Below are 72,089 nucleotides of genomic sequence, written 5' to 3' on the forward strand. Positions count from 1 at the left end.
TTAGGCAGTGTAAATGTGAAATCAGTGAAATACTAATGATCTTTGAAAAGTGAATAACTGATTAAGACCAAGGTTAAACTAAAGCAGATCTCAATAAAAAACATTATGACAGGGGCGCCTGACTGGCTCAGGCAGTAGAATATGCTGCTCTTGTTCTCGGGGTTGGGAGTTCAAGCCCCACACCGGGCATGGAGCCTACTTCAAAAACAAAAACAAAACAAACCATGTTATCACACCAGTGTCCATGATCATCTTTAATATGGGTTGGTTTTTAAGAAGGGGAAAATGTAAGGCGATGTGAACAACAAAGTCCCGATCTGCTTCCAATTTTCTGTTCAGTTTCTATTGTGGGTGGATCCATTAGAACTTTTGCAAAAAGATGCAATTTTTTTAAAAAATCAAGCATAATTTATAGACACCAATAAAATGTTATGATATTGTGGCTATATACTTTAACAATAATAAAATAACTGGGTATAGATTCCCAATGATGTCATCCAACCTGCTCGTGAAGTCTGAATTCCAGGGTTAACAAGCTCTGTATCAAAAGAGAGAAGGCTGTTAACCTAAGCTGCGAAATGTCAAATAAAACATTTTTACCCCCCCCATATGAATGTTAATTTTTAAATGTTCTCAAATAACACAGGTAATTTCTTTAGAACGGTAACATACCTTCACCAGTTTTCTTTGTTGCCAACACCTCGGATGTTTGGTCCTTCATGTTTAGTGAGGAGCCCTTTGCTGGGTGGCATGGCTTTCACTGCTACTGGAGTTGTTAGGTTTGAGTTGTATTTTGATAAAATCTGAAACAAAACATACTCCTTTTTACCAAGTCATTAAAACAACACAACAAATTTGTAAGGTCTTTTAAAACATTCAAGAAAAGCCAAGGAAAATTGAAAGATACGAGTTTTTGAAATTAATAATTTTTCAGCAGCACAGACAGACGTTAAACAGCAAAGAAAAGTTGGAGTTATGAGAAATTGAATTTGGAGGCTTGATTTCTAAAGCCTTTTATAATGTACTCTAAGATTAATAGGAGTAAGCAGCAAATCATCCCTCAGAGCAAATTAAGCCTCTACAAAGTTGTTAGGGAAAATGTATGTAGGAAAAAGGCAAGATACATGCTCAAAAGATCATCAGCTCTTAAAGATTATAAAGAGTCTGAAATATCACCTATGATTTTTTTCATTAAATACAAGGTTTCCCCTCTTCCATGTAGAAATAAAAAGAGAAGGATCAACCACAGTAAAGTGGAAACTCAAGAAAACTCCTTAAAGACAGAAAATGCCCACCCTACTTCTTATAATGCCCAGGAAAACAGAAGACAAAGAAAAAAGGGTAACAAATACTTTGTTGATTGTCACAGGATGAGTCTGCTCTAATGGCATTTAGGTATTCTTCCAAGTACTTTCATCCTTCTCACAGCTCTCCCAAACTAGGTCAGTTGCTAGAATGGTTCTTAACAATTCCACTTGCCCAAGCCATTCCACCAAGCACTGTACTTCCATTAAGGAGGGGGAATGACTGGTGGTTATTTAACAGAGCTGGCAGTTGGTGTACAGACCAGGAGTAGACTAGAGGTAAATGATGATATACATGATGATATTCATGTTAGATGATATTCTAACATTTAAATCAGTGTTTCTCAAACTGAGGTCCAAGATGTCTTGGGTTCAAGAAACGCTGATCTAAGTGGTTCAGGATACTCTACCCTAGAGAACGGGAGGGTAAACGACATTTGTGCTTTTTGCCAGCCATAGCTCCAGTGGAAACAATGGCCAGCATGGCAACTGTGGTTGAACAATTATTACAAAATATTGTAAGAATACATTTCAGAACATGAAGTTAGACAGAAAATACAGTGTGAGGACATAAAAGTATGATGAAGTCATGAGCTTGTACTCAGCTCAGAAGAGCTTCAGCCAGGTGCTCTCAGAAGGGCACAGAATTTAGATTTTCTTAGTTCACAAAACAGCACATTAGCCCACTGAGAAATAAGACCGTTTATATACAGTTTCAGGTCTTCAGATATCTAATTTTGAAAAGAATGTGTCAGAGAAAGAAATAGCATGGAAAAACAACCTGAAGAATATCTTCTGGAATGGTAGTTACTTCTGGAGGTGTAGGTGTTCTCAGCAGATTCTCATAAGAAGAAATTACAGGAGAAGAGGGATCCGCAAAACTCTCAAAACACTTGTCTGAATTTAAAACTAATGATGTACAGTCTTTCATTTCCAAATCATTTGATGAAATATTTGTTTTTGGTAATGGATAATCTGTGCCCCCCTATTGAACAAAAATAAATCATTAAATTATGATGGTATAAAATACAGTGAACAAAAATTGAGTCAGTTTTAGTTCTGTTGCACGAAAGTGACATAGAAGTAAGCACAAAAATGACCTGTTCTTCCTCGACTAAAGAAAATTGAGAAAACAAAGAAATGGCATAGGGAGGACAAAATCAGTCACTAATAATGGCTGAGTTACAGCTTAATATGAAAACTAAACGGACTTGACTGATCTAGATTTAGATCGATTCACCCACCAGTTTCAGGCAACCAGCTGGGCCAGGTGAGAGTAACAGCACGGATGAGCACAAGTGTTCCACACACCCTCACTCTCAAGACTAAGAAAGCCCATCTGATGTAACTTAGCATGGGCTAAGAACGGTAACATACCTTCACCTCATTTCCCTAGGGTCAGAGTTAATAAAGAGGGTGAGTCACATCAGTATAGTGCCTTCCACACTGGAACACAAGTAGTGGATTAACTGTAAAAGGCAAGTACTAGCAGGCAATAACCTGAGAGGTACTTAGACTGATACAAATAGCATTTGGTTGGTCTAGAGCAACACTGTTCAATACAATAGCAACAAGCCACACGGGGCTATTTAATTTTAAATTCATCAATTTTTTAAAAATAAAAACTTAGCTCCACAGATATATGGTCACATTTTATGGACAACACTATAGTTTTTTGGACAGTGCAGTCTTCTGCACTGGTTGTCTTTTAAGTATTCACAGCAACTTTAAAAAAGGGTTGAGATATGCTTAAAGTAAATTTGTTCATTGAGAAATATTTGGAAAAAGCCTAAAAAATCACCTGTAATCACCTGTAAATAATCACATTTTGATAGTTTTCATTCTTTTATTCTTTTTCCTTGAAATAAAGTATATTGTGTGTGTGTTTGTATATCCATATGTATGCATGTCATTTTCCATCATTAAATATTTCTTGAAAATATTCTTTATATGTTCTTATCTATTCTTTAAAACATACAGTGTATTTCGCTTCTCCATTACCACTTGACATCCAGATTTTTCCCATTCTTTGCTGTTCTTTCTTCTATAACTTCATTATTATAATTCCTTGTGCCAATGTGCCTTAGAATAAATTCTGAGATATGGTCAAAGTGTATGAAAAAATTTTAAAGCTTTTGCTATACACTGCTAAATTCCCCTCCAGACAGGGCGCCTGGGTAGCTCAGTCATTAAGTGTTTGCCTTCAGCTCAGGTCATGATCCCAGGGTCCTGGGATCGAGCCCTGCATCAGGCTCCCTGATCAGCAGGAAGCCTGCTTCTCCCTCACCCACTCCCACTGCTTGTGTTCCCTCCCTTACTGTGTCTCTCGCTGTCAAATAAATAAAATCTTTAATAAATAAATAAATAAACTCCCTTCCAGAAATGAGTAAAAATACTTGTAAAGCCTGCATTAATCTGTGTTTTTTTTAAAGTGAAGTATAGTTGACATACAATAATCTAAGTTTTTAAAACAGACTGTTGGAGTCTAGAAACAGTAGTATATAGGAGTCATCAAGAAATAGATTAGAGCTTTCAATGTTACGGAACCATACCAGAGCTCTATTGTTCTTTGTAGGAGGAATTTTCAAACCAGGAGTGCAGAATGTAGGTGCTAAGGGAGAATCTGCACAGTCAGCATCTAAAAGACACAAACAATGGCATGAAAAGATATAAAGTTGAAATGTTTATTTCAACTTTAGGTTATAAATGTAGTCAAGATAATTTGTGCACTTTCTTAATAACTTAAGAAATAGCTATAGTGTGTGCTTGACTAGACAGGAAGAAATAAAACTTCATATTTGCCTATCTAGTTATCATCGGCACTAATAAAACCTCAGCAAGGCTGCAAGATATAAGAACAATACATAAAAATGAATAGTTCTAGCAAAAGAGCAACAAACTATTAAAAACATAATTTGAGAAAAGCCAACATCTGGGTGGCTCAGTCAGTTAAATGTCTGCCTTCAGGTCAGGTCATGATCCCATGGTCCTGGCATCAGGCTCTGCATTGGGGTCCCTGCTCAGTGGAGAGCTTGCTTCTCTCTCTCCCACTGCTTGTGTGCTCCCTCTCACTCCCTCTTTCTCTCAAATAAATAAATAAAATCTTAAAAAAGATTTTTTTTACAACAACAAAGAAGACATGACACCTACATGTGACTCTATTAAAATCTATGATCTTTATGGAGAAAATAAAATTTCTGAAGAAGAAAAAGGAGGAGAAAGAGGGCAAGGAGATCTGCCTTCTAAGACTTCAACTGGGTTTTTCTAAAGCAGTAATTGAAGCAGTAATTGACTATCAGAACTTTTAGAAAGAGATCCCAGGAACAGAATTATGGGTATAGAGACATTTATACCTCTACCATATATAGTATCATGAAAGAAATCTTAAAAAGAAGAAAAAAAACAATGAGGGGCACCTGAGTGGCTCAGCTGGCTAACCCTTGGTTTGGCTCAAGTCATGATCCATGGGTTGTGAGATCAAGCCATACAGGACTCTGCACTCAGTGGGGAGTCTACTTGAATATTCTCTCCCTTTGCCCCTCCCCCTGCACACACCCGCAGTCTCTCTCTCTCAAATAAATGAACAAACCTTTAAAAAAAAAACCAAAAAGAAAAATTAAATGTTAGAAAAATGACAAGACTGGCAAAAATTTATGAAGTCTGAAAATCAAGTGCTGGAAAAGATGGAGAAATAGAAATGTAAACACTGCTGGTGAGAATCAGAACAGCCACTCTCAAGTGGCAAGTTAGCATTTTCTAGAATAGGGGAAGATGTGCATCCCATCTGATTTAGAGGCTCCACTTCTTTTTTTTTTTTTTTAAGATTTTATTTATTTATTTGACAGAGAAAGATCACAAGTAGACGGAGAAGCAGGCAGAGAGATAGAGGGAAGCAGGCTCCCTGCTGAGCAGAGAGCCCGATGCGGGACACTATCCCAGGACCCTGAGATCATGACCCGAGCCGAAGGCAGCGGCTTAACCCACTGAGCCACCCAGGCGCCCTAGAGGCTCCACTTCTAACATGAGTAACTCACGTGTACAAGGAACAATTTCATCAGGGCACAATTTTGTCAGAGCACTGCCTGTAATAGCAAAAAACAACTACTCCTTAATAAGCAAGTAAATAAATAAAATACGGCTTATTCATACAACACTCAACAATTAAAATGGATGAACTGGATTTACATGAATTGAGTGAAAAAAGCAAGTGGCAGAAGAACACAAATTGGATGTTGCAACTTAAATGAAATTTTCAAACACAACTCTAGAATAATCATCACTTTAGGATAGGAAGGGAAGGAGAATAACAGAGTGAGGATTTAGCTTTAGGTGTAACATGAAGATCTGGAGCAAATTCAGTAAGATGCTAACATATACCTAATCCAAAATTTCCAAGTACACATCCAGACACCTGGGATTCTAAGACCAGCACAGAGAGAAGTTAAGGGCATAGTCTCCAACGTAGAAGGCACTGAAACAGAGCATGGTGTATCAAGCCAAGAGTCTGGAAAAGCAGTGAGGTATGTGAAGCAGAGACTGGAAAATACTCGCCCACCAGCGCCAGCTCCAGCGGAACAGGATGAAGTCAGCCAGGCTAAGGGTTAAGTCTTCAGAAAAGACTGAAAATCAGAATATCAACTCTACCCAGTGCAGTGTTGTGGGGGTCTAAGTTCACCCTAGGAGTCCAGTGCAGGCATCCTGAGTCCAGCAGTTCACCTAAAAACCTGTGTGCAACTGGTAATGTGGAGCCTTAGCTGGGGTGAGCATGAAACAGCTCCACGGGACAACCTGTGACTCCCAGAACTTCACTGAAAACAGTGTCACCAGAAGAGGAGTTCACAGTTAAAAATTAAAGGCTTGTGAGGAAAGGCACCTCCAGGAAAGAACAGAGCAAAATAAAGAGAAGTATCAACACTTTAAACAGTCTTCCAGATACATATATTTAAAATATTCAAAGAGGGGCGCCTGGGTGGCTCAGTGGTTAAGCTCAGGTCATGATCTTGGGGTCCTGGGATCGAGTCCCGCATCGGGCTCTCTGCTCAGCAGGGAGCCTGCTTCCTCCTCTCTCTCTGCCTGCCTTTCTGCCTAGTTGTGATGTCTGTCTGTCAAATAAATAAATAAAATCTTTAAAAAAAAAAAAAAGAAAGAAAGAAGGAAGCCAGTGGTTCTCATTTAAAAAAAGAAAAAAAAAAGAAAATATTCAAAGAGATAAAGGAAGGCACAGAAATTACGAGGCAAGAGAACAGTATTATGGAACGGAAAAAGAACAGTCACATTTGAAAGAAAAATGTATAAAACAGAAAATATCACCAGAGTAAAAATTCAATAGATTAAAATAAAAATTTAGACTCAGGGTAAGAGAAAAATAGCAAAATGGAAGAAAGTTCTAACTAAAGCACAAGGTAGCAGAGACAAAAGGAAGGAAAATATCAAAGGGAAGTTAACCTGAAGAATAAATACTGAAGAATAACATTCTAAAATACAGTGTACAGGAAACCCAGGAAAAAATTAGGGGAGGAATTAGGGGAGAGGTAATTTTGTTAAAGAGAGAATCTCAGAGTATTTTCAAAAATTTTCAAAAATTAATGACATGAGTCCTTAGTTCAAAAATCATACCAAATTCTAAGCATAATAGATTTTAAAAATATATATTTTAAAATTATAGAGAAATGTAGAATGTCAAAGATATTGACAAAAATCTTACTACCAGGAAGAAAAGACCAACAATCTACAAAGAAAAGCGAATCAGACCCACAGTATTCTGCTTATCAGCAATGGACACCAGATGACAATGAAATAATTTCTTTATAAAATATTGAAGAAAGTCAGCTGTCAACCTATTGTCTATAAGCAGTTAAATTATTGTTAAAAATGAATGAATGAGAAAGAAAAATTAAAAAAGTCTTCAGACACAAAACCAGAGATGACTTCTCGCAGACTAGAAATAACATCTCTGAAAGAAGTGCTGATGGATGTACTTTAACAAGAAGAAAACTAAACCCAGAAGGAATGAGTGGGATATAAGAAGCAAGAGTAAGTAAAGAAAATGGTAAACAAGTTACTAAACTTTCCCAGGTATGGACTGCAATAATGGTACTTTTGTGGCCTAAGAATAGGGTCAAGATAAAATACAACAGAAACTCTCTTAACAAGGCTCCACTTAACCAAAGTACTAGTGGATAAACCTGAGCTTGCCATTCCTTTCACAAAATACACTGCCTGTGGTTACTGAAGACTTTCAGTCAGGAAGCTATTCTTTAAAAATCCATCCCACTTCAGAAGTTACACAGATATTCCCCTCCTTCATCATTTTCTAAAAGTTTGCCTCCACTGGGAATTAATTCTGGGTCTGTATGAGGTGGTGGTCGACTCTCTCCCTCTCTTTGGTACAGGCAGGCTCTTTCCAACAAGCCGAGGTCTAAGTTTACTAGAAGTCATTTGTATTTTTTCACTTCTATGTATACCAGAAGTACCTGATAATTTAATAACATATGTAATAACACATTTCATATTAAATAATTTAATAACATTTAACTTAATAACATGTCAGTGAAATTAGTACAAAAAGAGAATTTTTCTGAAAATATGTTTATAAATTTGGAAAGACCTGATGAAGACAAGTTACTTCAAAAAAATATGCCAATAAATTTATATGGACAATTGTAAATTTAAAAAATCACAAACGCTAGAATTTTTTACATTTTTGTGAAAACTAATGTTTTCATGTTTCGTGGGACAAATATGAAAACACTACATGAAAATTTTCTTTCAGATCTTTTAGTATTTTAAAAAAACAGAATTTGAAATGGTAGCTAATGTATTCTGAGTGTGGTTTATATAAGAAAAATAATGTAGAATTCTAATCATTAGGTTGATGCTAAATTTTAAAAAGGTACTACTGACGGCAGCTGGATGGCACAGTCACTTAAGCATCCGACTCTTGGTTTTGGCTCAGGTCGTAATAACTGGGTTGTGATCTCAGGGTTGTGAGATCAAGCCCCGAAACCAGCTTTGAACTCTGCGTGGAGTTACTTAAATTTCTCTCCCTCTCCCATTGCCCCTCCCCTCTAAAATAAATAAATAAATCTTTTTAAAAAGGTACTATTGGCTCTGTATCAAAAGTTTGGTAACTGGGCGCCTGGGTGGCTCAGTGGGTTAAGCCGCTGCCTTCGGCTCAGGTCATGATCTCAGGGTCCTGGGATCGAGTCCCGAATCGGGCTCTCTGCTCAGCAGGGAGCCTGCTTCCTCCTCTCTCTCTGCCTGCCTCTCTGCCTACTTGTGATCTCTCTCTGTCAAATAAATAAATAAAATCTTTAAAAAAAAAAAGTTTGGTAACTAAATACACACACACACACGTTTTTAGTAAACTTGTTAAAAACAACAAGCCGAGATACTGACTATAATCAGGAAAAATATGAAAAACATACCAGAGAATTATATCTTTCTACAGTATGAAATCATGTTGCACCTGATGGGATGATACTTTATATAATTCAGTGTTATGAACTGAAAAGATGCAGATACAGAACCATTTCTGTACAAAGATAATCTAGAAAGAGGATAGCTGAGAAGTAATGTGATTGCTATACTTACCATTTTTTTTCAACTGCTGGAGGCCAGGAGTGACAAAGAAATTATCACTGGTCATTGGTTCTGGTTCTGTGGCCTCTTCCCTGGTGAGAATCATAGGGAAATTAAGTTTAAAAAAAGTTAATATTGAACCTCTGGGAAAAAAATCAATCTTACTATATGTCAAGAAGTCTGGACAAACATTCAGTTCTGCTTTAAGGAACAGAAGTCCCATGGAACTAATCTTTTTAAAAAATTTTTTTAAATTAATGTATACCCACGGGTCAAAAAAGGTTATACACCATTTTGTATTGACAGGTGTGACTTAGAAGCAGGTTAAGAAACTCTGACCTGGGATGTCTGGGTGGCTCAGTCAGTTAAGGGGCTCAGATCATAATCCCAGGTCATGATTGAGTCCCGCATCAGACTCCCCGCTCAGTGAGGTGCCTGGTTCTCTTCCTCCTCTGCCTACTTGTGCTCTCTCTCTGTCAAATAAATAAACAAAATCTAAAAAAAAAAAAGAAAAAAAAAGAAAAGAAACTCTTGACTTAAGGGCAAGCCACAAGTTTAACTCATTAGTTCAAATATAGGAATTATATAGCTCATGGTTTCAAAACCATGAAGTGGAATTTTGCAATCATAACCAGACATAGATTAAGAACTTTTCATTTTTTTGGACTAAAAAGACTGATCCTGTCATCTAGTTACTAAGGGTATTCCAGTCAATTACCCAGATGTCTGAAATATAGTTATAAAGAGGAGTGTCATCAAGTATTACAAGCTGGTTCAATTAACCAACTGTCCTAGCATAATTCTTTTTTTTAAGATTTTATTTGTCAGAGAGAGAGAGAATAAGCTAGGAAGCGGCAGTCAGAGGGAGAAGCAGGTTCCCCACTGAGCAAGGAGCCCAATGCAGGGCTCAACAGCTCCCACCAGCCAAAGGTAGACAATTAACTGAGCCACCCAGGCATCCCTGTCCTAGCATAATTTACAGAACATTCTTATTCAAAAACACCTTCTTATATAAATTATTTAAATTTAGATTTGGTTCCTGGGCTATTCTATTCTAGTTACAGATCTATTCTGGGACAGTTTTATACTGTTTTACTTATTATAGCTTTATATATTTTCATATTAGGGGGTCAAATTCCCTCATTATTCTTATTTTTCATTATTTTTTTAAGCTACTCCTACTTTCTATTTCTTCCAAATAATTTTTTTAATAAGATTTTATTTATTTGACAGAGCTAGAGAGAGAGAGAGGGAACACAAGCAGGAGGAGTGGGAGAGGGAGAAGCAGGCCTCCTGCCAAGTAGGCAGCCCAATGCAGAGCTTGATCCCAGGACCCTGGGATCATGACCTGAGCTGAAGGCAGTTGCTTAACAACTGAGCCACACAGGTGCCCCTATTCTTCCAAATAACTTTTGGAATCATTTTATCAAATATCCCTTTCTCCTTAAAAAATCCTAATGAGGCTTTGTTGTAAATGCATGACATCAGTAAGTTAATTTGTTGTGATTAAACATCTTAGCAATATTCAGTCCATCTTCAGATGAAGAAAAACATTACATTCCCTAATTTCCCCTTTATATAATTCAGAAATGTCTTACGGTTTTTATCACACAAACCTTTTTACCTATCACCGATGTTGGTATTTTATTTTGTTTTTTTCCACTTTGTTTAGAAATTATTTTTTTTTTAAGATTTTATTTATTTATTTGAGAGAGAGAGCAAGACCCAGGAGAGAAGCAGAGGGAGAGGGAGAAACACACTCCTCACTGAGCAGGGATCCTGATGTGGGGCTCAATCCAGGGACTCCGGAATCATGACCTGAGCTGAAAGCAGACGCTTAACAGACTGAGCCACCCAGGTGCCCACAAAATTATGTTTTAATAAAATAAAGGAAAGCACATTATTTTACATGGTTATAACTGTATAACATATATCAGTCTCTTTCTTGAAACTTTAGATGAGTTTCTTGAGTAGCCCAGGTACAAAACATGGCCTAAACATACTTCTTACTGGCCAGATATCAAGAATGACATTAAATGATGGTGACAGATAGCTTCATTATTGAGATACCCATAGCTTATCATGTTAATGAAATATTCTATTTTGACTTTGACCAAGCATTTTAAATGAGGAATGAGTATCAGATTTTTCTCAAATTCCTATTGGTATCTATTGAGATTATCCTTTCTCTTATAAAGTGATTAAAATAATGTATTTTATGAGTTTCCAAGTATTAAACTATCTTTGCATTCCTAGGATAAGCTTAACTTGAAAGTTGTTCACTACACTTTTAATATTCTGCTAAAATCAATTTGTGAGTATTTTAATTGGGATTTTACATCCATATTCTAAATTAGAATAGCTATACTTTCCTTTTGTGTGCTTTGTCAGGGTTAGTATCAAGGGTATGTCAACCTCATAAACTAAACTGCAGCATTTTTCTGTCTTATTCTACTTTTAGAAAAAGAATTTTTTTTAGTCTATGCTCCATTAAAACTTTATTTACCAAAAAATGGGCAGCAGGCTGGACTTGGCCTGCAGCAGTAGTTTGTAGACCCCTGATAATGAGCTCCTTTTAAAGGTAATTATTTTTATAGCATCTCATTCTTAAGGCAATTTATAACTTTGTTATCCACTCTATTCCACTGACTCAATGTGGTAAGCAGCAATGGGTATGGTTATATGCATTTTACTAGTGAGGAAATGGAAAACAGGTTTTATGAATCTGAAGAGTCCAGGTGAAATGCTGGGACCCACAATATAATGTATATCCCCTCCTCAGGAAAATAACTTTTTTTTTTTTTTTTTTTGGAAAATAACTTTTTATGTAAGATGAAATGTATATATTCTATGACATTATGAAAGGATTAATCCAGAAAACCATCTGTGCTCAGAGCTTTTTGTAGTTAGTTCTTTGATAGCTTTTTCAGTTTTCTTCTCTTTTGGTCTGTACAGGTTTTCTATTTCAAGATGATTTTGATAACTGTGTATTATTTTAAAAAATTTTCAATTATCTGAATTTTCCATATTTCCCAATACTATCCCCTATAGTATTTCTAATAGATTAAAGAATAATAATTATAGCCCTTCCTTCCTAATTCTGCTATTTGCATTTACGTTTAAGTATGAACCAGTTCTTAGATTTATCAACACTACTCTTCTAAAAATCTTTTTTTTTTTCTTCTAAAAATCTTTTATAATCACATTTTATCTTTGGTGTTTACTCCCTCTCTTTGTCCCACAACAAAGATTTTTGAGGTTTTTAATTGACTCCTTAGGTTGAATGTTTATTTGACTTCTTTAATAATTACAGTTCTTAACGATACGGATTTATCTTTAGCTCTTGCTTGGCTGCTTTAATATGGGGCATTTTCATTTTCATTGTAACTCTTTAAGTACCACTTCCACACTATTCACTCCACAAAAATGGGTCACTGAGCTTCTAATTCATATTAAAATACCTACACTCAAGAACACCTCTAACACCTCTACCGGGACCTCTAAATCAACATGGAAACACATCCACCTTTAATCGAGGCTGCAGGTTTTCCTGTCTTCATTGTTTTCCCAAACATCATCGCAGGTAAGTCTGTGATTTATCCTGGATCCCCAAGTCTTTCCCCACATCTCCATGCAAAATCATTCACAGGTTCTTACTGACTCTACCTCTTCTCTATCCCTCCAAATGCCAAACCCTATCAATTACTCCTACAGCATCTAACTGGAAATCCAAGAGCTCACACTTTACTTACGGAATTGGTGATTCAGGGAAGTTTGAAATGTAAAGTTTATTTGAAGGAAAGTTACAGTCTGAAATGTCGTATCTCTTCTAGGAAAAATCAATCATACAAAAGATTTAGAAAGTCAGATAAAATGTGCCTTTTTTGAAAGTGGCTTACCTTTTATTCCCCTTCATATTTTTAAGTCCCATTGTGTAGTCTTCATTTAAACAGGCAGTATAGTCAGAGATACCGAAGTGTTCTAATTTAGGAGTTACACACTCAAAATCATCCATCTTCAGAGCACATTTTGGAGTTTTTAGTACTTTATCTAGTAACTGTTTAGAAGATGGAGTTAAATTTTTTGGCTCTTCCTCATGGTCATTTACTGCCTGTGGAAGGTTTGGTGGAACTTGGGATATCATGTACCGTTCAAGTCCAAAATCGGAAAGTTGCGGACTCCGTGGAGACTTCTCAGAACCAGAAGTCCTCGGAATAGCAGGATCAGATAGACTGTCCTTCACATCAGGCATTTGAAAATTTTCATGCTTAGTGGACTCTGATTCAGAGTCAATGATTTCTTGTTCACCCACTGTGAGGAAGAACCAAGGAGGTCATATTTTGGTCAAACATCAAACCACAAAATTCCATGTACTAAAACCATATAAAACAGCTCCATTTGAAATGTCCCAAATCAGCAAAGGTCCTGATTTCCTCCTTAGTCTCTAAAGTTGTTTTTTTTTTTTTAAGATTTTATTTATTTATTAGTCTCTAAAGTTTTATTTCAATTGTCCCTTTAGGAAATTTCTGACATGTACCTCTTGTGTAGCCATATCCCATTTTGAGGACATTTAAGAAGTAAACTAAAATGTTAAACGATGAAAAATCAATGCAAATAAAAGTCCAATATCCTTACTTTCTCAGTTACTGTGATTTACCCATCTCTCTTAATAGATTGTAGAATCACTTTACCATTTTATGACATTAAGCACAGGGTGGAATTAACGATGATCTAGATTTAACATGAAGTATAGTATTATTTTAGATTTTTCATTTATAGATACCTAACTTAAAAAGGAAAGACTATTAAACCAGGATAAATTTTTATCCTCAGTTTAGAACACATGTAACAAAAGTCTGGTTGAGGAAAATGACAAGAGAGCATTAGAAACAAATATAGTTTCTCAACCCTGAGTAGGTTATATCTGGCTCCAGACCTCATATGCCCAACCACCACACTGAGCATTTCAGACGAAATAACTGAAAAACAACTACACTTTTCCGCCACAGTCCTTTGCCATTCCTTGCATACATTAATGGTTTGGGTTTTTTTTTTAAGATTTTATTTATTTACTTGACAGAGAGAGATCACAAGTAGGCAGAGGGACAGACAAAGAGAGAGGGAGGAAGCAGGCTCCCCTCTGAGCAGGGAGCCTAATGCGGGGCTCGATCCCAGGACCCCGAGATCATGACCTGAACCGAAGGCAGAGGCTTTAACCCTCTGAGCCACCTACGTGCCCCGCAAACATTAATGCTTAATGAATTTAGTGTGGGACCCAAGTGGCAGTTAAAAGGTCTGGGATTGCACTATGATGCCAAGAAAGATTAAGAAAGAGAAATAACAGGTTTTAGTGCAAGACAACAGAAAGTCAAAGAGGATAACCAGAAGAAGATAACTGGATTTGGCCAGGATCTGGGCAGAGACTAACTTAAGAAAGGAAAGGGCTTCAGTGAGATAACAAGGTATGGAGAACGGAACAGGTGAAAGAAAATGCAGGACAGATGTAAAATGTGTAGCATGCAGTGGAGAAGAAAATGAACCAGTAATTAGAAAGGGTACCAGATAGGAAGAAAAAATGGAGGAGTTGAGATGAAGGAAGACAAATAAAAACGTGTTTAGACACCCCCCGCCCCGTACCGGGACGAGTGCTTGAATGTTTCACTCCATTTAATTTTTTTTTTTAAGATTTTATTTATTTATTTGACAGACAGAGATCACAAGTAGGCAGAGAGGCAGGCAGAGAGAGAGGAGGGGCAGCAGGCTCCCTGCTGAGCAAAGGGTCTGATGTGGGACCCGGGATCATGACCTGAGCCAAAGGCAGAGGCTTTAACCCACTGAGCCACCCAGGCGCCCCTCCATTTAATTTTTGTATTAATTGTTTCAAGCATGAAATACCTTAGGATCTTTTTCTTTGCTTTTATAGGTAAAGGTATCAAACAACGTTCTGGAAAACACTCAGCTGATTAAAATTTAAAGAGCAAGACTTGAACCCACATCTTTTGATTCCAAACACTACCATTTGTTTAAGAATAAGGAGGGAGGGAGTTCATACAAAGATCTGTTTTAGATGACCTTGAATAGGTAACATTTGGTTGCCAAACTGGAAATATGAATTGTAACAACTGCACATATTGAAAGAAATGGGAAAAAGTTTCTCCATAATTTGTTGCATTTTTTTTTAAAGATTTTATTTATTTATTTGACAGAGAGAGAGACAGCACAAGTAGGCAGAGCAGCAGGGAGAGGGAGGAGCTGGCTTCTCTTGGAGCATGGAGACCAATACGGGGCTCGTTCCCATGACCCTGGGATCATGATCTGAACCAAAGGCAGCTGCTCAACCAACTGAGCTATCCAGGTGCCCCTGTTGCATTCTTTTTAAGAATGAAGTATTTGGGGGAAAAAAAAAAGAATAAAGTATTTGGGGGCACCTGGGTGGCTCAGTGGGTTAAAGCCTCTGCCTTCGGCTCAGGTTATGATTCCAGCCAGGGTCCTGGGATTGAGCCCTGCATCCGGCTCTCTGCTCAGCAGGGAGCCTGCTTCCCCTCCTTCTCTCTGCCTGTCTCTCTGCCTACTTGTGATTTCTGCCTGTCAAATAAATAAATAAAATCTTTAAAAAAAATAAAAAATAAAAATAAAATGGGGTCTTTCAGACATTGGTACACATCCGTCCCAGAATCCTTTGGATCCAAAAGAATATAAAAGGGATAAATTTAGGCTATACATTTTCTGGTCCAGCTAAGAGATCCAACAGACTGGAGGAAGTGAAGACGAGCACATTTTTTTCTTTAAAGATAGGATTTTCTTTGTTTTGACTGGTAATAGGAAATGAACTAGGATAGGGTACTATTTTGTATGCATGATAAACAAGGATGCGTTAAATATGGAGTATGTACCATACCAAAAAAAAAAAGAAAAAAAAGTTACAGACTTTGGTTTCTTGACTTTTGGCCCCTGGAAAAGCTGAAGATTTACTTTCTGTTTAGGCATTGTGCTTTCTGTTAATTTGGAGAAATGTTATAAAAGCTACCAAAAACCTATTCTTGTATTTATCACAAGGTTATCACTGATGAGATTAATAAAATCATCATCATATCAGTGCCTCTTGGGAGATATTATCATTCCCACTTTGCAAGTGAGGAAAAAGCAATTCAAAGAAATTATCCAGGGTCACACACATGTAGTAACTGGTGGAGCCAGTACTTTAATCTATAGCTTGTTTACAATTAAGTCAACTGAATTCTTTCCACTGTACCGTGCAGACTGTTCAATTGACTCTCCACACATATCCTCAATATACATTCGCTGAATTTAACTAATGGTTTACTTATGTACAAAGATCATTCTCTTCACAGAAACAAAGACAATGAAGCATACTGAAATTAGTCATTCATAGGCATGGGCCTAACAGTACTTAACACAGGGTGATTACCACACCAGGTACTATTCTAAACAAATTTTATCTCATTCAATCCTTATACAACCTCAGAGGTAGATACTATTAAACATTTCCACTTTACAGATGAGACACTGAGGTACAACGCTCAGTAACTGGTCAAAGATAATACAGCTAATAAATGATGGAAATAGAGATTTGCATTCAGATTGTGGGTGAAATTCTAAACCACCATGCTATACTAACCTTCATTAAAACTGTAGAACTTAAAAAGGCCTTTTCAATTTATAATGCCCCAAATTTCTCATTCTACAGAAGAGAAAATTGAGAAGAAAAAGGAAATAGCATACTTTAAGATTAGTCCCTCAGCTATTTACTGGCAAAGCTGACTAGAAACCAACTATCCTGAAATCATGTAGATTTATATCCTGTACTCTTCTTTTACCTAGTACTTTGGAAAAGAGAGCAAGGACTGTCTTTGTTTTACACCACCAATCAGCACTGCATCCACCACAGTGATGAGTAAATAATGATCACGCATGACAGTCATAATGGCAGAGCTAGAACCAGAAAGCATGGCCAAGTCCAGAGTAGTCATATTTAATCATGCAGGCTTCCTTCTTTAATACTACACAAATACCGTAAAATACAAGTTGTCCACACCTGAATCTTTCTTGGCACGTGGATTATATCCATACTTCTGGAAAAACTCTCTTATTTTCATGATATCCACTGAAATTTTTTTCATCAATACTTTTGTTGCCTTTATGAAACCAATGCTTTCTTGACTTTCCCAACTTGCTTGATCAAGAAGAATACTGACATCATCCTTTTATAAGGAAAAAAGTACATTATAATTTCTGTCTTTTGACTAAGTCTATTTAGATTTTAAAAATTATGACACAAAGATGATACATTAATATTGCAGAAGCTATACCTTTAGAGTCTGGACTTCTGAATGAAGGTCATATAAAATTCTCATTGGATAATCTTCATAGTCTTCAATATGAATAGAGAAAGGAAAAGTACAAAATAGAAAATATAATTTAGTGTTGTTTCCCAGAATCATAAAATCCTTGTCAATATTTACTCATAATTTATCCATCAATTAAAAAAAAAAGTTAAGGCCTTTCTTTCAAACTTTATGAAATTATAACATACAAAAATCATAAGTATATCGCTTCATGAATTTTGAAAGCAAACATACCCTACATAGTCAGTACTCAGATGAAGAAGGGAAGAAGGGAGGGAGAAGGAGAAAATGTAATCTGACTTAGCAAGTTTTTTATGGTGAGAAACTTCTGGTTCCTAGTTTTAAAATCTTTGCCAATGACAACACTTACATTTTCTTCTAAGTGCTTTATTGTTTGCTTTTTGCATTTAGAGCTACAGCCTACCTGTAGCTACAAGCTACAATACAATCTAATTGATTTTTTTAATATAGCAAGAAGTAAGGATCAAGATCCATTCTTATTTTCCATATGAGTGTCCAACTAGCCTGACACCATTTATTGAAAAGACATCCTTCACCCACTGTACTGTCACCTTATTAATCAGTTGCAGTATGTATAATATACATCATGTAAAAGCAGTTTTTTAAATAATTTCTTTCTAAAACACACCTCCTTTGAAGATGTCCCTTCATTGCTAAAAGCAGACTAATTTTCATTTCGGAAGGGCAAGTCAACACAATGGTGATACTTCATACCCACTAGAATGACTATATTCAAAAAGATAAATAATAATAAATGAGGATGTAGAGAAACTGCAATCTTCATTCATTGCTGGTGCAAATGTACAATCATGTATACACTTTGGAAAATAATTTGGCAGCTCTTCAAAAAGATAAACATAGGGTTATCACATGACCCAGCAATTCTACTTTGAATCACATAGCAAACAGAACTGAAAACATTATGTTCACCCAAAAACTCACTCATAGATGTTTACATACATTCATAATAGCTACAAAGTGGAAACAACCCAAATGTTCATGAACTGATAAATAAACACAGTGGGCTGGTATAGCCATACAATGGAATATTATTCAGCAATAAAATGAAATGAGGTACTGATATATGTTTATGACATGAATAAACCTTACAACATTATGCTAAAATAAGTCAATCACAAAAGCCCACCAATTGTATGATTTGTTTTATCTGAAATATCCAGAATAGGCAAATTTATACGGACAGAAAATAGATTAGTGTTTGCATAAAACTAGTGTGGTAGGTGGAGGTGGGACTATGGGGAGTGGATATTAACAAGCAAGAGAGTTTCTTTTGAGGGTGATGAAAATCTAAACTTACTATAATGGTTGCACAACTCTGTGAGTATATAAAAAAAACCACTGAATTGTATCCTTTATTTCTTTAAAGATTTATTTTAGAGAAAGAGAGAGCATGTGCAGAGGGAAGGAGCAGAGGGAGAGAGAATCCCTAGTAGACTCCATGCTGACTCATCACTGTGATCATAATAGGTGAGATTTTTTGGTGATCATTTTCTCTATCACAATTCCATATTTTCTGTAATACATACTGGCTGCAAATAGAAAAATCATTCTAACTTTTTCTTATAAAACCAGACGAAAATGCAAAATGTCTGTATACAGTTATGCTGGTAAGAGGGTAAATTGGCACAAGCTTTGTGGAAAGCAATTCAGCTATCTCTCAAGAATCCAAAAAGGCACCAAGCTGGCTCAGACCCTTGAGTATGTGACTCTTGATCTCAGGATCATGATTTCAAGCCCCACATCAGGCACAGAGCTCAACAACAACAACAACAACAACAAAAAAAAAAAAAAAAAAAAAAAAAGAGAGAGAAAGAAAACAAAAAATAATGAAATACTAATAGTGGTGTCTTTAAGTGGTTGAGTTACAAGAAATATTTATTTTCCTCTTTCTACTATATCTCAAAATTTTGCCATGTACACGAATTGTTTTACAGTCAAAAGAATAAATATTTTTAAATAGCTGGAACACTTCATAATATAACTAAAGTAAAAGGAGTCTGTGTCTACAGGATGCAATATTTTAAGGCAAATAACAATTATGACATTTATAAAATAATCTCAAAATCTGAATGAAACAATTAAAAAAAACTCTAGCATAAAGATTAGTGGTGAAGAATTCTGCTATATTTATTTTTTTAAAGAGCAGTATTCAGGGGTGCCTGGCTGGCTCAGTCTCATAAGCATGTGACTCTCAGTCTCTGGGTCTTGAATTCGAGCTCCACATTGGGTGTAGAAGAAGGGAGGGAGGGAAAAAAAGCAGTACTGAGTCCTAGTGTTTGTGTTGGCAATACTGTTTGCTGAAAAAACACGGGCATTTCCTGCAACTGTGGACAATTTGGGTGAGACAAAGTCACTGTGCATGTAAAGAACCCTGCTAAATAAATGCATTTTGTTTTATTATATTGTATTTTTATTGATAAATACCCATTATATGTGACTTGAAAGCATATCATGCACGCATTATGAGCTCAATCTGTCAATTTACATTCTTAGTCTATGCTGTTTCTCTTCGCAACACAGTAATAGCGCTATTTCATTATTTGAGGAGAGCAAATGTAGTCGTACATAAAAGTGGAAACAGCCACAACATATTTGAGGGGCGCATAAGAATAATGAAAAGGTGACACTTGTCACCTCGGAACTCTAACGACAAACATCGAGCATTTTGATAGGCGTACCACGCCCCATTCCGTATCTCTTTCGAAGCACTCCTCCCCACTGTAGACGATAACCTTTCTGCAAGTGTGTGCGTTTTCACGTGTTAAGGTCCTTTTCAAATGCCGCACTCGGGGCTGGCTGGGGCGGCCGGGTGGGTCGCAGTAGCCGCGATCTCCCCGATGCCCGCCCACTTCACTCACCGCTCTCCTCGCCGTCCAGTACTCGCTGCAGCCGAGCCGTCTCGCTGTCTAGGGTGATGGCCAGCGACCGTAGCTTCGCGTGGAAGCTTCGGATCAGATCCATGGGTAAGGACTCCCCCGCGGGACACTAGACGCTGGAAGATCCCACCGCTCCGCTCGCGCCCGCCACTAGTTTGAATCTCTTTGCGCCGGAAGCGTCCCGTGTCCGCGGAGTCGCTCAAGTCCTCTCTCGCGAGAGCTGAAGTGTCGCGAGAAGGGGCAAGGCCGTTCCGAGAGACCAGCGCGCCTCCGGGATCGCGACCGCCAGCTTGCGGAGGACAGGAGGTCAGCCGTGGTCTCCTGAGGGCCGCGGCCGGTGAGTTGGTTGGCATATTTGGTTCTTTCACGAGTCCCCTTCTTTCCCCTGTCGCGCCTGGCTGGGATCCCCGCTTTGTATGGGGTGCGGTGTGCGTTGTCGGGGTTGGCCGAGTGGCAAGGGAGCCGGTTTTGCGCTCGCTCGCCCGCCTTGCTGCTTCCGTCAGTGTTTGTGCGACTTCTGCCGCCTCAGCAGGTGCCATGTTCCTGACCGCCCTCCTCCGCCGTAATCGCATTCCTGGCAGACAGTGGATTGGGAAGCACCGGCGGCCGCGGACCGTGTCTTCCCAGGCGAAGCAGAACATGATCCGTCGCCTGGAGATAGAGGCGGAGAACCATTACTGGCTGAGCATGCCCTACCTCACCGCGGAGCAGGAGTACGGCCACGCCGCGGGGCGCAGGGCGGCGGCCTTCGAGGCCATTAAGGCGGCCAGCATGTCCAAGTTCCCCCCCCACAGATTTGTGGTAGACCAGCTCGACCATCTCAATGTGAGCAAGAAGTGGTCCTGACCCGGAGGCAGTCACAGGGCTGCCACCTCTGGACTGATTCTGGAACCGAAGGGCGGGGGGGGGGGGGACCAGTCTTCCTGAACAGCAGGCATGAGTGTAGTGGTCTGCATGTAGAGTATCTGGGGCTCCAAACTCTTTAATAAAACTTCATAGTTAAGTCTCTGTGACAGTGTTTCCTATTCCGTCACCCTGATGGGAAGAGATTTCCTAAGTCACAGAGGATCTAGAATGTATTCCGGATGAAAGCTTCAAAAAAAGCTACGAACTATGGTTTGGAATCTATGTTTAAGTATGAGATACTTGATGGGGCCTTACCTTTCTTACGAAGAATAATTGCCTAAACATAAGTGGAAAAAAAGTTTTTTTGGTTAAACATACTCCTAAAAATAGCATTTTCTTCTGGGATTGCTACTAAAAGATACTTAAATGAAGTAAAAGGTATTCATCAGAACTGCTACGTGAAGTATTTTAAAAACATTTTGAGGTGCCTGGGTGGCCCAGTCCTTAAGCATTTACCTTCAGCTCAGATCACGAGCCCAGCATCCTAGGATTGAACCCTGGGTCAGGCTCCCTGCTTGTGCTCTCTCCTTTTCTCTGTCAAATAAAAGCTTAAAAAAAATAAAATGTAAAAACCTCTTCTGAGGTACCTGAGTGGCACAGTCAGTTAAGCCCCTCTAACTTGTGGTTTCCCCGGAGGTGGTGAGATCCAGTCCTGCATAGGGCTTCATGCAGGGCGGAAGGGTGTGGGGGCAGGCGCTTCTTAAGATTCTCTCTCTCTGCCCCTCCCCCTACCTCAAATATTTAAATTTTTTTTTTAAATTTAAAAAGACCTTTCTGGGATGTAATTAATAACCTTACAGTCCACCAGTTGAAGATGTTTGTTGTTTCAAATTACCTTTTAAAGAATATTAACCGTCAAGCACTTCAGAGGTGTTACCAAATATAGCAATCCTATTACCTGGGGCTATTTCACATGTGAGGACATATTTAAGTAACTTGTCCAAAATCATACCCAATAAGGAGTGTGACTTGGATTTCAGTTTCTGTGTAGTCTAGAAATAATAACTGCTATGTATATATTTAATAGAACACTTTCAAAACAGAAGAAAAATAACTCAGCTGCATTACCCAGAGATGAAATAATGAATTTACATGCATAAACAGAATTTAGAGCTAAAAACTCTTAACATTTAAAGATCATGATGCGGGGTACCTGGATAGTTCAGTGGGTTAGAGCCTCTGCCTTCGGCTCCGCTCATGGTCTCAGGGTCCTGGGATTGAGCCCCATGTTGGGCTCTTTGCTCGGTGGGGAGCCTGCTGCCCCCTCTCTCTCTGCCTGCCTCTCTGCCTACTTGTGATCTCTCCCTCTGTGTCAAATAAATAAATAAAATCTTAAAAAAAAAAAATAAAGATCGTGATGCATATTGCCAGTGGCTTTCCAGAAAGACTGTAGAACAGCAAGATCATGTATAAAGTGTGCCAATCTCATTTGCCAATATTGACTGTTACCTTCATTAATAAATGATTTGTGATTTATATTTAAATGTCTGCCATTGGAATGTATAGGCTTTGGTGCACATAATTGGTTTTTTTAAAGTCATTGTGCCTATACCTGCCACATGGTAGCTGAATGTTTAACCAGGCTGAACCCTTATTAATATGTCATATTCTTGGTGGTGTATACTTTTTGAATGCTTTTTTTTTTTTTTTTTTTTTTTTTTTTTTGACAGACAGAGATCACAAGTAGGCAGAGAGAGAGAGGAGAAAGCAGGCCCCCGGCAGTGCAGAGAGCCCAATGTGGGGCTCGATCCCAGGACTCTGGGATCATGACCTGAGCCGAAGGCAGAGGCTTTAACCCACTGAGCCACCCAGGCGCCTCTTGAATGCTTTTTATAGCTTACAGAAATGTCTCTGGTTCATGTGAGCAATTTAGTACCTGTGACCTTTTATTTTCACACCTGGAAATGGTGACAGCTGATGTTTAGGAGAAAGTTGAAGTGGGCCCAGGGGATTTGCTTAAAACCATAATTATAATTGCTTTGATATTCATGTAACTCAGAAACTTTCTTTGACTTTGGAGTTTGAAAAAGTAATGGTTAATTGAATCTTGGAGAAGGAAAAAGATGCTAAAATCTTGAGTCTGAAGAAATAGAAAGCAGTTCATGAGAAGAGAGGTGTTTCATCCCCATTATGCAGGTTAGAAACTGAAGCTCCGAAATGTCAGCAACATTCCCATGTTCACACAGCTAATAAACAATAAAGGTAGAATTCAGGATAAGGTTTTTCAAAAGATCATATTTATTTTATATTTTATATTTTCATATTCATTTACTAGCTGCTAGAAATAAAAAGACAGTAGCTTTAGGGGCGCTTAGGTGGCTCACTGAGTTAAACCCTGTGCCTTCGGCTCAGGTCATAATCTCAGGGTCCTGGGATCGAGCCCCAAATCAGGCTCTCTGCTCAGCGGGGAGCTTCTCTCTCCCTCTCTCTCTCTCTCTCTCTTTGCCTGCTTCTCTGCCTGCTTGTGATCTTTGTCAAATAAATAAATAAATAATCTTTAAAAAAAAAAAAGATTGTAGCTTTGTTTTAATCTGTTCTTAGTCAAAGCAATACTATTGAAACAGCTGAATTTTCTCCTTGAAACTCTACAATTATTACCTCCACAGTCATCATAAAGTTAATCTTTTTTTATCAACAGAGTTCATTGCCACACAGCTGATTATAATTACATTGTAATAAGATATATCCATGCCAACCTGTACATTAGGAACAGTCCCTCCTTTCTCTCTGTAATACAGCTCCTAAGGCTCTGTGTTTCATCCCGTTCACTTTGCAAATATTTATGGAAGATCTATCATGACTCATTCTGGTGCTATTGATCATTAAGCTCAAGGACTCTACTATCTCACTGGATAAAATGCACAATGTAAATAATAAACATGATGATTGGCTTCATGGAAATAAGTATAAGGTATAATAAGAGTCCAGGGAAAGGACCATTTGTTAATCTTACCTGAAGAGTCAGGAAAACTTCAGAAGAAGTGATCTTTGAACAAATTCTTCCTTTGCCTGGCAGGAAGTAAAGGTAGAAATAGCAGTCTAATGATTAGTCCTGGAATTGCCAGTAGTTTAGTTGTAATATAGGGTATCTGAATGGGGAACAGAAGTGATAGACAATGAGGCTGTGAAAGTTCTTGTATGACACTTCAAGTGGTTTGGCTTTTATCCTGTAAGTAATGGGGAGCCATCAAAAATGTTTAGTTAAGGGGCGCCTGGGTGGCTTAGTGGGTTAAAGCCTCTGCCTTCGGCTCAGGTCATGATCCCAGGGTCCTGGGATGGAGCCCCACATCGGACTCTCTGCTCAGCAGGGAGCCTGCTTTGCTCGCTCTCTCTCTCTCTCTCTCTGCCTACTCTGTCAAATAAATTAACAAAATCTTTTTAAAAAAATGTTCAGTTAAATAATGGGAAGCATTGTGAAAACTGGCTTGAAAAAAGATGACTAGGAATAGAAACATGGTAGCTATTAAAATAATCAAATTACATATTGATATTTGGGTGGTGGGGGTGGAAAGAGGTTAAGAGAATTAACAGAAGTTTGTGACCATTTGTATAACTGCTAATTTTCTGCATTGGGTCCCTCAGTGGAAGGTACTTTATGATTTAATTTGGATAGGTATAGTCCATATACCTTCAGTGTCTCCCTCTCCAGCATATTCCCTGAAAAATCCCCTGGATGACTGGATCATTTTCCTTTTGTTGGGAACCCACTGAACTGCTGAATATTGCTGGAGAAAATAACTTAATTAGGATTATTAGTTTCTGTTTAAAACTCTTAAATGACCACAAACCTCAGATTGGAACTGAACACTGCCCAGGAACTTGACCATGTGAATTAGTTTGCTAGAGTTGCCAGAAGAAAATTCATAGTGGCTTGAACATTTATTTTTTCATAATACTTGGAAGCTGGATGTCTGAGGTCAAGGTGTTGGCAAGTTGGTTTTCTCTGAGGGCCAAAGGAAGGATCTGTTCCAGCCATCTCTCCTTTGCTTACAAATGACTACCTTGCTGTGTCTTCACATTTGTCATGCTGTGCTTACATGTGTCTGATACCAGTCTGTGTGTCTAAATTTCTTCTTCATATAAGGACAGCCATATTATATTAGGGCCCACCTTCATAGCCTCGTTTTAATCACCTCTTTAAAGACCTTAACTCCAAATATGATAACATTCTGAGGTACTGGGTGTTAGGACTCCAACATATGTATTTAGGGGTCACAAATAAGCCCATATCATGTTTCTCTGATTGCTGTAATTCCTATTCAGTGAGATGACGTTTTTCTCTCCAAAAGCCTTTTACCTACAGACCTTCCTCCATCATCACTCTCAGCTGGGGACTCATATTTTACTGATAAAACTAAAGCCCATGGATGTGAATCCCTTCATCTTCACAGCACCAAATTTTCTCTCCTTTGTTAAAATCAAAGATATATCCCTTGTTCCAAACGCAATGCCAGGGTTCCAATTTTATGATGATTAATCAAACACATAGGTTTCTCTCACAATACTTTAGTGAGGTGACAGTAAAAACATTTTTAAAATTATTAACCCATGAGAAGAAAGGGAGAGAAACCAATAGGAGCTATTTCAATGAATATTTTGGAAGAAATAAGGATGTCTGGGATGTTGACATAACAAAGGGAAGAAAGTTGAAATCTAAACATCTGAGGAGGGGCGCCTGGGTGGCTCAGTGGTTTGGGCTGCTGCCTTCGGCTCGGGTCATGATCCCAGGGTCCTGGGATCGAGCCCCGCATCGGGCTCCCTGCTCCGCAGGAAGCCTGCTTCCCCCCCCCCCGCCCCCTCTCTCTCTCTCTGCCTGCCTCTCTGCCTACTTGTGATCTCTCTGTCAAATAAATAAATAAAATCTTTAAAAATAAATAAATAAACATCTGAGGAGAGAGGCAAAGAGCCTCCCAAGAAGCTCATGTGGAAAGCAGCTGGATGATGAACTCCAGGAAAACTAGAGAGTAAAACAAGAATGAAAAAGGCACAGAATTGACATAGGAGAGCAGGGAAGGAAAGTACAAACATAACTGTTTGGGAGTTGTCTAAAAGTCAATAGGTCCAGATTGGATCAGGAGGTTGGAAGACTCAGGAAGGGTAATTTCCAGGAAAGTACAAGAAATGATGTCTTTGACTTTATGGAGAGTATTACTAATGGACACGTGGCAGAAATACTATCCAACAAACTGGGCTAGTAGATGAAATGTACATATCTTTTAAAGATGCAAACTATTAAGCTCACTTACGAAGAAAGAGAGAAACTTAGAATAAGTCTGAAAAAAATGTACACCACCACACAGTGAAAATTATAAAGTATTTGAGGGAAATCAAATAAATCCTAAAGAAATGAAGAGATATTCTATGCACATTGGTCAGAAGAGCCAATAAGGTAACTACTAATTTTGCCAAAACTATAGTATCAATACAGTCCCTTTTCAAGTCCCAGTAGGATTTTTTTCTTATTTTTAGAAATTGACTAGCTAATTCTAAAATTCATATGGGAATTCAAAGGCCTGAGAATAGCCAAAACAACTTTGAAATAGAAAAACAAAGTTGGAGGACTTAATACTACATTATTTTAAGTCTTACTATAGAGCTTCAGTAATTAAGAGGGTATAATGTTGACATAAAGATATATAGGGGCACCTGGGTGGCTCAGTTGGTCAAGCATCTGACTCTTGATCTCCTCTCAGGTCTTGATCTCAGGGCTGTGAGTTCAAGCCATGCACTGGGTTCCATGCTGGGTGTAGAGCCTACTTAAAAAAAAAAATAGATAGATAGATAAATAAAATGGAAGATCCATAAACAGACCACATGTGTATAGTCTTAATTTTTAACAGATACACACAGGAAACTCAGTGAAGAAAGGATAATCTTTTTCAAAACATGGTACTGGAACAAATGAATATTCATATGCAAAAAATTGCTCTCATGCCATATCCAAAAATTACTTCAAAATGGATCATGGACTAAATATAAAACCTAAAATTGGTATAAAACTTCCCACATGGGGCGCCTAGGTGACTCAGTTGTTAAGCATCTGCCTTTGGCTCAGGTCATGATCCTAAGGTCCTGGGATAGAGCCCTGCATTGGGCTCCCTGCTCTGCGGGAGGCCTGCTTCTCCCTCCCCCTTCCCCTTGCTTGTGTTGCCTCTCTCACTGTGTCTCTCTCTGTCAAATAAATAAATAAAATCTTAAAAAAACAAAAAAATCTTCCCACAGAAAACATAGGGGAAAACTTTTTGTGACCTTGGGTTAGGCAAAGATTTCTTAAATGTATATGAAGATCACGATTTATAAAATCCAAATTTGATCAACTAGAATTCATCAAAATTAAGAACTTCTGTTCTTTGAAAGACACTCTGTTAAGAGAATGAAAAGAAAAGCCAAAGAAAAATACCTGATGAAGGACTCATATCCAGAATATGTAAATCATTCTTTTTTTTTTTTTTGAGATTTTATTTATTTATTTGACAGAGAGAAATCACAAGTAGATGGAGAGGCAGGCAGAGAGAGAGAGAGGGAAGCAGGCTCTCCGCTGAGCAGAGAGCCCGATGCGGGACTCGATTCCAGGACTCTGAGATCATGACCTGAGCCGAAGGCAGCGGCTTAACCCACTGAGCCACCCAGGCGCCCTGTAAATCATTCTTAAAACTCAATAACAAGGGGCACCTGGGTGGCTCAGTGGGTTAAGACTCTGCCTTCAGCTCAGGTCATGATCTCAAGGTCCTGGAATCAAGTCCTGCATTGGGCTCTCTGCTCAGCAGGGAGCCTGCTTTCCCCACTTCTCGACCCCCTCTCTGCTTGCCTCTCTGCCTGCTTGTGATCTCTGTCAAATAAATAAAATCTGGAAAAAAAAAAAACTTGCTAACAAGAAAACAACCTAATTTTTTTTGAATAGGCAAGATATTTGGACAAACACTTTATCAAAGAAAATAAATGGATTGCCAAAAAAACCCAACCAACCAACCAACCAAACAAACAAACAAAAACCACCAACCCCGGGCGCCTGGGTGGCTCAGTGGGTTAAGCCACTGCCTTCAGCTCAGGTCATGATCTCGGGGTCCTGGGATCGAGTCCCGCATCGGGCTCTCTGCTCGGCAGGGGGCCTGCCCTCCTCTCTCTCTCCCTCTCTCTCTCTGCCTGCCTCTCTGCCTACTTGTGATCTCTGCCTGTCAAATAAATAAATAAAATCTTTAAAAAAAAAAAAAAAAACCACCAACCCCATGGGTAAATGCTCAATATCTCTAGTCATTAGGGAAATGCAAATTAAAACCATCATGATTACCACTACCTATCCATTAGAATACATATTTATTAGTGTAAGATTTAAAACACTGACAATACCAAGTGTTATGAAGGGTATGATGCTTCTGGAATACTTATATACTGGTAAGAATGTAAAATGTTGCAGCCAAGTTTGGAAGTTCCTTAAAAAGTTAAACATTCATTATTCATAACTCAGCCACTCTACTCCTGGGTATTTACCTAAGACAAATGAAAGCATGTGTCCATAGAAAGGCCTGTACCTAAGTGTTCATATCTGCTCTATTGTTTTAATAAAAAAAAAAAACTAGAAACAATTAACTTTCAATTGATGAATGGGCAAACAATTTGTGGTATATCCTTATACAAATGAAACAAATGAATGATCTGGTAAACACAATAATATGAGTGAATCTCAAAACAATTAGGCTGAATGAAAAAAGCTAGATGACCCCATAAAGTACATTCCATTTATATAAAATTCTAGAAAATGCAAGCTAGGCTATAGTGACAGATCAATGCTTGCCTGGGTTTAGAGTGGGTAGGCAGGGAAAGGCAGGGAAAGAACGGGATTACAACATGGTGTGAGGAACTTTTGTGCTTGATGGATATTTTTATCTTAATTGTGGTGATGATTTTATGGCTCTATATATGTAAAATATTAGCAAAGTGCACATTTTATATATGTACATTTTATCCTATGTTAACTATTCTTTAATAAAGCTGTTTTAAAAATTGTCAAGTATTTTCCAAAGTGGTTTTAAAGCAGTTTACAGTCCTACCAGCAATGTATCAGATTGGTTTTAATTTTTACTTGTCTGATGACTAATAATGATTGGCACATTTTAACATACATCTTGGCTATCTGTGTAGCTTCTTTTCTGAAGACCTTATTCAAGTCTTTTGCACATGTTTAGATTTTTCTTAATGAATTGTAGTTGTTTTCTTTTTTTTTTTTTTTTTAAAGATTTTATTTATTTATTTGTCAGAGAGAGATCACAAGTAGACGGAGAGGCAGGCAGAGAGAGAGAGAGAGAGGGAAGCAGGCTCCCTGCTGAGCAGAGAGCCCGATGCGGGACTCGATCCCAGGACCCTGAGACCATGACCTGAGCCGAAGGCAGTGGCCTAACCCACTGAGCCACCCAGGCGCCCAGTTGTTTTCTTTTTTAAGATTTTTTTTATTTATTTGGCAGAGAGATAGAGAGCACAAATAAGCAGAGCAGCAGGCAGAGGGAGAGAGAGAAGCAGACTCTCTGCTTAGCAGGGAGCCTGATGTGGGGCTCAATCCCAGGACCCTGGAATCATGACCTGAGCCTAAGGCAGAGGCTTAGCCAACTGAACCACCCAGGCAACCCTTGTAGTTGTTTTCTTAATATATATTCTGGATACAAGTCCTTTGTCAGAAATGTTTTGTGAAAATTTCACAAATATCATCAACTTCATGATCTGAGACTTGTCTAACTTATTTTCTTAACAGTTTTCCAGTTAGAATTTGGCAATTTTCTCAAAGTCCAACATCAGTTTTTTGGTTATTGCTTTGGGTTCTCCTTCTCCTTCTCCTTCTTCTTCTTCTTTGTAAAGTGAGCTCTATACCCAATGTGGGGCTTGAACTCAGGACTCTGAGATCGAGAGTCACATGCTCTACTGACTGAGCCAGCCAGGCACCCCTTAAATTCTAAATCTTTATTTGTGACCAAATAATGAAGATTTTCTTCTATTTCTCCCTCTGAAAGGGTTTTAGTTTTACCTTGTATGTTTAACTTGATGCTCTCTCTCTCTCTCTCTCCTATTCTTTTGTGTATGATATCAGATAGGAATCAAAGTTCACTTTTGTTTTACATTTGGACACTGTTGGTTCAGTACCGTTTGTTCGAATACTTCCCCATTACATTTGCATTACATTTTTACTGAAAATACATCAACTGTATGAATGTGCATATATTTCTGGACTCATTCTGTTCTGTCCATTTGTTTTGTACTGGCTCAATTATTTTTACTTCAGGGTAAACTTTGAAGTGTAACTACTACAATATTGTTCTTCTTTTTCAAAGTTGTCTTGGCTCTTTTAAGTCCTTTGTGTTTCTATATACATTTTATTTTTATTTTTTTTTTAAAGATTTTATTTATTTATTGGACCGAGAGATCATAAGTAGGCAGAGAGGCAGACAGAGAGAGAGGAGGAAGCAGGCTCCCTGCTGAGCAGAGAGCCCGATGCGGGGCTCGATCCCAGCACCCCGGGAACATGACCCGAGCTGAAGGCAGAGGCTTTAATCCACTGAGCCACCCAGGCGCCCCTCTAAATACATTTTAGAATCAGCCTCTCAATTTAGTTCTTTTTTTTTTTTTTAAAGATTTTATTTATTTATCTGACAGAGAGATCACAAGTAGACGGAGAGGCAGGCAGAGAGAGAGATATAGGGAAGCAGGCTCCCTGCTGAGACTCGATCCCAGGATCCTGAGATCATGACCTGAGCCGAAGGCAGCGGCTTAACCCGCTGAGCCACCCAGGCGCCCCTTTCTTTCTTTTTTAAAATTTTATTTATTTATTTGACAGAGATCACAAGTAGGCAGGGAGGCAGGCAGAGAGAGAGAAGGGGAAGCAGGCTCCCTGCTGAGCAGAGAAGCCCGATGCAGGTCTTGATCCCAGGACCTGAGCTGAAGGCAGAGGCTTTAACCCACTGAACCACCCAGGTGCCCCAGCTTCTCAGTTTCTTAAACATAAAAAATGCCTGTTGTGATCACGAGTTAGGATTGTATTGAATCTATAAATAGATCTGGAGGAGAACTAACATCTTGAAAATGTATTTTTTTAACATCTTGAAAATATTGAGTCTTCCCCTCCACAAATGTGTTCTGTCTCCATTTATTTCATCTTCTTTGTCTCAGCAATGTTTTGCAGTTTTCAGTGTAGAAAATTTTCATTACCCTTAATTTATTATTATAACTATTATATGCCTTTGATACTTATATATATAGGAATACAATTGATTTTTGATATTGACCTTGTATCCTGAGCCCTTGCTAGTCTTATTTGTTACAGTTTTTTTTTTTATTGTTACCAATTTCTGGGAATTTTAAAAGGAATTGTTATGCCTAAGTAGGGACAGTTTTGCTTATTTTATGTTGCTTATGCATTTCATTTATTCTTTTTGCCTTACCAGATGGGACAGAACCTCCAGAATGGGATAGGAACCTCCAGTGTTACAGTGAATAGAAGTGATGAGAGTGGACATTTTGCCTTGTTTCCTTGTATACCTGCTTTACTGAGCATTTTTTTTTTATCATTAATGATGCTGAATTTTGTAAAATGCTTTTCCTGAATCCACTGATTTAATCATTTGGTTTTTCTCTATTATTCAGGTAATATGCTAGATTATATTGGTTGATTTTGAGATGTCTAACAATCTAGGGCTTCTGAGATAAAACTCACTTGGTTATGATATATATTATTCTTTTTATATATTGCTGGATTTGATTTGCTTTGTTTGGTTAAGGATTGTTTTGCCTATGTTTATGTAGGAACTTAATTTTTTGTAATGCCTTTGTTAGTTTTGGTATTAGGGTTACACCAGATCTAAAATAAGCTGGGAGCTTCCTCCTTTATCTTCTTAAAGATTTATGTAACATTGGTATTATTACTTCTTTAGCTGTTTGATAGAGTTCACCAATGAAACAATCTGAGTTTGGTGTTTTCTTTGCGGTGAAGGGTTTTTTGTTTTTTGGGTTTTTTTCCATTTGCTCTTCATCTTTATTTATTCATTATGGTGAAACGTCTATTAATTCCTCTGAGAACACTTTTTTCCCCCCTGCTAACAAGTCTCTGATTTTCCACTAGGGAATTATCCCTTTTCACAGTCTTTTGCTGCAGGTGGGGTCTTCCTCCATCTCAAGAATGGGTCCAGTGAGCACATTGTACACCTGTAGTTGTGGCTGTTTCAGGGAATGTTATGTGATCCACGGAGATCCATGGGGTGCAATGATGCTTTCTCTTGGAGTACTGGGATAAAGTTCCTTCATATTCCTATTGGGTACAAACCTCCAAAGATTAGTAGTTATGGCCGCTGCAGCTAGTTTTTCCATCACATGTAACATGGAGCCAAATCTAAGTTGTTGCTCCTTCCATCTTTCTGATGTTGCAAGAATTCTTATTTTAGTGCGCCTGGGTGGCTCAGTGGGTTAAGCCGCTGCCTTCGGCTCAGGTCATGATCTCAGGGTCCTGGGATCGAGGCCCGCATTGGGCTCTCTGCTCAGCGGGGAGCCTGCTTCCCTCTCTCTCTCTCTCTGCCTGCCTCTCCATCTACTTGTGATCTCTCTCTGTCAAATAAATAAATAAAATATTAAAAAAAAAGAATTCTTATTTTATCATTTCTTTTCTGCTTAGGCATTCTTTCGGGGTAGGTCTGCTGGCAATGAATTCACTTACTTTTTAAAAATTGAAGTATAGGGGCGCCTGGGTGGCTCCGTCATTAAGCGCCAAGCTTTCCCAGGTGTCCTAGGATCGAGCCCCATATCTGGGACCCCATATCGGAACAGAGAGAGCCTGCTTCTTCCTCCCTGACCCCCCCTGCTTGTGCTCCCTCTCTCACTGTATCTCTCTCTGTCAAATAAATAAAATCCCCAAAAAATAAAAAATAAAAAATAAAATTGAAGTATAGTTGACACGCAGTATTTCGTTAGTTTCAGGTGCACAACATAGTGATTCAATATCTAATCTATTTGTTATGCTGCACTCACCACAAGTGTAGCTATGATCTGTCACCATGAATTCACTTAGAAAGTGAATTTTATTCCTAATCAGTATTTTCACCAGACGTATGTAGGATTCCGCATTGGTGGTTCGTTCTTTCAGTGCTTGAAAAATGTGTCTCTTCCTTCCTGCTTCTTATTTTCAGGTAAGAAATCCAAATCCACTGCCATTCAACTTGTTTTTCCCTCTAGGTAAAGGTGTCATTTCTCTTGCTGTTTTTAAGAATTGTTTCCTTTGTCTTTAGTTTTCAGAAGTTTGTATTATAGGTGTTGGCTTGGCTTTTTTTTTTAATCATTTGGGGTTCACTCAACTTCTTAAATCTGTAGATTTATGTATTTGGTCAAATTTGGGGGCATTGTCACTCATACTTCTACAAATACTTTTTCAGCCCCACACTCTTCTTCCTGTTCTTCTTGACCCCCAATAATAGGAATGTTAGATATTTTGTCATAGTCCCACAGGTCCTTGAGGCTCTGTTCTCCCCCTTCTTCCCTGACCCTGAGTTGATTTTCTGTTGTTCAGATTTAATTTCTATAATTCTATTTTCAACTTCACTATATTTTTCTTCTGTTTCCTCCATTCTACTGCTAAGTCCATCCATTATGTTTTCTATTTTATTTATTGTATTTTTTGTTATTGTATTTATTTATTTTTTGTTATTGTATTTTTCACTTCAACTATAACTTCCATCTGTTTCTTCTTTGTATCTTCTATTTATTTGCTGGGACTTTCTATTTTTCATTTATTTCAAGAATATTTATAATTGTTCACTGAAACATTTTTATGATGACTGCTTTAAAATTCTTGTCAGATAACTCCAACATCTCAGTGTCAGTGTCTTTATATTTTCTCTCAAGTTGAGGCTTTTCAGGTTCTTGGTATGATTGATTTTTTATTGTATCTTGGACATTTTAGGTATTATGTGACCTTGGGTCTTACTTCAATCTTTTGTAGAGGTGTTATTGCTATTAATTCCTAATTTTATTCTGTCATGGTAATAAGACATTGAAAAATATTTTTTTCAGAAAAATTTTTAAAATTTTATTTTGTTTGAGAGAGACAGAGATAGCAACAGAGATAGCAAGAGAGAGCATGAGTGGAGAGGGGAGGGAGAAGCAGGCTCCCTGCTGAGCCTGGAACCTGATATGGGGCTTGATCCCAGGACTCTGGGATCATGACCTAAGCCGAAGGTAGGCGCTTAGCCAACTGAGCCACCCAGGTGCCCGAATCTTTCAAAATTTGGAAATATTTTTATAGTTCACCATGTGGTCTTAGTGAACATCCCATGTGTTAATGAAGATCAGTGCATTCTATGGATAATGGGTGTACTGCTCTGTAAATGTCAGGTCAAGGTGGGTGATAGTGTCACTCAACTCTTTATATTCTTATATTCTGACTTTTGGTATAGACATTTAATCAATTATAAAGAAAGTGATTTAAAATATTGCAATTATGCTCCAGTTTTGTCTATTTTTCCCTTTAGTTGTTTTTACTTCATGTATTTTGAAGCTTTGTAATTAGGCACATATAAATCTGTATTATGCTTTCCTGAAGTATTGATCTTTTATCATTATAAAAGCATATTTTATCTGAAGACTAATGTTGCATGACATGTATATTTATTTCATTCTTTTACTCTCAAGGTTTTTTTGTGTGTGTTTAAAATACATTTCTTAGAGACAGCATATAATCATATAATCGGGTCTTACTTTTTTTTTTTTTAAGAGAGAGAGGGTGAGAGAGTGCATGTGTAAGTGTGGATCGAGGGGCAGAGAGAGAGGGAGAGAGAGAACCATAAGCAGGCTGCATGCCCAGCACAGAGCCAGAGGTGGGGCTGGAACTCATGACCCTGAGATCATGACCTGAATTGAAATCAAGAGTTAGATGTCCAACTGACTAAGCCACCCAGTTGCCCCCTAGGGTCTTGCTTAAAAAAAAAAAAAAAAAAAAAAAATTCAGTTTTGACAATTACTATCTTTGAATTGTAGTATTTAGTATATTTACATTTAATTTATGATTAAGGTCTGCTTTTTGCTATTTGTTTTCTACTACTCTCATTTGGTTTTTGTGTCAGTTCCTCTCTTGACTTCTTTTGGGTTAACATCTTTTATTATTCCACTTTAGCTCCTCTGTTCACTTTTAGGCTATATTGCTCTACCATAATTTTTAGTGGCATCTCCAGGAATTAGGAACTACATCTTTATCAGCTACTTAGAATTAATATTACACTATTTTCATTACAACTGTATAGTTTCATTTACCAACCCAATTCTTTGTGCTTTTAATGTTACAAATCTCACAATATAGCATTATAAATTTTTTTTTAGATTTTATTTATTTATTTGACAGAGAGAGATCACAAGCAGGCAGAGAGAGAGAGAGAGAGAGGAGGAAGCAGGCTCTCTGCCAAGCAGAGAGCCCGATACGGGACTCAATTCCAGGACCCTGGGATCATGACCTGAGCCGAAGGCAGAGGCTTAGCCCACTGAGCCACCCAGGTGCCCCTATAATTTTTGTTTTAAAGAAGAACAGCTTTTAGAGAAATTATAAAATATAATTTTACATACTTCTCTATGAATTTGCCATTACTGGTGATCATTTCCAGGCTATAGATCTGATGCACAAAATTTGTACTATCTCTTTTAAGCTCCATATTGAAACATCCCATTATTTGATATCTTTACCTACATGTTATCTCAAAGTTAAGATGTTCAAAACCAAACTCTCTCTTCCACCTCAAAACATCTACTTTCTTACTAGCCTTCTCTATTATGGAAACTCACATTTTCTCATACCAGAAGCCAGAAACTTCAAATCATTGATTCCTCATTTTATTTTTCTTACTTGCTGCCCTTTTTGTTTTTCTTTAAAAAGGATGTTGTTAAAAAGGAAGCCTTTCTATTCCAGCCATTTTTCTTCCTTCTTTGTACTTTAACTTGAACATGAATAATTTACCCACATAAGATGCATGAGCAGCACAATAAAGATCATATATATTGTTTCACATTAACTTTACTCCTAGCCACAATCCTAAATTCCTCTTATACTATGTTCAGTAAATTGTCCCTAACTGAAATCAAGAGTTATTTGTGGTGTCAGCACAGATCCTGAAAGCCTTAGGGCACACTAGTCTGATTCTAGCCAGGTAGCTTTATTTCCACAGTCAAGGTTGTTTCTGTTGACTATTCTCTTTATTTATGATGACAACTAAGGTTCATTGAAAATTTTTTAAAAAATTAACATACAATGTATTATAATGTATAACATATAATGCATTATTATTAGGGGTACAGGTCTGTGAATCCCCAGGTTTACACACTTCACAGCTCTCACTATAGCACATACCCTCCCCAATGTCCATAACCCAACCACCCTTTCCCTACCCCCCTACCCCCCAGCAACCCTCAGTTTGTTTTGTGAGATTGACTTATTTCACTAAGCATGATACGCTCTAGTTCCATTCATGTTGTTGCAAATGGCAAGATTTCATTTCTTTTGGTGGCTGCATTGTATTCCATTGTATACATATACCACATCTTCTTTATCCACTTATCTGTTGATGGACATCTAGGTTCTTTCCATAGTTTGGCTATTGTAGACATTGCTGCTATAAACATTCGGGTGCATGTGCCCCTTCAAATCACTACATTCGTATCTTTAGGGTAAATACCCGGTAGTGCAATTGCTGGGTCGTAGGGTAGCTCTATTTTCAACTTTTTGAGGAACCTCCATGTTGTTTTCCAGAGTGGTTGCACCAGCTTGCATTCCCACCAACAGTGTAGGAGGGTTCCCCTTTCTCTGCATCCTCACCAGCATCTGTCATTTCCTGACTTGTTAATTTTAGCCATTCTGACTGGTGTGAGGTGATATCTCATTGTGGTTTTGATTTGTGTTTCCCTGATGCCGAGTGATGTGGAGCACTTTTTCGTGTGTCTTTTGGCCATCTGGATGTCCTCTTTGCAGAAATGTCTGTTCTTCATGTCCTCTGCCCATTTCTTGATTGGATTCTTTATTCTTTGGGTGTTGAGTTTGCTAAGCTCTTCATAGATTTTGGACACTAGTCCTTTATCTGATATGTCGTTTGCAAATATCTTCACCCATCCTGTCAGTTGTCTTTTGGTTTTGTTAACTGTTTCCTTTGCTGTGCAAAAGCTTTTGATCTTGATGAAATCCCAATAGTTCATTTTTGCCCTTGCTTCCCTTGCCTCCTTGAAATTTCTAAGAAGCAGACATTACTTTGTATTTATTTTGATGCTGCGGGAATTTTACGGAGCTGATTCCCATGGTGTTTAGATTTCATTATTTAAAAAGGGAGGTGACAACTTCTTGGCCATTCATACAGCCTTAGTCCTCCTGGTTTTTTGTTTTTTTTTTTTTTAAAAGATTTTATTTATTTATTTGACAGACAGAGATAACAGGTAGGCAGAGAGGCAGGCAGAGAGAGAGGAGGAAGCAGGCTCCCCGCTGAGCAGAGAGCCTGACGTGGGGCTCGATCCCAGGACCCCGGGATCACGACCCAAGATGAAGGCAGAAGCTACAACCCACTGAGCCACCCAGGCGCCCCAGTCCTTCTGTTTTAAAGGCACCACTCAAAACATTTCTTATTGGTTACTGAAATAACATAAAAGTATAATATTTCCATTGAGAAAAAAGTCTAAACAGTGTGAACATGTGGAGGAAGCAGTGAAATCTTCCCTCCTGTGGCAGCCCACTCCTGCTTGCCCCTCTCGTCCCCAGGGCTAAGTAGTAGGAACAATTTGCTATCTACCCTTTAGGTGTTTTCCTGTGCATATAAAATTGATATGCTAACACATGTGCATGTGTGTGTATAACATATGTTTATCTCTTTATAGATTTATTTAGTTTTGAGAGAGAGAAGGCAAGCTAGGGGGAGTAGAGGGAGAGAAGATCCTCAAGGAGACTCCCCGCTGAGCGTGGAGCTTGACACAGGACTTGAAGCCACGACCCTGAGATCATGACATGAGCTGGAGTCAAGACGACTGACTCATAACATACTTTAAAAAAGGAATCATACTATATATTTTGTTCTGCAACTTGCTTTTTCCAACTTATTATTTGGAACTAGAGATTCACAGAAAGTTGCAAAAAGTACTAAGGGGCCCTGTGTATCCTTCACTCTGTTTCCCCCAGTGGTAGTATCTTACTTAACTATAGTACAGTACCAAACCAGGAAAGTGACATTGGTACAACCTAGGGCTTACTACAATTTCATAGTTTTACGTGCACTCACTTGTTAGTGTGTATATTTTCCTACGGAATTTTGTCACGTGTGGAATTGTGTAACCACCACAATCAAGGTACGGAATTGTGCTATCACCATAGGGCTTCTCACACTCTCCATTTATAACTCCAGTCTCCACTTCCCAACCCCTGTCAACCACTCATCTATTCTTCACTTCCAGAAGTTTTTTATTTCAAGAGTGTTATATAAATGGGATTATGTTGGCTTGTTTCACTCAGCGTAATTCATTGAGAGCCACTGGAATTGTTGCAGCTACCGACAGTCTGAACTTGCTTGTTCTTCACTCAACAATGTATCATGGGCCTTCCCTGTCAGTCTATATAGATACTTCTTTTTGCTTAAAAAAAAATGCATAGTATTGTAGAGAATGGATATATCCATTAAGTATTTAATATCTTTCATTATGGATAATTAGTTATTTCTGATTTTTTTCCAATCTCAAATGATGCTGTCATGTGTATCTGTGTGCAGGCATACTCAAATAGCTGCATTTCCCAGGCACAGGTCCCACCAAGTGGAATTCCTGTATCAATGCCTGGCACTGGTACTGGAAGATAATCTTCCAGTCAAAAGGTAGTACTGAACGTTTTTTTCTGATTACAAAAATAATATCCTTCCAGATCTCCATGTCTGCACAGTTATTGTTTTCTTTGTAGGGAATTACACTGAGAAACTACTGAGTGACTACTATGACTGGCACTATTTTTAGGTACTGGGAGAATAGTGAAATAAGATAGTGTTATAAATTTTTCTCACAAAAACCTTTTTTTCACTTTCTCATCTGGTTTTAATATACATACTTTGAAAGATTTACATAGGGATGCCTGGGTGGCTCTGTCAGTTAAGCATCTGACTCTCAATCTTGGCTCAGGTCATCATCTGAGGATTGTGGGATCCAGTCCCGTGATGGCTTCCATGCTCAGTGGGGAGTCTGCTTGGGATCATCTCTCTCCCTCCCCCATCCCCTGTTCTCTCTCTCTTAATTAAATAAATCTTTAAAAAAGAAAGATTCCTGTAGTATATAACATATAAAGCAAAACACAGAAGATCCCTTCACTAGTGCCCTGCTGACCCCTCCCCCCTTTCCCAACTGTTTTGGTGTTTCCTTCTAGTCTCCTTTGATGTTTCTATGTATGTTTTTCTCCACAGATTTAAAAGCAATGTGTTTATCACAGAAAACTGAAAAATAATTAAATAGTAAATCCACTTATTTTTTAAAAGATTTATTTATTTTTTTAAGAGAGGAAGAGCGTGTGAGCCCGGGTGGGGAGAATCTAAAAGCAGACCCCCTGCTGAGCCTGGAGCCTGACTGGGGGTTTGATCCCACAACCCATGAGATCATGACCTGAGCTGAAACTGAGTCAGACACTTAACCGACTGAACCACCCAGGAGTCCCAAAACAAATTTACTTAAAACCACAATATCAGAGCATGGTATCTAGGCAAACACATTTTTTTTTTTTATGTGACTTAGGATCATACACATGGTTTTGTACCTCACTTTTTCATTTGTCATGAATAATGTCCTGTATCAAAGTTTGGAAGCACTAGTTTTTTTTTAATCAGTATGAGTGAACATCACCAACTCAGTTAATAAAGAAAGGTAGTCTAGTCCTCAGTAGGAGAATAAAATGTTTCATTTTAGAAGCAAGAAAGAACATCAGGCCCCTATAAATATTTCAATTAGAAGAGTGTCTTCTCTTTTAATAATCAGAATAAAATAAGACATTAAACAATAAAGCACAGAATATATCATTGAATGCTTCTTTTTTTTTTTTTTTTTTTTTTTTTTTTTTTTTTTTTTAAGATTTTATTTATTTATCAGAGGGAGAGAGAGTGAGCACAGGCAGACAGAGTGGCAGGCAGAGGCAGAGGGAGAAGCAGGCTCCCTGCTGAGCAAGGAGCCCGATGTGGGACTCGATCCCAGGACGCTGGGATCATGACCTGAGCCGAAGGCAGCTGCCTAACCAACTGAGCCACCCAGGCGTCCCTCATTGAATGCTTCTAATCAATACTTGACCTATACTACTAGAGTATTAGCAAGAAAGCATGTTTTCCATTTAACTGTTTAACAATGTATCTATAGAGTATAGCTATATCAAATGCTGATTGATACAGATCAGTCTGCAGCTATAATCTACATAGAAACACATCTGTAGAACCTCAACCTTGTACTACCTTTTATCTCACTCACAAACCAATAAAAAAGCACTGAATGTGTACTTCCCAAAGTGGTTTAACAATTCTACCTCTAAAATAGTTCTCTAGTTTTACATAAAATTAAACAGGAAGATATTTATAAAATGTTATTCCACTAGCTCTATATCATGCGTCATCACCCAAGACATCTAGGTTGTTTCAAAACAAGAAACTTAATTTCTTTTATTTATTTATTTATTTATTTATTTATTTGAGAGAGAGAGAGAGAGTATAAGCAGGGGGAATGGCAGAGGGAGAGAAGAAGGTTCCCCACTGAGAAGGGAGCCTGATGTGGGACTTGATCCCAGGACCTTGAAACCGTGACCTGAGCTGAAGGCAGATGCTTAACAGACTGAACCACCCAGGCACTCCAAGAAATTTAACTGTATCCACTACAAACACATATGGACCTTTTGGTTTGGGGTTCTGAGGAGTGTTCTCTTCAGTCAGCCACCTCCACCACAACCCCTAATTTCGACCCCAGTGAGATCACACTCATGTACCTGAGGTGCTCTGGTGCCACATCTGCCCTGGCACCTACGATCAGCCCCCTGGTCTGTCTCTAGAAAAAATGGCTGGTGATGACATCACTAAGGCAACTGGTGATTGGAAGGGTTTGAGGAGGACTATGAGATCGACAATTTGGTACAGGTAGGCCCAGACTGAAGGGCTACCTTCTGCCTCTGCCCTGATTATCAAAGCCCTCAAGGAACTGCCAAGAGACAGAAAGAAGCAGGAAAACACAGTGGAAATATCACTTTTGATGAGATTGTCAGCAATGCCCGACAGATGTGGCACCAATCTTTAGCCAGAGAACTGTCTGAAACCATTAGAGAGGTCCTGGGCACTGCCCAGTCTGTGGGCTGCAATGCTGATGGTCGCTGCCCTCATGACATCATAGATTACATCAATAATGGTACAGTGGAATGCCCCGCTAGTTAAGAACTACAAAGAAAAACATTTCAATAAAATATCATTTAACAACCAAACCAAAACAAAACCCCCAAACCCCCCACACATATGGAATCAAGTGTAATTTGGAGTGTTTTCTAAAAATGAACAGATGGCATAGGACATTTCCTTCCATACATTCTTTTGTAATTTGTCCAGGAAAGAGTTCATAACTGTGATACAGCTCAGAGATGGAAACGACATCAGTTTCAGAAGACAGTCCTTTTTTTCTTTTAAAATAAACTCCATCACAGGATATTAGGTTTTGAACTTAATAACAACAACAACAAAAAAAAGTACCAAAAGCACATTATTTTACTATGTGTAACAAACATCTTCACTTCAAAGTATCTAGAAAGACTAGATGTTAAAATATGGACCTACAATGTTAACTCTAGGTATAGCTGTTTGGAATAAAATGCACAGGGGGAAGGATGGTTATAATCTGAAAGTGTCTCCAAAATATGACATCTTGGCAAAATCTCTCCTTATTTTTTGTCTTCCCAACCTAACTAAAGGACAAAATACAGGCATGCTGTACTCCAGAGGTAGGTTAAGAATTTCACTTCTAAAAGTACCATTTAAAAGTCTTCCTACAAATTTAACCAAGAAAGTATACAAAATATTTATCAATCCTCTGTCATATGAAATCAGAGCACACCCTTTTCTAGTGTATACACCATGTATACAGCAACATTATAGGAAATGTGTATAATTCACTTCCCAGTCTTCTCCATCTATTCAGTGAAAAGTATAGATGAATTATTTTTCAAAGTGGTTGAGTGTTTCTGTTAGAAAGACAATCTAAGAAGAGCAAAATGTTAACCCTTTCTGTATCTACTGTTAAATAGGATGAGCACCTCTAAACATCTAGAAAAGCAACATACTTTAATTAAGGACTGAAGTTTAATCACTACATATACTGCATACAGGAGTGCTGAGTGATAGCACACATCCAGGGAAATGGCTCCAACACATCAGTTCTGGGGAGACCTTTCCTTGCCTCTCATTCATTGTCTTCTCTCCTTCCCTCCAACCCTGGACAAAATATGTGGATGTGAATCCAAAACGTGATGTAGAGGCTGCATTTCCAAAAGTCATTTCCAGATGAAGTGTCTCTTGAGTGAATAAACAAAAAGTTCACAAAACAAGTCTTCTCCAATTGTCCTTTTAGCATATGTTGATAGCTTCTCTGCATCTAGAAAGGTCACAGGTCGCCGAAAAGGGCTTCAAGTTTAAAAGGCTGTGGGAAAGGCTTACACTATACACACAGGTTTATAGTTGGTAAATCTTCCAAACAGGTGGTCATCACTTCCAAGCAGCCAAAGGAGGCACCTCATAAGCGGCCATTTTTCATCCCCTGTACCAGAATGCCCAGAGGCCTGCTGATGTCCTGGGCCCTTGCACTGCCTGCTTGGGCCCTGGCGGATTCAGAACTGGGAGCTTTCTTTACCATCTCAGTGTGGAGGTAGCCATGAGGGTAGGAGCAGCTGCCCCCCACCCCAAGTCAGCCCTGGAAGGCAGGGCAGGCTGTGCCTATGCGTTTTCTCTGGTCCCAGCACTCACCCAACCTCTGGAGCAGATGCTCAACAAATTGGCTGAGTTTGAGCACACAGGTACACATATGTACTTTGAAAGCTCTAGGCAGGAATCATACCTACCATGTAGGTAGAGTAATGTCTTCGAGATCTTTCCCATGGAGATACTTCAATTTTTATGTATATAGCTATCCAAAAACTTCTTCAAATGCCTTCACTGTAGTCTCTGGAAAAGAGTAACATAATTTAGCTGATTCCCTATAAATGAACATGTGCTGCTTTCCCCAAATCCTCTCAAAAGCCCAGCCTTAGGTGCATATCTCTAAATAAATTCCTAAGAGTACAGTGGCCAGTACCAAGATTATGCACAGTGAAACTTGGACATATATTGCCAAATTACTTTTTTAATGAAGTTAACTCATTTTACATTCCCACCAAAATTCTTCTTTGCCCATATTATCAGCAAAACTGGCTATTGGCTGTCTTAGACAAAAATAATCTTATCAGTGTTTTCACTTGTATTTCCTTATTTAATGAAGCCAAGCATCTTTTCATATGCAATTATTGATTCCTATTTCTTTTGTGAATTTCTTGTTCTACCTCCATTTTTCCCTTGGTGCTAGTTTTCCTCTTAAATTTGCATGTACTCAAATCTGTTTTTCTTCATGAGCACTTAGAAATATCTTTCCGAGCCCATTATAGAATTTGTTGCGCATGCTTTTGCTGTAGCATTTGTTTTCATTTTCTAATGTTTAATTAAGTTCATAAGCCAAGTGGAATTTGTTCTGATGTAAGATGTGAAGGATAGAGCAACTTCATTTTTTCCCAAATGGCTGGCATGCTGGTCCGGATTCACATCTCAAACAACCTATTTCTCCCTCACTGATCTAGAATGCCTAACCCATTTTTCTTTTTTAAAAGTAACAGGTGCACACAATATAAAAATAGTATGAAAGGGCAAACTGAAATATAACCTATTCCTGACCCTTCTCTTATGAACGTTCTGCCACCATAAATAGCAGTGGAACATGCTGTTTCCATTCTTCCCTTGGTTTAAACAGCTCTGCAACTAATATCCTTAGGTACTGCTCACAATGAAGAAGTAAATTTACAAAATTCCCCAAAGTAGAACTGATAGGTCAGAGAATATGGGCATTTGAAAACTTGGTATTGCCAAACTGCTCTGCAATGATGCGGCACAAATTTATACTTCCACTAAAATGTGTCAAGGATTGTTTGACTAATCTTTTCCGAGTTTGGGATAATTTTATAGGCTCTGATGCTCACTTTTCTTTGAGAACTTGGGACATGACAGAGTAATGAACATGAAATTCCTTACAATTCTTTTCTGAACTCCAGTGTTCATTTTGTGGGTAGGTAGTACCAAAATAAAGTCAAGGATTTATAATCTAGAGCTGTCTTGAAAGCATGTGTGACCAATATATGGCTAAATTAGTAATGGTAGTATAGTTCTTCAGGCAGCACAGAGCCCTAATAACTTGGTTTGGAGTCATGGGGAAGTGTGATGGAAGCACGCTACTGGATTGGAAATCCTGGATGAAAAGAATTACCTTACTGGTGAATGGGCTGGGAGGTAACATTCTTGCTTGAAGAACAACAGATGGTAGATTAAGGAGTGGAAATGGCACTTAAATCCTCTGTTTCAGATGGAAGGCACTGATATGGAGGGGTTAAAGAAAATGAGGTTAACTTCACAGGAGTGTTAAAACATTCATTAAAACCTGTTACACAGAAAAAACTGTTAGTTCTCATCCCTCTAGATTCTGGGGTGCATGACTGTAAGATAGATTAAAGAGGCCAACATCAGTCAATTTTCCAGAATGCTTCTGAGAAGTTAGCTTATGAGAAGTGAGAAAAGTAAAGCTAGCATGATGTCATTAGTGCTTTGGGTGTCAAAATGGCCATCTGGCCAGTTAATGGTCTATTTTCCTTCCTACCCCAAACATATCGCTCTAAATTCCCCTCCGTTTCCCCCACCACCACAAAAAAACATAAAGGTTGCTTCATCTATACTGGTTCCTGCGAGTGTTTTGAAATTTTGCTAGTCTAAAAACTGGGAATCCTAGCTCTCAGAGCCTTCCTGTTTCATTCAGCAGCCTCAAATATCAAAACTTTGTTGACTGGGAAGGGAATTATAACAGAAATGTCAAAAAGAATTCTACACAAGATAAAACCCATTATTCAGCATTTTGACAGCCACAATTCAACAATGCTTAATAGGGTTTCAAAGGTACTTACAATCCTAAAGTGACTTTTGAATTGAAAATCAACTTATGTTCAGTAAAAGCAAATTTAAAATCTTTTGAATAAAGCAATCTATACCTCGCCTATGTAAACTAAAACATCGCTGCACTCAAATAGTACCTGTCTTAGATGTGGTTACTCCCAAATTATTAGCTAATTCTCTAAACACTACTTTACCAAATTTGCAACATGACCCAAATAATAGTTATTCTCTCATTTGGTAAATACCACTTTATAACAACAACAACAGCAACAACAACAACAAACCTGTTCTTTCAGGACTTTATTTTGTTTATTAATAAAGTAAATCATTATTATGATTTTTGAAAAAAAAGTTAAAAAATGTTCAGCCTTCATGTTAATGTAGATTAGGCCATCCAAAAGGCAAAGAGTTAACATTAAGTCATGGTCCAGGATTATACTTATTAGAAACAAATACAGGACTTACAGTACTTGATAAGTAAAGACAACCAAAATAAACTGTATTTCAAATTTGTTTCTATAAAAACATATTAAAGATTAATTTAAAATAGTGTCCATCTTTTCTTTTAAATGGGCATAGCCTCATCTGCAGTCATGTACAAATATAATAACCTTGAGTAATAGCTTTCTTAATCTTTTAATACAAATACGATTCCTTGCCTTTATGCAACTCAACAAAATAATATAGAGTGAAGTCATTAGAAAAATATGGACCTTTCTGAATCTATATTGCATTTTTAATTTATATTGGAAAATACAGTTCAGATCATAAGAAACACATGGATTTCAGGCTTACATATTATCTATGTCTTAGAAATTATCAGATATGGTTCTTTATTTTGGCTGAAATGCAAAAATATGATAATTTCTTAATAACAGATTAGTTATTTGAAAAATAGTTTCCATTGATAGCAGTGCTAGTCCTAGGACAAAACATAAGCAAAACATATTTGTAAGTCACTGTCTATTCAGTGCCCCAAATACACAGATCCTAACACTAAGCCCTTACTACACATTTGCTTTAAAGATTACTGAATGGACATCTCATGTGTCTGATAATCTTTAACTTGAACAATCCTGTAAACATAGTCAAAATCTTCTAAAGGAATTAAAATTCAAGTAAACACTGCATATTTGATTTAAACTAACCTTACAATTAAATTCACCTATGACACATTGGATCAAAACCATTTAATATGGTAAAAAGGTTTTTAAAAATCATCCACATGTAAAGATGGAATTAAACTCTGTAAACATGTTTATGTTTAATAACTACTGTACTGCAGCTGCTCTTTGGTTTGGCAAAGTGATATTGGTCAGATGCCCCAGGTACTGAATATGCAAGTAAATCTCAACCCAGGTAAAACCAAGACTCCTGTCGATTTTGTCTTTAATGGCAATGGCAAGACCTGAAATTCAACTTTATTTTCCTTAAATATCATACCACAACTATTCAAGTGTTTGATGGACCAAAGATAGCACTAATACATTTTGAAGGCTTTCATTTTGACCATTCCCCCCCCCCCCAAAGAGTTGATAGAACAAATCAATATCAGTTCAAACACCAAAGAGGCAGCCTTGCCCTGACTCCCATGCAGCTTGTAGGCCCTTGCTGAATGACCAGTAATATGTATGAATAAATCAGCCAAATATTTAGAATGTGGCAAAAGGTTGGCTATAAATTAAAGCAAAGGTGACTAAAGCAAAAGGCTTCAAGTGAAAATTTCTGAAAAGGTGTTTGCTGTGCTATTAAAGATGATGGTGAAACACAACTTAAAAGAGAAAGATACACCCCCACAAAAGTGCCTGGATAGGTTAAAGGGGAAATTTATGTTTCCTCAATTGTTAATCATGGAAATGCATGAAAATCCTTTGATCTAAATGTAAAAATGCTCACAAAAAGTACCAGGAGAATAATTCTGAAAGTAGTCAAGTAGGCTTAAACATTCACAATTTCCTTATAATACACAAAATGCCAAAATGAAGTGATGTTTTGTTATCCCTTAACTCTCAGTTCTAGAGTCAAGATTATTGGGACGACAAAGTTGAAATAAAGATAGAAGAATCATAATAATAGTATTCCAAACTATATTTTCAAAGCTAACTCATTCCTTTGGTTCAAAAGGAAAAAAAAACCCCACATAACTTCCTTTTAAAATCTAGTATTAGTACGGCCAACAGAATTAGACAAATCCTCTGAACTAATACCTGGAATAGCTGAGTATAAAATATATGCTACATTAGGAAATCATAGCACTATCCCTAGCATATGTTTGGCATACAGAAGATACTCCAAAAATATTTGTTGGATGAATGAAATGTAAGGTTAATTTTCCAAAATTAGGAATCAAAGAATGTGAGAGGTCATCTAGTCCAACTCATGCATAACATGCTTTCCCCCCAATTCCATTTTACAGATAGGGAAATTGTAACGGTTGATATTTATAGATGCTGGTTAAGATTTATCTCTACCCGATGTTGGAAGCAATCAATCATTTTAGTTTGTGTATATTTGACCAAACAGGATATGTGAGGAGTAATATTTCTACCTGGCTTCTCCTTTATAGAATACAGCATTTGCCTTTAAAATTAATGCAACAATTCCTGTCACTTAGATAACATTTCAAAAGAAAAAGGAGATCTAGGTCTACCAGGCAGAAAGGGGCTGGTGTTTAGAAAGTCAGATTTAAAATTTTGTGTGTTAAGAGTGGAATCCACTGCTCAGACTGGAAGTCTTAAATGACTGATGAGGTTAGAATTTATTTCCATTAAGCAGTTTTACCCTAGTTCAAACTGCCTTTCAGTCACTGTTTAAGCTGTTACTGGAATACTGTAAAAAGTTTCAAAGTAATTTCTAGTAATCACCTAAATTGTCATTTGAAAGTCAATAGCATGTTGGGGCCAATACCTTGGAGCCATAAATAATTTTTAACAGCTTACAATACCTGCCTATCTTCCTCTTTACTTTTCTTCTAGCCACTGCCACTATTCTGTGTCCAATATTTCTATAGCACATGTGCCTTTGTGACTCCCTGACCAAAAAAAATACCCATTAAAGTTCAACAGAAAAGTAATTTAAATGCAGCGAGAACCAAAAATGTTTCCTATACTGCCAAGTTTCCTTTAAGCCTCGGGCACAACACTACATTACATGGTTATATTAATGCTGAGAACTAAGCCATCAATGAATCATACAAATGTGCTCCACGTTTTAAATAATTATATTTAGATATCTGAATCTTTCTGAGTGTTATCTTATAGCCAACAATAAAAAACTTTATTATAAATGTTGAAAAGTATAAAACAGTAATTATAAATCAGCAACACCCAATAAAAAAAGTTATTTTCTTTTCCTTACACAGTATAAGCAACAGTAAATAGATATTATTATTCACCTTCAGCCACTATACTGCCCTACATGTACTTAAGATAACTTTTCAGCTTGTGTTTCAAGAGTGAAACTTTATATGAATACAAAGAAACAACTCTTAATTATGTAACTCAGATGTCAAAAAAATACATATACTCTGTTAACATGTGACTTGATAGCTCATAGTGTAGCATCTCATAACAGGTGGGTGTTATTTCCAGAGTAAAATTAAGTCACTTTTGTAGCAGTAAGGGTGTATTTAAGATTAAGGCATCTTTCTGCGCTGGGGTAGTGCTTCTGTGGATCCGGCGATCTGTACAAAGGCTTCCTTTTTAAAAAATATATCTTCTCTTATACTTCAGTTATTTCATTCCATTGATCATTTTCTTGCAAATAAAACTGAAAATATCAGTCCCATAGTATGTTTTTATAAACCTATAAAACCAGAAACAGTTGAGTTATTGGTTAAAATTTGATTTTATATTTCTGAAAATAAAGGTATATTAAATAGTTCTGTGCACTAAGGTACAAAGCTGCTAACATGAAGAGATGGAATAAATATTTTAAAACTACTAATATTGTAATAATAACGAAGATTTTTATGAACAGTGAATGATAATCTCTTTCTTCCTCTGAAGCAATCAAGAGAGCATTTTAAAAGAGGTAAATTCTTACAGTTATCCCTTAATGTTAACTTGGACATGAGCTGAGGAGATACCTTATTTACCTCTTTGTAAGACTGCTGTAGGATATGGGGAATTACCCACAGCAACACTTACAGGTTGTGGAGCATCCATCAGACATTACCCTAGGACTAGGGCTATACTGCATGGAGAATTCTAGAACCAGGGCTATACCGCAGCCACAGTTTTGACTGGCAGGAACACCACATGATAAATCACCACTCATCTTCAGAGTCCAGCCTGACACAAGCCCCCACTGAGAGTTCTGATTCAGTCTAGGTTTTAGCCTCTGGCTGTTACTTTGGACATGGGCTCTTTGATAAAAATGAACTCCTAACACAGAGAAACTGAGGTAATAATTGGATGTTGTCTTAAGTTGCTAAGATTGTGGTAATTTGTTATGGAACAAAAGGTAACCAATACACATTATAAAGAAGATTTCAAAAAATCTAATAGCTGCCTAAAATGCTACTGAGTCACTGAGCTAAGCATCAGAAGAGACAGAGAATTCACTACATCCCTCAGAATTCAACTTAGTTACATTACTCTTACTGTAGATACTACAGTTTATGTTTAATCTGTCTGGAATGTCCTTGATTGCTATTTAAATTAATTTCCTCTGGCTATTGTCTCAGGGCTACCCAGATTGAGAACAGCTCATCAGTGTGGCTGGGTCCAGTAAACTTATCTTTCGTTGTGTCTTTTCCAAACAAGTCCTATAGGTAAACCTCTTCAGTCTTTTCTGCAGCCCAATTAATCACTCTTCTTTTTTAAACTAATTAACAAGACACTGTTTACTGAAAAGATTAGTTGTCTACATAGTTGTCCACATATCAACCCAAATCGGCTTTTGGTTTCCTCATTGATCTACCAATACATATTTACAAAGACTGCACCAGGAGTGGTTAGAAAAATGGGATTTAAGCAGCTATTATGTTCCAATCTCTTCTGAATTACCTAATTTTGCTGATATAATTAAAAGAGTAAAAAAAAAATGATCTGTGAATTGTTCTGAGATTACAAAATATGCAAATAACTGCATTTGTTCAAGGAAAATTACCTTTATACTGTCTTACCTTGCTCTTATTCAAATGGTTAGTTATGAACAAGTGGTACTCAATTTTCTATTGCCACTGTAACATGGTTATTTGTCCCTGTAAGCACATAATTATATATGACAGGACAAAAAAAGAGAAGTATTAAGTTTCTGGCTAATTGGTAAAATTGAAGATTACAGTAAAAGCAACTTTTATGTAAGCACTAAATAGGTTTATGGTGTCAAGCATTTATCCTCTTGGAGAACCCAGAAGTAAAGCAGTGCTAAAAGCTGAAAGTCTGGTTTTATGCTTATATTTGTAAAAATGTCCATTGGCTTTTAAAGATGTTCAGCAGCAATAATTACAAGGCCCATGAAATGAATTTTTCCCTTGACCTACAAAGGTTCTAATGATCCTAATGAAGATTCTAATGATACCAATTCAAGAGAATAATTTAAGTGCTGCTAAAAGCCAAAAAAAGAAAAAAAAAATCAGAAATTCCCACAGTAAGTTTTAAAGTATTTCCTCAAGTTGGCACCAAATGATCAGAATGTCCAAACATTTTCCCTCAGTACAAGATGATGACAATGTTATTATTAGTACTGTTGAAAACCACCATGCATATATTTTAGGCTATAATGCTTGCTAGGTGGCCAGGCTATGTTATAAACACAATCTGGTCTGAAAGACCATCTCTGACTTATCAACTATTCTACAATGCATCCACAGTTCATTCATGAAAAGATTGAGTCATCAAGAAAAGGTTAAAATATATTTGGTACACTCTTTTTATATTGAAGCAGCAAAGACTACAATACATTTCAAAAATTATTTTAAAAAAAGTAAAAGTTAAGACACTAAAGATTAATCTTGTTCAAATGTTATTCAGAAGAGAGAATGCCAAAAGAACTTTCTATATCTGAGGTAAAGAAGTATGCGGCTGGGTAACAAAAGAAAATCCCAACTCTCAACAGAACAAAACACAGCAAGAGCCACTATACTTCCTGATTCAAACCTCCTTCTCCATAAAAGGTACCAATAAACACTGATACCCCATTTGTAAGGTATTTTCTTAAAAACTGTCACATATCTTAGTATTTTTTTAAAGATTTAATTTATTTATTTGACAGACAGGAGATTATAAGTAGGCAGAGAGGCAGGCAGAGAGAGAGGAGGAAGCAGGCTCCCCGCTGAGCAGAGAGCCTGATGTGGGGCTCGGTCCTAGGACCCTGGGATCATGACCTGAGCTGAAAGCAGAGGCTTTATCCCACTAAGCCACACAGGTGCCCCATATCTTAGTATTTTAAAATATGCTGTTTTGATTTTTACATTACTTGTTAAATCTGGTTGATCTTCTTTTTTTTTTTTTTTTTTTAAAGATTTTATGTATTTATTTGACAGAGAGAAATCACAAGTAGATGGAGAGGCAGGCAGAGAGAGAGAGGGAAGCAGGCTTCCTGCCGAGCAGAGAGCCCGATGCGGGACTTGATCCCAGGACCCTGAGATCATGACCTGAGCCGAAAGCAGCGGCTATACCCACTGAGCCACCCAGGCGCCCCTGGTTGATCTTCATTTTAACCAGAAAAAACACTGTTTTCAAATGACAAGTATTACCTGATCTGACAGTGCCTTCTTCAGATCCATTCTCTATCCATTGAGATTCACTGTCCAACAATCGGTTTTTTGATTCACTAAGTGGTTTGATAGGAAAGGGTTGATTTGAGCCAATACTGAAAAAAGGAAGAAATAATTTAGTAAACAGTTTAATGCTCAATCAAGGATACTTAATTAATAAGCAGCAAATTAGTATTCCTTTTCCTAAATATGTGAGGGCAACTCATGAGATCTCAGCACTCTAAAAAAACTCTATCTTCAAAAAAAAAATATGCCCCCAACCCCCAACTGAATGGCTCTCTAAACCCCAGAATCTATATTCCAGCAGTGCCAATGAAAACAATTAGACAAAAGAAAAAAGCTTCAGAGGCCGGTGTGAAACTTTTTAAAAATATGTTAATCAAGAGCTGTAAGGTAGCACAAGGTGAGGATCTATATCTGCGGCCAGGACAAAAAAATTACCTGTCATTTCCCAAGTTTTCTGCTTTCTACCTCTGCAGTTTAGATCTAAGGGGAAAAAATGATTTAGTGATTTAGCGTAGACTTACTTTTCTTGCTAAGAGATCCAGGGAGGGAAGGAATGGAGGAGCAGAAGAAGGAAAAGGGAACTAGTATTTCCTGTGTACTTACTATGGGTCAGATACTGTGCTAAGTGCTTTAAACACATTATGTCAACACAATAACCCTTGGAGGTAGGCATGGTTATCCTCATTTTATAGAGCTGGAAACCGAGTGAAACCGAGTCTCACACAGTTTAAGTGACTTGTTCAGATGCACAATAAATGTTAAGAGTTTTAAGGTCCTAAGACTGTAGGTTTGAAGGTCTATGTTCTGATACTAATAGACTGTCTTGCAATTTATAACCCCCCTCCCCCCCACAATTTATTTCTGTCCTAAATAAATTTTGACTATTTCACTTTTATCTTTTTGACTTCTTTAAAATTTCATTTAAAATTCAAATTTCTTTGAATTTTTGAATTGGTTTGCTTACCATGCAAATACTGAAAAAGTATCCTCTAAGATGAATGAATGAGAAAAAATTTTACATTAATATTTTTAAAATCCTCCCTATTATTTTTACACTGCGGTTTAAATTTGTTTATCAAGATATAATGGTAGATAGTTTGACTAATTTCTTTGAAAAAATATAGCTGATATAAACCAAGAATTGTATCTTGAAAGAATGTCTTAGTTTCTAGAAAGATGTAGCATAGTTAGGATAGCCGTGTTTCCTGGCTTGCCCAGACATTTCCAGTTACATGTATTTGTTCTTGTTCGACTATTAAAAAGCAAGCATTCTCTTTCTTATTCTCCAAGTGTTCTGGTTTGGAAGATAATAAGTATGGTTATACTAAGCATCTTAGGTACCCACACATATTAGCTCTCAGTTAAAAAAAATTTTACATAGAATTTCTCTTTCCTTATCTATGTTGACTTACGAATTACTACTGTATTTACCAGATATGTATGTATGGCACATACACACAGTTTGTTTTATGATGAATAATGAAAAACTTAATGATAAGAAGCACACCTTCTAGGATATTCATTTTGATTTGTAACAGAAGCTTGTTCTGGATCCATCCCCACAAGGCGAGTTGGAAAACTGCAACCATCACCCAAGCTGCAAAATGAAAAAATATCAATAATAAATTTAAATCATATTAACTTAAATCAAGGTGATCAAATTCAACAACCATTCTTCTTCAAAAACATAGTATAAAGAAATTATCATAATCTGTCATTTCGAGAATAATTCTTAAAATTCTCTAGGGTTACTAGCCTCGCTGAAGAAATAAGCTGTCTTCTCTTATAATTTACATATATTTAAAAAAATATCTTTCGGGGCGCCTGGATGGCTCAGTGGGTTAAAGCCTCTGCTTTCAGCTTGGGTCATAGTCCCGGGGTCCTGGGATCGAGCCCCGCATCGGACTCTCTGCTCAGCGGGGAGCCTGCTTCCTCCTCTCTCTCTGCCTGCCTCTCTGCCTATTTGTGATCTCTGTCAAATAAATAAATAAATAAAATCTTAAAAAAATATATCTTTCATGACTATTAAGATTATAATGCCTGGTGCACCTGAGTGGCACAGTCAATTAAGCAGCTGCCTTTGGCTCATATCATGGTCCCAGGGTCCTGGGATTGAGCCCTACATCGGGTTCCCTGCTCATCAGGGAGACTGCTTCTCCAACTCTTCCTCTGCCATAGTCCCTGCCTGTCCTTTCTCATTTGCTCTCTCTCTCTCAAATGAATAAATAAAACTCTTAAAAAAAAAAAAAGATTATGATACCTCAAACACAGCCATTTAAATATCTGGGAATTTGGCTAATTAAATATTTGGGTAATTGACATTATAATGCTTATTAAGATTATGATTCTCTATTAAGATTATGATATCTCAAACACCAGTAATCAAATATTTGGGTAACTGACCTACTCATCACAATCATTTAAGACACCAAAGAAGCTCAAATTGAAATGCAAGATGTAAGTTCCAAATATTTATTCATTTGACAAATATTTTACTAAATGCCTATGATGCCCTGGGTACTATTATCAGGACTAGGGATATAGCAGTGAACAAAAGAGAAGAAAACCTCTGCCCTCAAGAAGTTTACAATCTAAAAAAAGTACGGACATATCTTAATTTCACATTTTAAAATTATGTATAATAGGGACTTTCATCTCCAGCAAGATGGATTAACTGATAAATGGGACCTTCTGTCATGAAAAACCAGAAAACCGAACAGTATAAACAATAACTGTTTTCCAAACAAACAACACAGAACTGTGGTCTCTGAAAAAAGAGAAACCAACTGAGTCCCAGGTTTCTGCCAGGACTTGAGCACCAGTAGGAGAAAAAAGTAGAGTAAGGTAGTCTCAATCAACTGAGGTGACAGAGATGGGTGTTTCAGGAAGTTGTGGCAGCTTGAATCTACTAGACAGAGCTGAGGAAGAGGGAGATATGCAAAGAAAGGGCCACAACAAGTGCACAGCATTTTAGTAGAGTATTTTGATGAATGCTAAGCTACACATGTGAATCTAGGCTTAAAACAGTCTCAAAAGGACCAAGCTAAAACACAAGTAACTCCCAAAGGGAAGGAGCAAAATTTATTTATTTATTTATTTTTAAAATTTATTTATAACAGAGCGAGATAACGAGAGAGGGAATATAAGCACAGGGGATCTGGACAGGGAGAAGGAGGCTCCCTGCTGAGCAGCATGCCTGATATGGGGCTCAATCCAAGGACCCTGGGACCATCACCTGAGCTGAAGGCAGACACTTAAGAACTGAGCCACCCAGATGCCAAGAGAGCAAAATTTAATACACAGAATTTAAAATGTCTACCATATAATAAAAAATTACTTGTATGGAGGCGCCTGGGTGACTCAGTGGGTTAAAGCTGCTGCCTTCGGCTCAGGTCATGATCCTAGGGTCCTGGGATTGAGCCCCACATCGGGCTCTCTGCTCAGCAGGGAGCCTGCTTCCCTTCCTCTCTCTCTGCCTACTTGTGATCTCTGTCAAATAAATAAATAAAATCTTTTAAAAAAATTACTTGTATGAAAAGTAGCAGGAAAATGTGGTTCACAACTAAGAAAAAAATAGATAATAGAAAAGAATTAGAATTGACTATGAAAATTTGAAGCAAATACCTTTTTAAAAAGTTTTTTTTTAAGATTTTATTTATTTATTTGACAGATAGAGATCACAAGTATGCAGAGAGGCAGGCAGAGAGAGAGGAAGGGAAGCAGTCTCCCTGCTGAACAGAGAGCCTGATGTGGGGGTCGATCCCAGGACCCTGAGATCATGACCTGAGCCAAATGCAGAGAGGCTTTAACCCACTGAACCACACAGGCGCCCCAGCAAATACTTTAAAATAGTGACTGTAAATATGTCTGTGAACTAACCGGAAAAAAATGGATATGAGAAGAGAAATGTAAGATATAAAAAAGAACCAAATTGAACTTCTAGAGTTAAAAAATACAAGATCTGAAATGAAAATTCACTGGATGAGCTTAACAGCAGAGCAGACATCATAAAAGAAAGGGTCAGTGAACTTACAGACATAGCAACAGAAACTATCCAAACTTAGCAGACAGAGAAGAAGGATGGGGCCTGGGGAGCAAAGAACAGCAATGACCTGTGGATCACAATCAAGCAGTTAAACAAATGTATATTTAAGAATGCCCCAAAAACCAGTGGAGGGAGAGCATGAAAGTTATTCAAATGTGATGAAAACTATAAATTCACAGATCCAAGAAGCCTAATGAACTCCAGAGAGGATAAACACAAAGAAACCATACCCAAAACCATCATTATCTAATGGCTTAATATTGGTGATAAAGATAAAATCTTAAAAGTAGCCAAAGGGCAAAAAAAAGAACAAAACAAAACATATTAATTTACAAACACTGGAATACAGATAAGAGTGAGGCTGAGTCTTGTCAAAAACAATGCAAGCCAATGTGCTTTGGTGAGTGCTGTGAAGTGTGCAAACCTGGCGATTCACAGACCTGTACCCCTGGGGATAAAAATATATGTTTATAAAAAATAAAAAAATAAAAACAAAAAACAATGCAAGCCAGAAGTTAATGGAACATCTTTTTTTTAGAGATTTTATTTATTTATTTGACAGATCACAAGTAGGCAGAGAGGCAGGCAGAGAGAGAGAGAGGAGGAAGCAGGCTCCCGCTGAGCAGAGAGCCCGATGCAGGACTCAATCCCAGGACCCTGAGATCATGACCTGAGCCGAAGGCAGCGGCTTAACCCACTGAGCCACTCAGGCACCCAATGGAACAACATCTTTAAAGAAAGAGGAAAAAAACCAAAGCCAAACCAGTCAATATTGAAATCTTGGTTTAGAGAAAATAATTTTAGAAAATACTAGTCTGTGGTCTATCTAGTCAGTGCGGAAAAACCTTGTAATACAGGAGATGATAAAGTACACAAAAGAGACTGATGCGCTTAGGGGCGCCTGGGTGGCTCAGTGGGTTAAAGCCTCTGCTTTCGGCTCAGGTCATGATCCCAGGGTCCTGGGATCGAGCCCCACGTCTGGCTCTGTGCTCAGCAGGAGCCTGCTTCTGCCTCTTTCTCTGCCTGCTTCTCTGCCTACTTGTGATCTCTCTCTGTCAAATAAATAAATAAATCTTAAAAAAAAAAAAAAAGAGACTGATACGCTTAAATGTACAACAATCGGATCTATCAAATGAAACACAGAAAAAAGACTGAACAAAAATGGACAGTGTATCAGGGATCTGTGGTAGAACTTCAAGTGTACTAATATACATGTAACTGGAGTCTCTACAGTAATGGGGAAGGGGGATGGGGATGACAGAATAAGTATTTAAAGAAATAATGGTTAAAATACTTTCCAAATTTGATGAAAGTTATAAAATTGCAGTTCCAAGAAGCTCAACCAATTCCAAGCATAAGAAACATAAAGAAAACTATATAGCAAGGCACGTCATAATCAAATTGCATTAAACTAGTGCTAAAAAGCGCATCTTAAAAGCACTGCGTGAAAATAAGACACATTACATATGGAGTAAAAAAAGAATGACTGCAAACTTGTGAGAAAAAATGTAACCCAGAAGACAGTGAAGCAGTATCTAGAATTATATGCTAAGCAAAAATGTCTTTCAAAAGTGAAAGCAAAATGTTATGTTCACACAAAAATACAGGAAATACAGCTAAACAAGAGGGGAAAATCCTGTAACATTTATAAATATGTCACTTGAATTTCAAATATTTTTTACTTTCCTGTAATGACTTTGGATATAGATGGCCTATGATGGCTGGGAATTTGGGAGAAAAGGAAACTGAATCATCTCAAGGATATACTTTCATTTACATTTTGCATTATGTGTTGGGTCTTCTTTTAAGACACAACAGAATACATAATTGTGATAGAATCTTTGAAGATATAGCTAATAAGTATAAAGTCTTATGATTCTCTATTTCAAACAACTTATTTTCATCTTGAAGGAAAAAAAATGATTGCTATTTTTAGGATCACCTTTTTTTTCTATTTTCCATTCAAATATATGCCCAAACTCTTTTTGGGAGAGTTTAATAAAAAACATGAAAAATATTTTATATAATCAAGACGTTCTGAGTTTTCATTCTCAAGGCTCATAAGATGTCATTATATACTGTATTCTCTGAATCTTAAGCCATTTAACCAGAGAGACAGACTATCACAGATTCTGTAATTTCTGAGACCTGCATTTTGTACATTACCTCGAAAATATTGGAAGTAGCCAGTATTTCTTTTCATCACCAAAGACTTGTCTCCAATTTTTACTGCATCCAAGAGAAAAACCATTTCCATCAGGTCCATATGAAAATGTGGCAGAGCGGAATGATTCTGTTGTATGTACATATATTAAAAAAAAGAGTTAATTTACTTAAAAATTATATGAGGATGGAAAGCAGCAATTTTCTTGCTTTATATCTTTTTTTAAAAAAGACTTTTTAAATTTATTTGACAGTGAGAGAGAGATCACAAGCAAAGAGGCAGGCAGAGAGAGGGCGGGGGGAAGCAGGGTTCCTGATAAGCAGAGAATCTGATGCGGGCCTTGATCCCAGGATCCTGGGATCATGACCTGAGCTGAAGGCAGAGGCTTAACCCACTGAGCCACCCAGGTGCCCACTTTATATTTTTGATATCAAAATTATATAAATATAATTTTAAAAAGATAATTATAATAATTAAAAGATAAATTTCTGAAACTTATTTGGGGAAAAATACCACCTCTGAGTATTTCATCACCTTTATAAAATGAAAATGTGAAAACAATTATCTAATATTACTAAAAATCTACTGAAGTGTGTTCACTATATCTCACCTTTTTAAAAAGATATGCTAGCTCTTGCAACTCACTCATTTATTACTTAATGAAATTCTTACTATGTGCCTAATGGCACAGTACCAGGTGTTTGAGATCCAAAGATAAATGAGATGAAATTCTTACTAAAGAACCCACAATCTAACAAATTCTAATAAAACGACACTGTGATATACATGTGTGAGTGGGGGTGGTAGTATGTGAGCATGATCTTGAACAAAAAATAAAAGATAAAGAAGCAGATGGTGACCAAAGACCATTATTTCAAGTTTGGCTATTAAGTGATGCTGAGTGGGGGCTAGAGAAAAATACACATTTCACAAGAAACAGGCTTTTTCTTTACTTAAGAATACAATTTATTTTATCAAGTTTTATAAGCTAAGGATAAAAAGCCAGGGAGCGAGGAACTGGAAAAGGTCGATGATATAGAAAAGATAAAAATTGATGGAAGAAAATTCTAGAGGGAAGGAGACATCCTCTAGAAGAATTCTAAAGATTAACCTTAGATACCAGAAAAGACATTTGTCCTCAGAAGTTAGAGGCAGAGTGACAGTGATGGGCTTGAAAGAAGAAATGTCTGTGTAAGGTTATAAAGGGGAGAAGATAAGAAATTATTTGAGACAACTTCTTATTTTTTCAGAAACACGTGACATGACTGCCAAATAAAGGACCCAAGTAAGGTCTGACACTTTAAATGTGTAGGTGCACCAGTTGCTATGGGAGTGAGACTGCCTTCCTCAGCTTTCTATACCCCTGACCTGCTTGTGGATAGAGTAGAGAGCTGGAATAGCTCAGGTCATGGATCAGTAGCTGAATTATAGGAGAAAGCCAGGACATGTATCATGTGAGAGTGCTGTCAAGAGTTGTTAAAGTCGGGGCACCTGGGTGGCTCAGTGGGTTAAAGCCTCTGCCTTCGGCTCAGGTCATGATCTCAGGGTCCTGGGATCGAGCCCCACATCCAGCTCTCTGGTCAGCAGGGAGCCTGCTTCCCCCTCTCTCTCTGACTGCCTCTCTGCCTACTTGTGATCCCTCTCTGTCAAATAAATAAGTAAAATCTAAAAAGAGTTGTCATTTGTTACAGGATCTAGGACAGGAAAGGTGAGAAATGAGACCAGGACAATGCAGGCAGCGTAAAAGATGAAATCTCGTCGGAGTACAGAAAGAGAGGGCTGCAAGGATGACGAGTGGCCAGAGAACGGAAAGTTCAAATTGACAATTTCAGGTGCTCTTCAGTTCCAAGAGATTAAAAGATTCAGTGTTTAATTTATGGTAAAGATTGGCTATGAGCCAAAAATGAACTATCAGGATTTCATCAAGATCAAAAGCTTTTGCACAGCAAAGGAAACAGTTAACAAAATCAAAAGACAACTGACAGAATGGGAGAAGATATTTGCAAACGACATATCAGATAAAGGACTAGTGTCCAGAATCTATAAAGAACTTAGCAAACTCAACACCCAAAGAACAAATAATCCAATCAAGAAATGGGCAGAGGACATGAACAGACATTTCTGCAAAGAAGACATCCAGATGGCCAACGGACACATGAAAAAGTGCTCCATATCACTCGGCATCAGGGAAATACAAATCAAAACCACAATGAGATATCACCTCACACCAGTCAGAATGGCTAAAATCAACAAGTCAGGAAATGACAGGTGCTGGCGAGGATGCGGAGAAAGGGGAACCCTCCTACACTGTTGGTGGGAATGCAAGCTGGTGCAGCCACTCTGGAAAACAGCATGGAGGTTCCTCAAAATGTTGAAAATAGAACTGCCCTATGACCCAGCAACTGCACTACTGGGTATTTACCCTAAAGACACAAATGTAGTGATCCAAAGGGGCACGTGCACCCGAATGTTTATAGCAGCAATGTCCACTATAGCCAAACTATGGAAAGAACCTAGATGTCCATCAACAGATGAATGGATCAAGATGTGGTATATATACACAACGGAATACTATGCAGCCATCAAAAGAAATGAAATCTTGCCATTTGCGACAACATGGATGGAACTAGAGCGTATCATGCTTAGTGAAATAAGTCAAGCAGAGAAAGACAACTATCATATGATCTCCCTGATATGAGGAAGTGGTGATGCAACATGGAGGCTTAAGTGGGTAGGAGAAGAATCAATGAAACAAGATGGAATTGGGAGGGAGACAAACCATAAGTGACTCTTAATCTCACAAAACAAACTGAGGGTTGCTGGGGGGAGGGGGATTGGGAAAAGGGGGAGGGATTATGGACATTGGGGAGGGTATGTGCTTTGGTGAGTGCTGTGAAGTGTGTAAACCTGGGGATTCACAGACCTGTACCCCTGGGGATAAAAATATATGTTTATAAAAAATAAATAAATAAATAAAGATTGGCCATGAGCATCAAAGGGCGCAGCCTGCCTGTTTGGGATAATAGCATTTGTTTGAATACAGAAACTCTTTAACTGGGGAAATGTTCTCAAGGTAGGCAGGTGACAGTTATGGAGAAGTGTGGAGATGACAGAAAGTATTCTCCAAGGACAGAAGAACAGAACTCTGGAAGGAGCAGTAGAGAACCAGCCTAGGTAGGGCCAGGGTTGTGGAAGGTGAGCTGTAAAGGTGGTGTGCCATGGTAGTTTTTTCAAAATAAGGGTTAAAACACCTTAAAAGGTGTTTTTCACATATATTTGTGTGTGTGTGTGACCAGCATTTCCTTTTAATGAACTAAAACAGAAAATATTACAGTACATTGCATATGTAGAGATTAATGATGTTCTGAAAATACATGCCTATTTTATTTATATAATTTTATAAACATGTGTATCGCCTAGGTCACAATATAAATGATGCCTTTCTTACTGTAGTCACTGGCAAAAAAGACTGAAAAATACTGCTTAGAGAGAAGAATACTGCGCTTAAAGAGAACACTAGGTTTCCCATGAAGTACGCCTCTCTCATAACTAAGGGGTTAGGCAGGAAATGAAGCAGGCTTGGAACTATGGCAAATTAAAGTGTGCAGGCTCCCATCTAAAGCAGTCAGCTACTACTCAGTTCCAAATGAAGGATGCCAGATAGGAACATGGGCCTACAGTTGTTTTTTATTTTTTTAAAGATTTTATTTATTTATTTGACAGAGAGAGATTGCAAGTAGGCAGAGAGGCAGGCAGAGAGAGAGAGAGAGAGAGGGGGAAGCAGGCTTCCTGCGGAGCAGGGAGCCCGATGCGGGGCTCGATCCCAGGACCCTGAGATCATGACCTGAGCCGAAGGCAGCAGCCCAAACCACTGAGCCACCCAGGCGCCCCTGATTTTCTATTTCTTTATCATCTGACTATTGTCCTCATGATTTCATAATCATTTATGGTCATTTTCCTAAATAATTATGAATTCTTTTAGCCTACTTACCTATTGTTGTTCTGTTTTTTCCAACTAGCCAGCAGTGGTAGCTGAAAAGTGATAGGACGCTGATGAAGAACATTGTAGACACGAAGAAAAGGAAAAGTACGTGGAACTTTGCACGTGTATCAGAGAGTTCATTCTGAGGAAGGAAGAAAGAAGAATTAACTTTAGAACAGTCAGCCCTTAAAGCATATTGTTATTTGATTCTTACTAAAGACTGCTGAATCTACCAAAAATCTTGCCAGATATGAAGAATATAAAAAAAAAAGAAAAAGAAAAAAAGAATATAAAATAAATTTAGATAATAAATCCAAAAGCAACATCTCCCAAAGCAGAAAACGCATTATCAAAGAAGCTTGCTTGTATGAAAGGTTAAAAGGGTCATTTAAAAAAATTACTCTTAAACATTTAAAAAATTTAGTAATATATTCAATAAAAAAGATGCATTTTTAACTCATTTTTTTCCTTTGTACTTTATGCATATATTCATAACTTTCCCTGATATCCAGGATATACAAGGGGTTTTCCTTATCTATGCTAAAGTATTTGCTTATTTTAATTATAAATGCTGCTAACCAGATACTAATTGTGATAAATTTGTGTATTTCTTTAATTTCTATATTTGGAAGACCTCAGCATATATCCCCATGCCCTCAGCTGTTCAATCCCTACCTTTTTTACCCTCACTCAATTCCTACACTTTTTTTTTTTTTTTGGGTAATTAGCAGTTTTGGTAAATACATTTACCACAAGGTATTAGTGAATGAAAACAGCTTTGTTGTTACCCCTTTTCTTATGGCTACATTCATTTTAATAGAAGCAAAATCTTAGTATCTATTAATAGGAGAAAGAGGAAGCCTTTAAGTGTTAGCTCTTAAAATAAAACCACATGGGAAAATTACAGATTCTACTAGAACATGAGTTGATTTAAACATAGTTTACAGGATAAAATGAAGGTTTTTAGCATTAGATTATCTGACATATATTTTTTACTCTTCTTTCCCAGAGTAACCACAGTGCCTTTGAAACATACCAAGCAATTCTTTTAACTTCCCATCTTGTGAAGTAAATGAATATTATACATATTTACTACAAATTGTCACAAGAATGGCATGGCAATAATATTATTTTACCTTTGGACAACTCTCTGTAGATTTCCTGCGGCAAAGCTTGTACAAATAGAGATAATGTATTAAGAAACCAAATTTTATACAAAATTATCCTGAACACTAGTTTTATAAATCTTTTGTTTTGAAGGAACACTGAGATGTTGTTTTCTAAAGGTCATTGACAACATTTTTTCCAAAAACACAAAAGTGAAAACAGACAAGAATATTTAGCTCCTAAAACAAACAAACAAAACAAAAAATAAAGAATATTTAGCTCCTCAAGCACATTCGAGGTACACTTTAAAATCTACTTTCCCTCTGTTTTTTAAAGAGATTTAAATCTAGGAAAGAAAATTAATTTTTTTAGCAAATAGCTTTTATTTAAAAACTTCTGATTAGCACTTTCTAAAAACTCTGAAAACTTCTTATCACCTTCACTCACTATGACTGCAAAAGCCTTCTAAGAGGTGTCACTCGACCTGCAGTCTAGTTTCAGCTCTGTAATCAGAGTGATCCATTACAATTAAGACGATGTTACTCCTCTGCTCCTGTTTCACTGAGGCACGAAAGACACAGTCCTCCAACACTCTCCAAGGCCCACTGCCTGGACTTCTCATTAATTCCATTCTTGCTCATTCTACTCCAGCCACACTAGCTAGCCACCTTGCTGTTAAACAAACATGGAGGGGACACTCCTACTTTGGGGCCTTTGCTCCAAACTCCAGATGTTTCTTCAAAAATGTTCTCTCAAATGTCCACTAATTCCCTTTAAGTCTCTGCTCAAATCTTACCTTTGGAAATCTACCCTGATCACACTCTTTTTAAAAAATTGAGATACAACTGAACATATAACATTCTATTAGTTTCAGGTGTAAAACATGACTCAATATATGTACACACTGCAAAAGTAACAATATGTACAATTGCAAAAGTCATAATAACTCTAGTTAACACCCATACCACAATTATAAAAATTTTTTTCTAGTGATGAGATCTTTTAAGATGTACTATCTTAACAACTTTCAAATATACCTAACTATAGTCACCATATTGTGCATTATACACCCCAAACTTATTCATGTTATTTTGAGCACCTTCATCCACTTTACCCATTCCCCACCCACTGCCCCCCAAATCACCAATCTGTTATCTAGGAGTCCAAAAAAAAATTTTTTTTAGATTCTACATAAGTGACAAAAACAGCTGTCTTTCTCTGACTTGTTTCACTTAGTGCAATGTCTTCCAGGCCCATCCATGTGATCACAAATGGCAGGATTTCCTAAGTATTTATGGCCAAGTAATAGTCTATTGTGTACACGTACACATACGTATGTACACACACACACACACACACACACACACACACACACTTTTCTTCACCCATTCATCCACTGATGGGACACTTAGGTTTTTTTTCATATCTTGGCTATTATAAATGAGTTGCAATGCACATGGGGCATGCACGTATCTTTTCAAGTTAGTGATTTCATTTCCTTTGGATAAATATCCAGAAGTAGAATTGCTTGGATCATATGGTAGCTCTAATTTTTGGAGGAATCTTCATACTGTTTCCATAGTGGTTAAACCAATCTACATTCCCACCAACAGTACATGGGTTCCTTTTTCTCCACATCCTCGCCAAAACTACTACTTATCTTTTGATAACAGCCATTCTAAGAGGTATGAGTTGGTATCTCATTGTGGTTTTGATCTGCATTTCCCTGATTAGACACTGAGCAGTTTTTGGTATACCTGCTGGCCATCCATGTCTTTGGAAAGCTGTCTGTTCAGAGCCTCTGCCCAATTTTTTAATTTCTTTTTTTGGGATGAGGGCTACTGAGTTGTAGGAGTTCTTTATATATTTTGTCTATTAAGCTCTTATCAGAAACATGACTTGCAAGTATCTTCTCCCATTCAGTATGCTGCCTTTTGTTTTGCTTATTGTTTCCTTTGCTGTATAGAAACTTCTTAGACTGATGTAGTCCCACTTGTTTACTTTTGCTTTTGTTATTTTGGTTTTGGTGTTAAATCTAAAAAATCATCATCAGGGGGCGCCTGGGTGGCTCAGTGGGTTAAGCCTCTGCCTTCGGCTCAGGTCATGGTCTCAGAGTCCTGGGATCAAGCCCCGCATCGGGCTCTCTGCTCGGCGGGGAGTCTGCTTCTCCCTCTCTCTCTCTCTGCGTACTTGTGATCTCTCTCCATCAAATAAATAAATAAAATCTTTAAAAAAAAAATCATTATGAGGACCAATGTGAAGGAGCTTACTGCTAATGTTTTTAAAATCTACATTTATGGTTTCAGGGCTAATGTTTAAGTGTTTAATCCATTTGTAATTGATTCTTGTTATGATGTCAGATAGAGATCCAGTTTCATTCTTTTGCACGTGGCTATCCATTTTTCCCAACATTATTTATTACAGAGACTACCCTTACCCACAGTATACTCTTGGCTCCTTTGTTGTAAATGAACTGACCAAAGATTCATCGGTTTATTTCTGGCCTCTTTTGTTCCATTGGTCTCTGTGTCTGTTTTCATGCCAATACTGATTACTACAGCTTTGTAATACGGTTTGTAATCAGGAAGTGTGATACTTCCAGCTTTGTTCTTCTTTTTCAAGACTGCCTTGGCTATTTGGGGTTTTTTGTGGTTCCACACAAATTTTAGAACTGTTTGTTCTATTTCTGTGAAAAATGTCTGTGTTGAAAAATGTCCAAGTTTTTCTGTGAAAAACTTTGTTAGGGATTACACTGATTCTGTAAATGACTTTTGGTCATAGGGACATTTTAACAATATTAATTCTTCACATTTAACAATGTTAATTCTGGGGCGCCTGGGTGGCTCAGTGGGTTAAGGCCTCTGCCTTCGGCTCAGGTCATGATCCCAGGGTCCCGGGATTGAGCCCCGCATCGGGCTCTCTGAGTCTGCTTCCTCCTCTCTCTCTGCCTGCCTCTCTGCCTACTTGTGATCTCTGTCTCTCAAATAAATAAATAAAATCTTTAAAAAAAAAAAATGTTAATTCTTCCAGTCCATGAGCACAGATTAACTTTCCATTAATTTGTGCCTTCAATTGCTTTCATTAGTCTCTCATAGTTCTCAGTGTACAGATCTCTCACCTATCTTTCTTAATTTCTTTTCTTATAGTCTGTTACTACTGTATAGAAATGCAATTGATTTTGAACTCTGCAACTACTCTTAATTGGTTTCTTGGTTCTAACAGTTTTTGATGGAGACTTCAGGGTATTCTAAATATAATACTATATATTATACAAATAGAGTCAGCTTTACTTTTTTCCTACTTGAATTTTTTCTTTTTCTGGTCTAATTGCTTTGGCTAGAACTTCCAATACATATTGTGTTGAATAAATAGCAAGAGTGGGAATCCTGGTCTTTTTCTTAACCTTAGGAGGAAAGCCTTAAGCCTTTCATCACTGAATATGATGTTAGCTGTGGGATTGTCATATAAGGTCTTTACTGTGTTGAGATATATTTCCTCCATACCTACTTTGTTAAGAATTTTTACCAAAAATAGATGTTGAATTTTATCTAATGCTTTTCTGTATCTATTGAGATGATCATATTTCTTCCTTCATTTTGTTAACGTGGTATGTCATGCTGATTGATTTAAAGATGAAGAACCATATCTGCATCCCTGGAATAAATCCCACATGATCACAGTGTATGATTCTTTCAATGAATTGCTGAATTCAGCTTGCTAATATTGTTTTAAATATTTTTACATCTTTGGCCAACAAGTATATAAAGCCTATAATTTTATTTTCTTATAGTGCCCTGTCCATTTTTAGTATCAGGGTAATACTGGCCTCATAAAATGAATTTGGAAGTATTCCCTCTTCTATTTTCTTGGAAGATTTTGAGGACTAGCATTAGTTCTTTAAATGTTTGGTAGAGGGGCACCTGGCTCAGTCATTAAGCATCTGCTTTCAGTTCAGGTCATGACCCCAGGGTCCTGGGATGGAGCCCTGAATTGGGCTCCCTGCTCTGTGGGAAGCTTGCTTCTCCCTCTCCCACTCCCCCTGCTTGTGTTCCCTCTCTTGCTGTGTCTCTCTCTGTCAAATAAACAATTAAAAACCTTTATTTATAAATAAATAAATGTATGTATGTATGCTTGGTAGAATTCACTACCAAACCATCTGGTCCTGGACTTTTGTTTATTGGGAAGCTACTGATTACTGATTTAATCTCCTTACTAGCAATTAATCTCTTCAGATTTTCTACTTCATCATGATTCAGTCTTGGTTGTATTTTCTAGGAAAGTATCCATTTCTGCTAAGTTGTCCATTTTGCTGGTGTATCATTGTTCATAGTAGTCTCTTATGATCCTTTGTATTTCTGTGACATTAGATATGTTTTCTCTTCCATTTCTGATTTTGAGTCCTCTTTCTTGTGAGTCTAGGTAAAGGTTTGACTGTTTTGTTTATCTTTTTAAGAAAACCAGCTCTTTCACTGATCTTTTCTATTGTCTCTTTAGTGTCTACCTATTTCCATTCTGATTTTTCTTTTTAAAAGATTTTATTTATTTATTTGAGAGAGAGAGAACAAGAGAGAAAGCATGAGGAGGAGGAGGGTCAAAGGAAGAAGCAGTCTTCCCTGCTGAGAAAGAGCCCAGGGCTTGATCCTGGGACTCCAGCATCATGACCTGAGCCAAAGACTCAACCAGCTGAGCCCCCGAGGCACCCACCATTCTGGTATGTTATTTCCCTCCTTGTACTAACTTTGGCTTGTATGTTCTTCTTCTAGTTCCTTGAGATGTGAAGTTAGGTTGCTTTAGATCATTCTTATTTGTGAGTTTTCTAGTTTTCTTTTTTTGTAACTGATTTCTAGTTTTATATGTGTTTTTTGTTTCTTTGGATGGAGTATTCTATATGTTTAGTAAGACCACTTGGCCTAATGTGTCATTTTAATACCAACTACCTTATTGATTTTCTGTCTGGATGATTTATCCATTGATGAAAGTGGGGTATTAAAGTCCCTACTATTATTGTATTGCTCTCAATTTCTCCCTTTAGGTCTGTTAATATTTGCTTTATTTATCTAGGTGCTCCCATGTGTCCATTAACTTCCTTCATGCCTATGCTCAAATCTGATCGTCTTACTGAGGCAGGTCTATTCTTATCACTCTCTTTAGCACTTCTCTCTGCCCCTGTCATACTCACCCCTACACACTTGCCACATCCCTTACCCCGCTCTACTTTTACTATTTTTCAGTGTTTACTTCCTAATACACAATAGGATTTACTTATTTATTATGCGTATATTCCATCCTCTTCTCAAAAGTAAGTTCTATAAAAACAGGACTCTGTTTTGTTCACTGATATATCCAAAGTGCCTTGAACACTGCCTGGCACACAGTAGGTACTAAATACATATTTGTTAACTAAAGAAAAAGATTTAAGTTTATTAGTCTTTCCTTATTATGATAAATCTGAAAAAAGTTTTAAAAATATTTATTCTCTTTTTAGAGACAGAAAGAGCATGCACATGAGTGGGGGAAGGGCAGAAAGAATGGGGGAGAGAATCCCAGGAAGGTTCTGGAAATTCTCAGTGTGGAACCCAAATCAGGGCTCAATGTGATGACCCTGAGGATCACGACCTGAGTCGAAATCAACAGTTAGATGCTTAATCAACTGAGCTACGCAGCCACCCCCAAAATATTTATTCTTTAATTAATAAATCATTATATGCAAACACTGCTGAAGTTTCTGGTAAAGAAATGTGAAATTCTATAGTTTAGACTTTATTCATCTGGCACTGAATCCTCTTCATTTAAATAGGGTCACTGAGTAGGATAAGTAGGTTGTAAACTGAACAAAGATACTTAGAATTAGGGGAAGAGCAGAACCCAAAATTCACTGGGCTAAGACCACATAGAACTGGGTACTCTCTTCTAATATACACAAAGGCACTGTAAGTACTAGCATACCCTGGGTTTTAAATACCCAAAGTTTAAAAACTCAACAATGTGTTAGTGAAAGTCCTTAAAAAGTATTAAATATTTCTCAGAAAAATAATTGTGCTTGATGACTTAAGGCTTTAATTATGTAATTCCCAAGTATGACTATGAATAGCAACTTACAGTGAAAAGTAGTTGGATGTTGAAATAGAGATATTTATGTTCAAATTCTGGCTAGTTTCCTAACTTCTCTAACCTCAGTTTTCAACTTTGGAAATTGGGGTAGTAACAGCTCTTTCTGCATTAACTATATTTTCTTATTTTTTGTATTCTTTTTTTATTTTTATTTTTGACAGAGTGAGTGAGTTAGTGAGTGGGGGTAGGCAGAAGAGGCACAGGGAAAGGGAAAGAGAGAATCGTAAGGAGACTCCATGCCCAGTGCAGAGTCCAACATCTCACAACGCTGAGATCATGACCTGAGCCAAAATCAAAACTTGGATGCTTAACTGAGCCACCCAGGTCCCCCTTATCTTCTGTGTTCTTGATGCTCTGGCATCTGAGGCCGTGCTGACTGGAGAGAGACCAACTTTTCCACAGCTATCCAGTCCTTAAGTGATAGCAAGGAATAAACCTCTCATACAAAAACTAACCAATCCAGAGTTCATATTCCATATCACCTCCTCTATCTGACTATTATACTCCAGGAGGCAAAATTTCCTTGCCCTAACCACTCCAACGATACATACAGAAAACAGGGACAACCATTATGCCCAGGGACCACAGATACTATGCAAACTGGCTAACCTAAATCTGGTTACCCTGTCTGGTGCTTCCCTGTGTGGTCCTTCATAGCGTGGTATGACCCTTCCCTCAGAAACTGTGAGCAACAAACTATCTTTTCAATAGTAATCACTTCGCGATCTGCAGGCTTCACCACACCTGAACAGCTCAATTATAAAACCTACATTTTAAAACTTCTTAACAGGATTGTTAGGAAGAGTAAATACAAAGTACTTTCTGACCACAGTAATGCCTTCTTCAAAATCAAAGATTTAAATGTGAAAACAAAAACAACTAAAATGCCCAAGGAAAACTTGGGTGAATATTGTGTAAATATACAGTGAATAGACTTAAACCAGAAATCATAAATGAAAAGTACTGCTTTTATATTTTTCATTTTTAAAAGATTTTATTTATTAATTTGAGGGAGTGCAGAGCGAGAGAGAGCACACAGGGGGAGGAGCATAGGAAGGGGGAGAGGAAGGCTCCCCACTGAGGTGGGAGCCAGATATAGGGCATGATCCCAGGACCTTGGGATCATGACCTGAGCCAAAGGCAGACACTTAACCAACTGAGCCACCCAGGTGCCCCTTTGATTTCTGATTTTCTGATTATTTATTTAAAAGCAGTACTTTAGGGGTGCCTGGGTGGCTCAGTTGGTTGAGCATCTTCCTCTTGAATTTGGCTGGGGTCAGACCTTAGGGTCCCAGGGTCATGAGGTTGAGCCTTCTGTAGGGCTGGTGCTCAGCACAGAGTCTGCTTCTCCCTTTCCTCCCCCTCCAACCCCTACCCTGTTCAAGTGCATGCAATGCACACACTCTCTCTACAATGAATAAATAAATAACATCTTTAAAAAAAAGAAACTGTAAAAACACTGCTTTAAAAATATAAAACTTTGATTTGATAAAAATCAAAGAAAACAGGGTTATAAGATATAAATTAAAAATGTGGAAAAAAACACAACTTATGACAGAAAAAGGATTACCATCTATAGAGGCAGGAACCGGATTAGTGGTTATTTGAGCTATTTGCAATTTCACTGTTACTACTGTAAAACTGCAGTAAGTCTCTTCAACTCAAGTAAAAGCAATTACTTCCTTAAAATTGATAGGTCTATTGTTAGAATATTGCTGAAAATAGTTTGACTCACTAAAAGAAGTTTACTATATCCTATTTAATATCCATTTATTTACAAATAAACATATGAAGGTAAATTGTAATCCCATTTGCTTTCTGATTCATCATAAATTCTACCTGAAATAAAGTACATCTACTTATAATAAAGAATGAATGACTTCTTTATGAATATATCATCTTAAAAAGTTTTACATATATGTTTTAAGACAGAAAAAAGACTTACCGTCCAAAATTTTATAAAGTACTGTAAAACTGTTGTAGCCACAAAAAGGCAATATAACAAGGAATACAATAAAAACAGCAGGAAGAATTTGTAATTAGAAAATCCCACACAGTTATTCACCCTAGAAGAAAAAGAAAATTACACTGTAAAAATAAGATAAATCACAAACTATCAGAAACAGAAAACAAAATGATGTTTGCCACGGGCTGGGGAGGCTGTGATGGGTATAGAAATTTATTCTGCAAGATGAAAAATTTCTGAAGATTGTTACACAATATGAACATATTTAATACTACTGAACTGTCCACTTAGAAATGGTTAAGACAGTAAGTTTTAATGTTATTTTTAAACTCTAATAAATAAAAACAATAATACATATGGCAGATAAAAAATATTATTACTTAGAAATGGGTCATATGGGAAGTAGGGAGCAGTATCTTAATTGTGGATGTGTGTTTTTAATAAATTCATGAGGGAATTTGGAATTTTAATGTTAATTCTTAATATACACTTACTTGGATTAATAACATCAGAGTATATATTTAAAGGAATACATTTAATATAAACATGTACATACATAAATATACATATAAATAGTACCAGATCAATCTTGAGTAATCGAGTGATTAAACTGGCCCTCAAAATTTGGGAATGCTGAGATAAATTACTCTCGATTCTCCCCTTCCCACCTCTCCACCCCCAATGTAATTTCCTCTTT

At 37.5% G+C, this 72,089-nt stretch overlaps 3 protein-coding genes and 1 pseudogene across 6 annotated transcripts in view; 2 read left to right on the forward strand and 2 right to left on the reverse strand.

Annotated features, from left to right (window-relative positions):
* Positions 1–227: 227 nt before the first annotated feature.
* On the reverse strand, positions 228–20,356 carry SKA3 (spindle and kinetochore associated complex subunit 3). Its single transcript, XM_004774336.3, has 9 exons — positions 20,152–20,356; positions 17,216–17,277; positions 16,942–17,107; positions 12,785–13,196; positions 8,898–8,977; positions 3,857–3,942; positions 2,086–2,289; positions 673–803; positions 228–538 (listed from the first exon to the last, which is right to left on the reverse strand). Exons 1-8 carry the CDS (start codon positions 20,252–20,254, stop codon positions 675–677), a joined length of 1,242 nt encoding a protein of 413 aa, XP_004774393.1. The 5' UTR covers positions 20,255–20,356; the 3' UTR covers positions 228–538; positions 673–674.
* Positions 20,357–21,172, forward strand: MRPL57 (mitochondrial ribosomal protein L57). 2 transcript variants are annotated; one of them, XM_004774334.3, is made up of 2 exons: positions 20,357–20,506; positions 20,699–21,172. In XM_004774334.3, the coding sequence occupies exon 2, from the start codon at positions 20,707–20,709 to the stop codon at positions 21,013–21,015; it is 309 nt and encodes a 102-aa protein (XP_004774391.1). In that variant the 5' UTR covers positions 20,357–20,506; positions 20,699–20,706; the 3' UTR covers positions 21,016–21,172. The 2 variants fall into 2 exon arrangements, with proteins under 2 accessions (XP_004774391.1, XP_004774392.1); XM_004774335.3 differs by having other exon boundaries at positions 20,369–20,506; positions 20,702–21,172.
* A 19,690-nt stretch (positions 21,173–40,862) lies between these two features.
* Positions 40,863–41,665, forward strand: LOC123389810 (annotated as a pseudogene).
* Positions 41,666–45,572: 3,907 nt separating this feature from the next.
* Positions 45,573–72,089, reverse strand: part of ZDHHC20 (zinc finger DHHC-type palmitoyltransferase 20) — a 70,531-nt gene continuing 44,014 nt past the window's right edge. Inside the window, exons 7-13 of one of the 3 annotated variants that reach the window (XM_045072429.1) lie at positions 71,372–71,492; positions 62,218–62,350; positions 58,229–58,355; positions 53,525–53,614; positions 51,991–52,106; positions 50,416–50,493; positions 45,573–49,091 (exon numbers count right to left, since the gene is read on the reverse strand). In XM_045072429.1, the coding sequence (XP_044928364.1) occupies positions 50,456–50,493; positions 51,991–52,106; positions 53,525–53,614; positions 58,229–58,355; positions 62,218–62,350; positions 71,372–71,492 (625 nt within the window). In that variant the 3' untranslated portion in view covers positions 45,573–49,091; positions 50,416–50,455. Of the gene's footprint in view, positions 49,092–50,415; positions 50,494–51,990; positions 52,107–52,452; positions 52,498–53,524; positions 53,615–58,228; positions 58,356–62,217; positions 62,351–71,371; positions 71,493–72,089 lie in introns of those variants that run through there. The other 2 variants (XM_045072430.1, XM_045072431.1) reach the window with 2 other exon arrangements.

Source organism: Mustela putorius, unplaced genomic scaffold (assembly GCF_011764305.1).
Source record: "Mustela putorius furo isolate JIRA1106 unplaced genomic scaffold, ASM1176430v1.1 tig00004035_pilon_pilon_pilon, whole genome shotgun sequence".
NCBI lineage: Eukaryota > Metazoa > Chordata > Mammalia > Carnivora > Mustelidae > Mustela > Mustela putorius.

Coding starts and splice junctions, on each gene's coding strand:
- SKA3 (XM_004774336.3), bottom strand. CDS start 20,254: ATGGATCTGATCCGAAGCTTCCACGCGAAGCTACGGTCGCTGGCCATC. Junction 17,278..20,151: donor ACTGGACGGCGAGGAGAGCG/GTGAGTGAAGTG, acceptor TTCATATTGAAG/ACTATGAAGATTATCCAATG. Junction 13,197..16,941: donor ACGTGCCAAGAAAGATTCAG/GTGTGGACAACT, acceptor TCTTCCTCACAG/TGGGTGAACAAGAAATCATT.
- MRPL57 (XM_004774334.3), top strand. CDS start 20,707: ATGTTCCTGACCGCCCTCCTCCGCCGTAATCGCATTCCTGGCAGACAG.